The 72,089-nt window shown below is 40.5% G+C and overlaps 1 long non-coding RNA gene across 1 annotated transcript; it reads left to right on the top strand.

Annotated features, from left to right (window-relative positions):
• Positions 1 to 50,857: 50,857 nt before the first annotated feature.
• Positions 50,858 to 65,244, top strand: LOC147912354 (uncharacterized). The gene is made up of 3 exons (XR_015550019.1): positions 50,858 to 50,965; positions 62,337 to 62,545; positions 64,891 to 65,244. It is a non-coding gene; the product is annotated as an uncharacterized LOC147912354 (long non-coding RNA).
• The last annotated feature ends 6,845 nt before the right edge of the window (positions 65,245 to 72,089 follow it).

Here is a 72,089-nt window from a genome sequence, read left to right as displayed (position 1 = left end):
TCAGTCAAATTTATTCCTAAGTACTTTATTGTTGTTGATGCCACTGTAAATTGTATTGTTTTCTTTATTTCTTTTTCAGATATTTTGTTGTTAGTGTTTAGAAAAGCAACTGATTTCTGTATGTTGATTTTCTACCCTGCAACTTTACTGAATTTGCTGATTAATGTATTATTTGTTGCATTAATGATAATTACTTTCACTTAAATTTAAATTAACTAAACTAACTTTAAATTAAATACTTTAAAGATTTATTTTCAAATTTAAAATTTAAATGTGTAGCAATATGATCAGTCTGACCATATCTATGCAATATAATCCCAAGAAATAAACAAAAAGGTAAGTGGATAAAATATGACTTTACTATACCAAATAGCCAGTTCCTTTTTTATTTTAATTTAATTTTTTTTCATTTTGCTCACCAAATTTAGCAGTACTATCCATATAGTATAGATTCGCCCTTAAAATTTAGGTTTTAATATCATATTTGAAAGGGACCCAACTTCAAATTCCTAATTATAACAAATTCTCAATTCTTGGAACAGATAATAGTTCTTCACTCTTGGCAATTAAAAACCAAATGATATTTTTGGTGCTACGTTGGACACCAGGGGATCAAGAAGCCTCAGTCCATAGAAAACCACACGAGCCTTTGTGTACTTCACTCAGAAGGTAGAAGCCAGGGTAAAATTCTCCAGATTGACTTCTTCCTGGCCCTTGATGCTCCAGTCACTCAGCACAAGCCTTGCTGACGCCATGTGCTCCAGAAAAAGGGTCTGCCAACCCCAACAAGGCGGGGAAGATCACAGAAGTGCTCAAATTCTTGGCTGGGCCAGCTGATTTAACAGCCTTTTTAGAGAGGATGTTTTTATTTTTGATCCCAAATCCCAGAAATTTGATTATCTTGGAATAGAAAATATGAATGTGGGTGGGCCCACTTATTTCACATCCTCCCTCTCTCCCTCCCTCTCTCTCTCCCCCTCTCACCCCACCGCCTTGTTTCACACTCTCCATTCCTTTTCTCCAAGCATTTTCTTCTCTCTATGGGCCTTTCTCTCTCCCCAATTCCCCTAAGCCTTTCTCTCTGACTCTCTCTTCACTCCCACAAATGGTTTCCTCTATCCTGGACCCAGCAATTCATTGAATCACCTCATGGCAACTCTAATTCAGGCATCAAGATGACCAAAATAAACAAGCAGCAAAATAGTCTTCCTACTTTTTCAAGCATCTTAGAGATCAAAGGAAGCCAACTGTGGCAAAATCCATCCATTATTTTTAAATGACTGCTTTCTAACACCCCCTCACAACTCTCCCCCAAATCGGGCAACAAATCCACAGCATTTCTGACAACTAAGTTGAGTCTTTGCACACAGTTTTAACATTATTCTACACTTTCAGTCTCTGTCTCCCTCACTTTTCCCACTTGGCCAAAGATATACTATGAAATTATGTTTTCAAGACTCTATTCTGGTCACTGCAATCTAGAAACAGACAGCAAGGAGTTAAGAAGTGAATCTCATCCCTAACCCCAGTCTTCCCACAAACCATCCCCTCTCACTCCCCTCAGTTTGCATGTAAGACAAAATGTGGGTTCTGCAGAGGAGAGGGCTATGGAACCACATCAGCTGTGAAACCTTTGGCAAGTTGCCTCCCTTCTTTGTGCCTTTAGGTTCCTCGTAGTTAGTTATTAGAGCTGTTGGCAGATATTACTCTTCTCTCCTCCCAGTTACATGCTAGAATTTCCCTTCCCTAATCCCTTTAGGATTAGGCATAACACATGACTTGCTTTGTCCAATGAAATGTTAGCAGAAATGCATCACTTCCAAGTGAAAAATAAACAGCCAGTTCACCATATTCCCTTTTTCTTCTCCAGAGATCATAGAAACATAATTCAAGGTGGACTCTCCATCAGCCTGGGTCCCCGTATGAATTCAATGAGTAGAACCCCCTCGGCCACCCCATGTAGAATGTAACCCACAGTAGGATGTACACTTTAAGCTGCTGAGATTTGAGGGTTGTTTATTACATATCATAACCTAACTCAACTTGACTGATACATTCCTTATTTATAAAATGGGAATGATGACAATAATACTTTGCAACATCCAGTGTTTCTCTGAAGATCAAATAGGATGACTCACACACAGCACTTGGGCACAGTAAGTGCCCAATGGCTGCTGGTTATCATTGCTTCTGTGAGACACCTCAAGTGAACTGAACAGATTACTAGAAACAAACCAATGACCTTGTCTTTCAGCTAACTTTGAACAGTAGCAACAGAGGTGGAAGGCAACACCACTTAGAATCACTCTCACTGGAAAATATCCCTGCCTTCCCCATCCCTGTCTCCCCACCAATAACCAATTATCACGCCATTTTATGCACACTCTGCCCTGCCTGCATCATCCACCCTCATAACAGGAATGCCTTCCTCTGCTTCTTCACCTTCTTGGGCTGTCTTCCCAGACCCATCCTGACTTATGCAGATTATCCTATATTATACAGCAAACCACTCTTTCAAATGCATATGTCTGTAGTATGCACTGTATGCATTTCCAAGTAGGTTTACTCAAAAATGTCTTTTGTTCATTTCATAACTGTTCAACTTTCCTAAAAGGACAGGAACTATGCCACTTGTTTTTCTGATATAGGTTCTCTGTTTCTCTTGCAGTTTCCATATTTCCGCTACATGCTCCTACAATTATCCCATATGAATCCTTAACATCCACACCTTAGAAACTACAGCAGAGATCTGCATTTAGTAGATGCTCTATTAACATGCTTTGCTGACTGGTTTAACCTGTGCAAAGACCTACAGAACAAGGTGAAACAAATGAAAGCTTACCAAGAATTGATCACCAAGGTGATTACAAGTCCTCCTTCACCTAAAACATGATTTCCTACAATTTGAATATGTTTTATTATCCAAAGGGGTAGTTGTATATGTTTGAAAAGCATTGTCCCAAGAGCCCCCAATGGTTTGTCATTTTGCTCACCTAATTACAGTAATTAAGAAAGTACATGAGACCCTTGGCTACCCAAAGCATCCATGGGTCCATCTGTGTTCACCAGAGGAGGAGAAGAATCATAACACACTTCTATAACATGGCCACCTATCCCTGCAGGAATTTGCTGTGTAGACAGGCCCCCATGGGTACTTCCTGCCAAAAAGATAAATTTGAGCTTTCACAGAACATGAAAAAGGCAGCTATGGGACAAGGCATGACTCATAGCTTCCCATAAATCATTTCTTTGTCTCATTGCTTGGGTCAGTCAGCAAACCAGCTCTCAACAACCCACTGATGAGTGGATCAGGAGCAAAACGGACTACAGGAATCCAGAGACAACTGCCCAACCTGACTTCAGTCTTACACTTCTCCTTTCTCCTTTAAATAGGCAATACACTCTGTTTGTGTTCAACAGCTCAGTGGTGGCTAAGCATGTGGGGCACAGAATCTCTTTCACTTCCACATTGCTTAGTTTCCCAGAAACCGGGCTTAGATCTCTAAGCCACAACAAAGAGATGCCCATCTAGCAAAGTGACCCCCTTTATCACCACAGGAGCTTCTGTATTTTCAAAATGGTAGGCTATACCTGAGCAAGAAGAAGACATTTCAGATGGCCTGCTTTCAGCCTTGAGATAGTTCCCTCTTAGACATGCACATTCATGGGGGCTAGAAACATAAACTGGAAAAATAAGAGCCATAGATAGTTCCCACCTCACATTAGCCAGTCCTTCAACATGTGCTTCCATAATTAAAGTGAATTACAGGATATCTATGTCCTCCCCTCTCCAAGGTGAGGCCCCTTCTCCAAATAACCTCCACATTTTCCTTTCAGTTAATGAAGAAAATTGATCATGAGTATAATCCCTCTCCAAGTGATCAAGTGAATGGACTCTACATGTGTACTGTAATTGCAAGAGACACAGATAGAAAGATAGACACACTTCCACACTGTCTGTCCATGTAAAATCAAAGTTAACTGTCTGATATTAATGAAACTTAAAAATTTCCCAAACAGGTAAATCTATACGTACTGATAAGTAAATATGCCCTATTTTATTATTAACTGGAAATGGTACACAGTAATAAAAAAACACTGTACAATATTCACATTTATCAGATCTCCAATCAAATTTCACCTCCTTAGAGACTCCTTCCTCAACCACCCTATCTAAAATAACATCCTCCTCTCCATTACTTCGTGCACCTTAACACTATTTTCTTTATAGAATTTATTATTATCTGAAGTTATTTTATTTATCTATTGGTTTATTTGTTTATTACTTGTTTCCACCTTTAGAATGTAAGCTCCATAGACAGGAATTTTGCCTAGAACAGTTCCTGGCATGTTGTAGGTGCTCAGTAAATGTTAGCAATTTTAGATCATGAGACAGATGCTTACACACACAGAGAATTCCAAATTGGTAAGGAAGAAACTATTAACAGTGATTAGCATCAAGGAATTGGCTTAAGAAGTCCAAAAATAAGAAAGAAGACCTTTGCTTTTCATTCTACCCCTCTTCATAGCATTTGAATTTAAAGATGTATTTCTTTCATAATAAAAACATTTAAAAATAAAAAGAAAGTTAAATATTTGACTATATAAAAATTTAAAATTTCACATGGCAAAAAAAAATGCCATAAACAAAATCAAAAGACAAATAATGGATTAGGAGAAAAAATAACTTTAGAACAGAGACAAGATAATATAATTCCTAATATACATGAGCACCTAAAAATTAATTGGAGAAAGATAAATCAATAGAAAAATGGGTAAAGAACATGAATAGGCAATTCAGAGGAATGAATTTCCAAGAGGCCAATAAATCAACGAAAATATATTTAACTTCATGGATTGTTAGAGAAATGTGAATTAAGGTGAAACACCATTTTTCCATTCATCAGTTTCACAAAAATAAAAGACAATCAGTATTAATGAGGATGCAAGGAAATGAGTTCCCCCATATATTGCTGAGTGCAGGGGTGGCAGAGAGGAGTGTAAATTGCTATGACCTTTTTGAAAAGCAGTTGTGTGAGATCTATCAAAATTTAAAATATACATGTCCTTTGACCCAGCAATCTTATTTCTTGAATTCTCTGCTATAGAATTAAAACCTACATATACATAAGGATATTCTTAATGTTAATGGTAGACCAGTTTTTAATGACAAAAAGATGGGAAAAAAAGAAAACTAAGGTGTCAAGATGGCAGCATAGGCAGACTCTGACCTCACCTCCTCCCATGGACACAAAAAGTTTACAACTACCTCTTGGAACAATTACCCATGAGAGAGAACTGAAAACTGGATAAAAGGAACCCCTGCAACAGGGGACAGTCCTGACTGAGGTGGAAGAGGCAGAAATTCCTTTCTGGAGGGAAAAAAATCCACCTTCACAAGCTGCAGAGCTTCACCGCCGGCTGGCCGGGAGCAGTCCAGAGGTACGTGGCCTTCCCTGGAGGAGTAGGGGACCTGAGTGGGGGAGAGTTACCCCTATAAGCATCTTTTGGACCCAGGACAACTGAAATGAGTGTCATAATATCTGGCTTTGCCAGCTATTAACAGCAGCGGGGGATAACCCCAGAAAAGTTATTGGACATAAGGGGAAAAAAAAAAAAAAAGCCTAGTCTTCACGGGCCCATGCACAAATTCATCCGTTTTGGAAGGCAACCTAGAATCACCAGAAAGAAATGTGCACAGTCCTTTGGTGAAAAGAGACTCACTTGATAGACTCTGAGTGCATCTCGGTGAGAGGTGAGACCTCTCCAGCGACTGAGACGTTGGCAGCAGCCATTGTTGTGACGAAGTGCAAGCGTGCTGACACAGTCACTGGCAGATGCCATTGATATTCTTCCTCTGGCCTCTTAGCCCAGGGTCTGCCCCACCCACTAGAGCACCAATTTAATTCAGCTCAGCCAGGGCAAACAGCCCTCCCTAGGGACTGGCTCCACCCAATAGCAAGCCCCCAGGCAACTTGTGGGCTTGCATAGGCAGAGTGCCTGGAAACTCTGCAGCCAGGCAAGTGGGTCCACCTCTGCAGGGTAGGGTGTGTGAGAGGAGCAGGTGGAGTGTGTGGGGCCTTTGCAGCAGGGAGACTGGGTCTGCTTCAGGGGTTCAGGGTGCATGCATGGGGCAGGACTGTGTTGATGGTGTGTGTGGCCCTGTGGGCAATGTGGCTTGTCAGCTGCAGAAGACTTGTGCTTCTCAAACAGCCACATAGGGGATTGCCCCCTCCTTCCAAAGCCTGCAAGAATTGGGTGCTCCCATGCCTGGGGCAAGCCCCACACAGCTGCAATCCTGAGAGAGCTGACAAGAGACTTGTAATCTGGAGGCCTACAGCAATTGTAAGCCCCTGAGCCTAAAAACCAGCCACGCTGGTGGCCTACTCACTTAACAGAAAAACTGCAATAGGAATGTGCTATTAGACCTTGCAGGCAACTGTACTGGGGCTCCCCACACCGAGTAAAGCAACTGAAGGGTCTACAGCAGCCACACAAATCTGAGAAATACAGCCAGCTGGCCAGGGGGACAGCCTAGCCTCCCTGGACACCGGCAGCAAGAGCAACCCTGCCACAACAGAAGGACACACATACCACACACAGGGGTCACTCCTGCAACATTTGGAACTGGTGATGAGAAGGAAGAACACTGCCGGGCCACATAAGCCATCTCTTACATAAAACCACCTCTCCAAGATCAGGAGATGTAGCTGACCTACCTAATACACAGATATAAGCACAGAGAAAGAGGCAAAGTGAGGAGGCAAAGGAATACATTCCAAGTAAGGGAACAAGACAAAACCCCAGAGAAAGGACTAAATGAAATAGAAATGAGCAATCTCCCTGACAAAGAGTTCAAACAAAAAGTCATAAAGATGCTGACTAATCTTGGAAGAAGAATGGATGAACTCAGCGAGAATTTCAACAAAGAATTGAAAAATATAAAAAAGAACCAATCAGAAATGAAGAATACAATACTGGAAATGAAAAACTCACAAGAGGGACTCAAAAGCAGAGTAGATGAATCAGAAGCTAGATGAAAGACTAAAGGAAATCAGCCAAGCTGAATAGGTAAAAGAAAAAAGAATTAACAAGAACAAGGACAGTCTAAGGGATCTCTGGGACAACATCAAGCACACTAAACTCCGTGTTGTAGGTGTCCCAGAAGGAGAAGACAGAGACAAAGGGGCAGAGAATCTATTTGAAGAAATAATAGCTGAAAACTTTCCTAACCTAAGGAAGGAAACAGACATCCAGGTACAGGAAGCACAGAGAGCAGCAAACAAGGTAAACCCAAAGAGGCCCACACCAAGACGCACTATAATTAAAGTCAAGAATTAAAGATAAAGAGAGAATCCTAAAAGCTGCAAGAGAAAGGTAATAAGTTACATAGAAAGGAAACCCCATAAGGCTATCAGCTGACTTCCCAGCAGAAACCTTACAGGCTAGAAGGGAGTGGCATGATATATTTAAAGTGCTGAAAGGAAAAAGCCTACAGCCATGAATACTCTACCCGGAAAGGTTATCATTCAGAACGCAAGGAGAGATAAAGAGTTTCCCAGACAAGCAAAAATTAAAGGAGTTTGTCACCAAGAAACCAGTATTACAAGAAGTGCTAAAGGAACTTATTTAAGGGGTAAAGAGAAGACCACAAATAGGAATAGGAAAATTCTCAAAAAAAAAAGAAAAACAATAAAATCACTGGTAAAGGCAAAAATACAGTAAAGGTAGCAGATCAACCACCTGTGAAGATAATATGAAGGTCAAAAGACAAAAATACTAAAATTAACTATTTCCATGATAAGAGGGTAATGGATACACACACTTAAAAAAAGAAGTTAGATATGAGATCAAAAACATAAAATATGGGAGGAGGGGAGTAAAAGAATAGAGCTTTTAGAGAGAGGTCAAACTAAAGAGACCATCAACTTAATATAGATTCCTATATATGTAGGTTATTACATATGAAATTCATGTTAATCACAAACCAGAAACCTATAATAAATATACAAAAATCTAAGAGAAAGGAATCCAAACATAGTACTAAAGAAATCCATCAAACCACACGGGAAGAGAGCAAGAGAAGAAAGGAACAGAGAAGAATTACTAAAACAACCAGAAAAAATGTAAAAATAAAACGGCAATAAGTACATACTTATCAATAGCTACTTTAAATATCAATGGACTAAATGCTCCAATCAAAAGGCATAGGGTGGTTGATTGGATAAAAAAAACAAGACCCATATATATGCTGCATACAAGAGACACACTTCAGACCTAAAGACACTCACAAACTGAAAGTGAAGGGATGGAAAAAGATATTCCTTGCAAATGGCATTGAAAAGAAAGCTGGGGTAGCAATACTTGTATCAGAAAAAATAGACTTTAAAGCAAAAACTGTAACAAATGACAAAGAAGGGCACTATGTAATGATCAAGGGAAAAATCCAACAAGAGGATAAAACACTTGTAAATATCTATGCACACAACATAGGAACACCTAAATATATAAAGCAATTATTAACAGACATAAAAGGATAAATAGACAGTAACAAAATAATAGCGGGGGACTTTAACAGTCCACTTACACCAATGCATAGATCATCCAAACAGAAGATCAATAAGGAAACATTGGCCTTAAATGACACACTTGACCAGATGGACTTAGTAGATACATACAGAACGTTCCATCAAAAAACAGAAGAATACACATTCTTTTCAAATGCATATGGAACGTTCTCCAGGATTAATCACATATTAGGCCACAAAACAAGTCTCAATAAATTTAAGAACACTGAAATAATACCAAGCATCTTTTCTCACCACAACGGTATGAAACTAGAAATCAACTATGGGAAGAAACTCACAGAAGCCACAAATAAGTGGAATTAAACAAAATGCTACTTAACAACGATTGGGTCAATGAATAAATCAAAAGAGAAATCAAAAAATACCTGGACACAAATGAAAGTGAAAATCCGACACGCCAGAATTTATGGGATACAGCAAAAGCAGTTCTACGAGGGTAGTTTATAGCAATACAGGCCTAACAAACAAGAAAAATATCAAATAAATAATCTAACAGTGCACCTAAAGGAACTGGGAAAAGAAGAACAAACAAAGCCCAAAATCAGTAGAAGGAGGGAAAAAATAAAAATCAGAGCAGAAATAAATGAAATACAGACTAGAAAAACAACAGAAAAAATCAATGAAACCAAGAACTGGTTCTTTAAAAAGACAAACAAAATTGACAAACCTTTAGCAAGACTCACCAAAAAAAAGAGAGAAGACTCAAACAATAAAATCAAAAATGAAAGAGGAGAAATTACAACAGACACGTCAGAAATACAAAAGGCTATGAGAATACTACAAAAAACTAAATGCCAACAAAATGGATAATCTAGAAGAAATGGATAAATTCTTAGAATCATAAAACCTTCCAAAACTTAATGAAGAAGAAATAAAGAATTTGAATAGACCAATCACCAGTAAGGAGATAGAAACAGTAGTCAAAAACCTCCCTAAAAATAAAAGTCCAGGACCAGACAGCTTCCCTGGTGAATTCTATCAAACATTCAAAGAAGACTTAATACCTACCCTTCTCAAACTCTTACAAAAAATTGAAGAGGAGGGGAAGGTTCCTAACTCATTCTATGACACCAACATTACCCTAATACCAAAACCAGACAAGGATAAGACAAAAAAGGAAAATTACAGGCCAATATCACTGATGAACATCAATGCAAAAATCCTCAACAAAATACTAGCAAATCGAATACAATAATACAGTAAAAATATCATACACCATGATCAAGCAGCATTTATTCCAGGGATGCAGGGATGGTTCAACATCTGCAAATCAATCAATGTGATACACTACATTAACAAAATGAAGGATAAAAATCACATGATCTTCTCAATCAGAGAAAGCATTTGACAAGATACAGTATCCATTTATGATAAAAACTCTGAATAAAATGGGGATAGAAGGAAAGTACCTCAACATAATAAAGGCCATATATGATAAACTCACAGCTAATATCATCCACAATGGTGAAAAACTGAAAGCTATCCCTTTAAGAACAGGAATCAGACAAGGATGTCCACTTTCACCACTTTTAACATAGTATTGGAAGTCGTAGCCAGAGCAACCAGGTAAGAAAAAGAAATAAAAGGGATCCAAATTGGAAAGGAGAAAGTAAAACTGTAACTATTTGCAGAAGACTTGATTTTATATAGAGAAAACCCTAAAGAATCCACCAAAAAACTTTTAGAAATAATAAACAAATATGGAAAAGTTGCAGGATACAAAAATCAACATAGAAAAATCAGTTGAGTTTCTATACACTAACAACGAAGTAGCAGAAAGAGAAATTAAGAATACCATCCCATTTACAATTGCAACAAAAAGAATAAAATACCTAGTAATAAACTTAACCAAAGAGGTGAAAGATCTGTACACCGAAAACTATAAAACATTGCTGAAAGAAATTGAAGAAGGCACAAGGAAGTGGAAAGATATTCCATGCTCTTGGATGGGAAGAATTAACATAGTTAAGATGTCCATACTTCCTAAAGCAATCTATAGATTCAATGCAATCCCTATCAAAGTTCCAACAACATTTTTCACAGAAATAGAACAAAGAATCCTAAAATTTATGTGGAACAACAAAAGACCCCGAATAGCCAAAGTAATTCCAAGAAAAAAGAACAAAGCTGGAGGCATCACAATCCCTGATTTCCGAATATACTACAAAGCTCTAGTAACCAAAACAGCATGGTACTGGCACAAAAACGGATACACAGATCAATGGAACAGAAGCAAGAGCCCAGAAATAAACCCACACATCTACAGACAGCTAATTTTTGACAAAGGAGCCAAGAACACACAATAGAGAAAAGAAAGTCTCTTCAAGAAATGGTGTTGGGAAAACTGGACAGCCACATGCAAAAGAATGAATGTAGACTGTCATCTTACACCGTACACAAAAATTAACTCAAAATGGATTAAAGACTTGAATGTAAGACCTGAAACCATGGAACTTCTAGAAGAAAACAGGCAGTATGCTCTTCAACATCAGTCTGAGCAACATATTTTTCAAGTACCACGACCCGGCAAGAGAAACAACAGAAACAATAAACAAATGGGACTACATCAAACTAAAGAGCTTCTGTACAGCAAAGGAAACGATCAACAAAACGAAAAGACAACCTAACAATTGGGAGAAGATATTTGCAAACTGTATATCTGATGAGGGGTTAATATTGAAAATATATAAAGAACTCATACATCTCAACAACGAGAAAACTAACAAACCAATTAAAAAATGGGCAAAAGATCTGAACAGATATTTCTCCAAAGAAGATATACAGATGGCCAACAGGCACATGAAAAGATGTTCAGCATCATTAACTTCAGCATCATTAACTATCAGGGAAATGCAAATCAAAACTACAGTGAGATAGGGGCCAGACTAGTGGCTCAGCGGTTAAGTGTGAATGCTCCACTGCGGGGGCCTGGGGTTTGCAGGTTCGGATCCCAAGCGTGCATCGATGCACCGCTTCTTAAGCCATACTGTGGCGGCGTCCTACATAAAGTAGAGGAAGATAGGCACAGATGTTAGCCCAGGGCCAATCTTCCTCAGCAAAAAGAGGAAGATTGGCATCGGATGTTAGTTCAGGGCTGATCTTCCTCACAAAAAAATTAAAAAATAATAAGAATAAAAAAAAAAACTACAGTGAGATATCTCCTCACTCTCGTCAGAATGGCTATAATTAATGAGACAGGAAACAACAAGTGTTGGAAAGGATGTGGAGAGAAGGGAACTCTCATACACTGCTGGTGGGAGTGCGAACCAGTGCATCCACTATGGAAAACAGTATGGAGATTCATCAAAAAATTAAGAATAAAACTACCATATGATCCAGCTATTCCACTGCTGTGTATTTATCCAAAGAACATGAAAACACAAATGTATAAAGATACATACACCCCTATGTTCATTGCAGCATTATTCACAATAGCCAAGACTTCGCAGCAACCTAGGTGTCCATCAAGGGACGAATAGATAAAGAAGATGTGGTATATATACACAACGGAATACTACTCAACCATAAGAAACAATGAAATCCAGCCATTTCTGACAACATTGATGGACATCTAGTGTATTATGCTAACAAAAATAAGTCAGAGGGAGAAAGTCAGATACCATATGTTCTCACTCACAAGTAGAAAATAAAAACAACAGCAAACAATCAGATAGAGACAGAAATTGGATTGGTGGTTATCAGAGGGGCAGGGAGGAGGGAGGAGGGCGAAAGGGATGATTAGGCACATGTGTGTGGTGATGAATCATAATTAGTCTTTGGGTGGTGAACATGATGTAATCTATACAGAAATCGAAATATAATGATGTACATCTGAAATTTATACAATGTTATAAACCAATGTTATTGCAATAAAAAGAAGGAAAGAGAGAGAAATAAAGAGAGAGAGAAAGGAAAGAAAGGAAGGAAGGAAGGGAGGGAGGGAAGAAGGAAGAAAGGAAGGAAGCAAGGAAGGAAGGAAGGAAGGAAGTTTCATGGTTTCAGGTCTTACATTCAAGTCTTTAATCCATTTTTAGTTAATTTTTGTATATGGTGTAAGATAATGGTCTACTTTCATTCTCATCAATAGAAGACTGAACAAATTTCATATATGCACATAATGGAAAGTTTAAAGACATTAAAAAAGAGTGTAATCTTTATTGACTAAAGAATGGTTTATGATATTATGTGAGAAAGGAAGTTATAGAGTGATGTAACTAGTGTAATTAATAATCCCACTTTTTGAAAAACATGAACTATTCCCTTAAAAACTTTATATATATATATACACACATACACATACATATATTTATGTATATGTATACACACACACATAGACATATGTTCTTATGTTTGCATGAGTGTAGAGAAAAATGGGAAATTACATAAAAGATGATGTTAACATTGAGACCTCAGAAAAACAGGCCCTGGTAAGGAGTAGGGGAGAAAAATATTTTTTAACCTCTTTGAGTGATTTAACCTATTAAAATGAGTAAAATACATTTCTTAATTGAAAAAATCAATAAGGAAAAAGCAAAATTCGCTACAAAGAAAACAAATAGGCTTTCCCACTCCCTGCAAAATCCTTAAATCTAGTTCCATGCCTTAGTTTCCCTCAACCAAGAAAAGCCAGCCCTGTTATGGACCTGTTTGTTCCTTAGGAAGGAAGATTTCTATTGGCCAAGATTCACCCAGGCCCATTCACCTTGAGTAATTGGGAGGTGTAGGACTCCTCTCCTCACACTGTGAGAGGCTGGGCCCTGATCTTCACATCCACCCAACACTCCCCTAGGGGCAGCAGCAAGATCCACACCAAACCCTGAGTGGGAAGAAAATATAAGTACTGGCCTGCTTGGGTGACCCCTATTTCCTGGCTAAGGTTCTGTGTGTACCTTCCATTAGACTCCAACCTTGTGGGAAGCCACCTCTGGGAACCCTATGTCTTCTGGGTATGAAGTTCCAAGTCCAAAGATTGGAGGTTGAGCCAGGACTCCAATCCAGAACTGCATCTGGCCAGCCCTGAACTATGTCTCAATCTCCCAACCCCTCCACCTCCCTCTCCTCTTCACCCCATCTCTCCAGAATCACTCCAGTCAGGGAATCTAGGTGGTGGTTTCTTTTTTTCTCAGAAAAGGTCCTCTCTAGAAACTAGCTCCCTAGCCACCTCCCCGCCTCAGGAGTCAGAGAAATCCAGAAAGAAAGATGAAGTACACATTGATAAGAAAAGATGATTTATGAAAAACAGCTGAGGAAGCTTGGGAAGAGTTTTGCTTAAATAGATTCAAAGACCCCAGAGAATTGCAAAGTATTTCATGTCCCTACTAGTTTGTTGATTTGATTCATCACCCAGAAGTAGAATTACTAGGTGAAATCAAGGACATCTAGTTATATTTAAATTCCAGATAGACAATGAATGATTGTTTTAATGTAAGTATGTCCCAAATATTGCGTAGGTCCTATATTTTTACTTACTAAATCTGAGGACCCTACCCAGAAGGGAGTTGTTTATCCTCTCATTCCTGTTTTGGGGAATATCTTCACTCTTTGTATCAGGATTCTTCATTCACAAATGCCTTAGCTCTACTCAAGCATTACCCACAATTTTACTCCCCCTTATCTCTCAGGAACTTGGAAATCTTCACTCAGTAATAAGAAAATTCAGTCTGGTTTCCTTTCTAAGTAATATTCCGTCAGGACTACAAGAAGTTTGCCTTGCTCAAATTACCTGATGACAGGAAAACCAGCTAATTTATAGACCATTTCTTCTCAGCAACATGAGCAAGCATTTATTTAGATCTGGTGTTGTAAAAAGAAGAAAAAAACAACTCTTCCCAATTCTGGAGAACACTGATAGGAAGTGGTAATAATTATGGGGTTTATTTAATCTCTATAAACAGTTTAATTAGATCATTCAGATGTCAAAGAAGTACGAAAGACCTACACTGGCCAGAAGCCAACTGAGATGTGCTTCATCATCTCACATAATATGCTCATGCTCCCAGTCTGTTGTTGGGAGCACATGCCAAGAGTTATTTTCCAGTAGTGGTGGTGCATTACAATGAGTCATCCCCACTCTCTTGTCAGGTCTTACTGTGGCCAAAACAACACACAATTCTAGAACAGGAATCCAGGGCTAAAGCAATTGCCTTTGTGTAAGCCTTACAGATACTGGAGAGAAAGACCTGGTTCAAAGATTTAACAAGCTGAGTGAACTGGCTGCCACTTGGGCCACGTGAATTGTCTAATCAATTAATGTCTACTTTCCTTTGTCCAGTGGACCTTGTTGATTTGTTATTATCTGCTAATAACCTATAATCCTTCGATTTAAGAAATATGGATGTTTAGCAATATGTTGACTAGGTATTTCTAAGTTGAGCAATATGGATGATTTTTATTTTTTGCTTATTCTGTGTTTTCTAAATTTTCCATTTTTGAGTAAACGTGTTACTTTCTCATTGGAAATATATATTTTATTATTATATATATACAAATATATGTGTGTGTATTAAAGCTACTTTTATAATGGCACTTTTGTGTCATGTGATACTTCAAGGACCCTCTCCTGGGGCTCCTTCCTCTGGATTCCCTCAAGAATGTCCTGTTTCACATCCCGGTCAGACTCACAGCCCCCTTTGCTACTTGGAAAAATAGGGGGAAAAAAAGCAGCAGCCCATGGAGTTCTCACTTATTTTGATTGGGAGAGATGCCCCAGATTCCGTGGGAGAAAGACAGAAGAAAGCTGGAGAGGAAGGACATTCAAGAATGACACGCAATCAAGAAGAACTTAGTACTTGATAACACTGTACAGGTATGTCAGGATTTTTAGTATACTAAGTGCAACATTTAAAGCATTGGTTAAGAGCTCAGTAATAGTCAGAAAGACTTGGATTTGAAACCCAGCTCTATTGCTTCCTTGCCCCCGGCATGGCATACAATGTTTATAAACCTCAAGCTCTCCATCTATACAATGAACAACAATCATACCTACATCGAAGGGACTGAGAACCAACCCATGTAAAGCAGTACCCAGCACACAGTAAGCACTCATTGAATGCTAGCATGGTGTTATTCTCAGGTAGTATCATCCCCATTTTACTGATGAGGTCATTAGACTTGAAGAAGTTAAGTGATACTTACTTGAAGTGGTACAGATCTAAGTAGAAAATCTGAAACTGGAACCCAGTCTTCTAACATCATATATAGTACTCTTTCTGCTATGACTCCATGATTCGTTGTTTAAAAGGAAAACTTTTATGAGACCATTAATGTAGTATGATCGAGTTTAACATAACCCAGAAAGAAGTGGCATCTCTGGTGCCAGAAACCCAAATGATACTTACACGGATCCTTCATTTCACTGACAGTGTCTGGACTAGACTCAGAAGGAAGGGGGATGATCATCTTAGTAAATACACTGAGAAAACCTCACAGGATTTCAGTCCTCTGGGCCCCCAGCCCCCTCAAGTGTTGTTTGGGACCAAGACTCGTCCAATATCACTTCCCCAATGAGTCATCATCATTAATATCACTAACCATTGTTGTGTTCCAGGAGCTCAGGAAAGAAAATTCTCTGAGCTTCACGTTGGAATTGGCTCCATCTCATAATAAATACTTTCCAAACTCATCAAGAGAGGTTATAGAAGAGTTAATGTCCCCAAAGAACTTCATTTATTTTACAGATTTATGAAATATGTCCTCTTGCTAAGGCCTCCTATGCAATTCTTTTTTCAGTAAAGGTGACACAGAGTTTCTCCCAAAATAAAAGAGACTCTTCCAGATGCTTAAATTGAGGGTCATGAGTCATCCTGGCTGCCCAGTATCACTGAGGACACAGCTCTAGGAATTTGTGTAACTTCTTAACATAAAAGCTCTAATAGCATTTAGGCACTCTCCCTTAATATGCTTGCCAAAAGAGTGTGGGGTGACAGTCTTTACCACTCCCACAACAGCTCCAGGTCAGTAAAGCTTAGCGCCATCTTTCCTGACCAATAGTTTTTACAACTAACCTTTGAGGTAGGCCAGGATTTGTCAGTAAACAAGCACTCATTGCGGGCAAGCACTGTGCTAGGCATTGGGAAATTCCACGTCAACAAGCACCTCCATGTCCCTGTGAGGGAGAAGTTATTTTTAGGCTGCATTGTTTTATTTAATGAAGATGTAAGCAAAGCACTGAGGGAGCAGACTGGAGAACATATTCTCTTGGAGGGTATTACCAGAGGCTTTACTGAGGAGGTGACATTCAGGCTGGGTTGTTTAGGAAGATTTCTGGGAAAAGGGGCATAAAACATTCGTGATAGGAGAAACTGCACAGAAAGGGTATGGAGGAGTGAAAGAGCATGGGGCTGGGAATGTGGAGGGGGTGGGAACAGCATCCTAATATGGGGAAACCTGGCAGGACAGTAGCAAGATGAGGCTAGTGAGAACCGACTTGTGATGAGCTCTGTATGCTCTACTGAGTTTAGACATTATCCTCATGCTTTCCGAAAACATGGCCCTTTTAGCAATAATAACACAGTGACTGATAAGAATCAGCTTATTGATAACCTATGTCTGTAGCCATTGCCCATCGCCCACAGCTGTTCACCATAGGGACACTTCCACTGGGTCTCTCCCTCCCTGGAAGGATGCTCTTCACACCCTGCCCACCCCATACACAGCCAATATATACAACCTTCAAACCCCCCTCCACTCAAGGCTGCAGCTCTCCACCTTTACTGTTCCAATCTAGGGGTCACTACCCTCCCAACAGAGACCTATAGCTCCACCCTCATCCCACGTCACTGCAGTACAGCTTCTCTGCTCTACGGCAGAGTCACCAGCATAGGACAAAGAGAGACGTGTTCCTGGTCTCCCAAATTGGAACCTGGAGCATCAATATCCTCCTATTCATTTATTTCTCAGTCTTGATACTTATACCACTCACTTTCTTTTTTTTGTCTTCTCTGAAATTTTCTACTGTCTTGACTCTGGGCACTGCTCTCTTCTGGCTATGGTCCAACAGTCTCTGGCTGCCCCCTTTAGAACCTCTTCATCCACTCTTACAGACTTGCTTCTCACCTGCTGTATCTCCTGCCTAGACCGCTCCCGAGTGCTTCCCTCATCTCCAACCTTCTGAGCAGGATAATGCCAAACATACATCTGTAACTGAGCTCCTTCTTCCCCCAGGTCTGTGCCTCCTCCTCACTTCCTTTTCTTTTTTCTTTTTCTTTCCTTTTTGGGAGAGGAACAGTAAATTATGATCTCTTTCTATTCATCTCTGGTGTTATCACCAAATTCACTCTGTTTTCAGGTCCTATCAAATTTACCTCATTAATATCCCTAATCCATCTTCTCTTCTCCTTCCCCATCTACCCTACCCTTGTGCCTTTTGGATATTCCCCGATATGACTCCAACAGCCTCCCAGTCCTTCTCCCTATCCTGTGCTGGTGGCTTCTCCCACCCAGTGGTAACAGAGTGACCAAGTGAAGTTTTAAAGTTCAAATATGATCATCTCATTCCCATACTCGAAGTCTCCTCTCCAAGTGGGGCAAACAAACCTGTATTTGTCAAGCCCTATGGTCCAGCTCTTGCTTACATGATAATCAACCTTTCCACCTGTCCTTAATAGGCTAACATCTTTTAAATCTCCATGCTGATTCCCCTCCCCATACCCAAAGAAACTCCCCACTTTCACTCCCTTCCCTGACTCCATCCTCCTCTCCTGGCAAAACAAAATGAGCTCAGATGTCCTCTGAGAGTACTGCCCTGACCCCCCGCACCTTCAGCCTACTGTCCTCTCTACTCACACAACACACTATTCTATCTTCCACTACAGCACTTAGACTAAGAAATTGGCAGTTATTTCCTGATTCAACCGTGATGTCTTTACCATCAGAACTGTGTTATCTCTGTATTCCCACCAAGAAAGCACTCAATACATTTTTGAATGAATAAGAAACTGCATATATCCCCAGAAACTTGGTGATCAAGTTCTTTTATACTAGTTTTCAGCTGCATATGGGTTAAGCATATTCTGTGGGCTGGCTGGAAATCTAACTACCATTTAAAAATTTGTTTCTATGGGAAAATGCATTGAGAATTCCAAAAGAAAGACTTATGAACAGAGTTTGGAACAAAACCCATTGGTAAACTGAAGATTGACTATCTCTTCGCATTTCTGCTAGCTACAAAATTGGTCTACCATCTTTCCCCTCTTGGTTAGTGAAGTATTAGAATAAATACATAGAAAAGATAATAAAAATATAAATAAATAATAGAGAAATAAATAAAATAGAGAACATAATATAACAAAACAACAGAGAAAAATAAATAAATAGAGAACATAAATGCCTCTAACACCAAGTATTCTTTGATTACCATTATAGGTATACTCATGAGCTGGATACATTGGCATGGACCATAGGCGCCCTTCCTAGGTAGTTAGTTAGACACTTCTTTTGTTTTCTGGCCCTGTATTCATGTGATCCTATTCAGGAAAACCTGACGTTTGGAAATCCAAACTTAGAAATCAGATACATTCAGGGGTTATGACTCAGGTTACAAAATAGTTTTTCACTTTAGTAATTTAAGAGTGACTCACTGTGTTCATTAAAGAGCAATAAAAAATTAACATGGAACTCTGAAAAGAAAGAGTTTAAAAACAGAATCAAGGCTGGTTATATTTGTAGTCATGAGCATTTCTTTTTGAAATGTCATAATTTACCCCTCCCCACTTGGGATTTATTCTTGTGGCATTACAACTCTCCCTCTACCAAGAAGCACAACAAAAGACCATTTGAGTAGGAAGCAGATGTGTATCTTCTGGAGCTTAACACCCTGGCTCAAATCTGACGGTGAAAATTTACAGCCCTTAAAATATACTGTACTGTGGTGGCTGTAACTGGGAGGCCTCCTCCCCAGCTGAGGGAGTAGAATTGCTAAAATGTTAGTGGCCAAAGGGGGCTGGTTGGGGGAGGAAGGAGACTGAGTCTTCACTGGGAGGAAATGAACCCAGAGATTATCAGTGGATGATATAATCAAAAACTCATATACCAGTATCCAAGTTTTATTACGCTGCTGAGGAAAACAGCTCATTTATATTGGATTTCCTGTCCTTTTTTTCTTAATAAGGGGAATCACATATCTATGAGTCATCATGATTATTATAGATTTGACGGGATATTTCACCATGATAATGCATATGACTTTTTTTTAAGGGATTATACACTACAATAATTGCATGCCTCTTAATTTATTGACAGAATAGTAAAAAGATGAGTTGATATATTTTTCTCATTTTTCTTGTTTCTTGAAACAGCTTTGACTATTTCCAGTAGGCACATATCTCTGTTTAATAGTAACATACAAAAATTAATAAACAGGGAAAAGGCTCCATGGGAATAGGCCATAATAAAGACAAATGGAATCCATATTTCAAAAGTTGGCAAGAGCTAACAGATATGCTCTCATTTTTTTTATTTGTGTAATAAAATGTTCTGTATTCAGAGTCATTTCTTTCCTTGTTATTTCTCTTGTCTTGAGTAGGAGCCATAAATGCTTCAACAAACAGAAAGTAGATTGAATGTTCGGTTAGTGTTGCTGAAGTCTTTTTATGAAGTACTACTTAATGTGGATATGGCATAATATTGTTTCAATGGGAAAGTTCAATTTGTGCTCTACAAAGACCACTTACACAAATATTCTTTGGAATATTACAACCATCAATTAGTCCTTACTGAGTATCCAGTACTAAGGAGCCATACTGAAAACAATAAAAGGGTGGAATGAGCAATACAAAGTTGGACCTATTTTTCAAAGGGCAGAAGCATAATTATGAGACAAAGTAAAGGACTGAGCATTTTCAAAACTGTATCACCAAAGCAAAATTAAAATCTGACTTGGACTTTGGGATAGTATGTAAATAGCCCTCCTCCATCAATTGGCCTCACATCCCTTGCAAACAAATCTACAGGTTTTCTCCAACCTAACATTATTGTGGAGTGTGATAACTAAGTCCAACTTCTGAGAAAGAACAGACTTTGGAAAGTATCTTTGAATAGAAGATCTTCTGGACAGCAGACTTAGTAACACAGACATTAACAATGCACTCTGGTCTACACCCAAAGAAGGCCATATTATCTGTTATCAGTAGAGCCTCTGCTTGGATGGGTTTTTCAGGAAATGGGATAGTCTACCAGGGTCAACCACACTCCCCACCTGGCTTGGCCGGGGACCATCTCCTATGCTTTGTCTAGGGAGCTGGCCAGCGCTGACTGCTGAAGAAACTTACCCAGTAAATACAGTGAGGCTGAAAAAACTTACACCTGAGGAGGACACTGAACCACTGTCCTCCTCAAATCTGTGGTCTAACTTACTGCTAATCAGCCACAAGGAGGTCATATGGTCAAAATTTCGAGACAGAGGAAACATGATACCAAATGAAATAAAAAGAAGTCACTATCCAAGAGAACATGTAGAGACAGTCAATCCATGTGACATATGTAAAAAGATAACTCTACAAACTAATTGAATATGATGAAATCCAGATCAGGTCAAATAAATTTTTCCTGGTTAAGTCCCAACTCTTACATCAGAAGGTCTATCCTCAAACTGAAAGATGTTATCAGCGAACCAGTAGAGAAAAATGATCAACAGAACAGATTACTCCATTTGGGTTCTGTGTGCATGCTATTGTCAAAACTAATCAATTGCCTAAGTAAAATGCACTGGCTTCCTCACAGTTGCTAATACTCAGCATGAAACAATAACTTAGATTTCACAAGGTTAAGAGAATTTCACCTAATAAAACTTTCTTGGGAAACTGAATGAGTACCACCATAAACCAGTACCCACAATAAAGACTTCATCCATATATATATGATTCTTCATAATATTATACAAAAATTGGTCCAATACCTGGGTCCAAGTTCATCATGGGCTCTTCCAAAACTGATTCCCATGACATGTTAGTATTTACACTACATGTGCATTTTGTGTAGTCCCTATTCCTCTGGAGTGATGCCTTGACTAGGGGTGCAGTGGATGCAAGTGTATCCTATAGAAAAATGCTTCAGCCCCTGCCTTGCCCTAATGAGCACAATTAACCACAAACTTAACATTTGAATTATTAATGCTCCCTAATAGGGTGGATAAAGTGTCTCTGGAGCAAAGCTGTTTGGAGTTCTGGTAAAGCTCATGCCAAATTTAATTTAAAAGTTCATTGTGAAGAGAGACAATGCTGGCATTGTGTTCCATTGATTTAAAACAAGTCTGTCCTAAGGATTTTCTTCATCCTTATCTGCAGTAATAGAATATGAAAGAGAGAGAGGGGGGAAATATCAAGTGCTGGAAAATATCTTTCTCAGAAACTATAGCAGACGGGTCACAACATTTTTAAACAATGATAGTAACATTTATTATATCAAAGCCATTTTATGTTTTATTTGGAACTCTGGCGCCTTTTTTTTTTTAAGTTCCCATAACATGACAGTAATTATAGCCTTCAAGATGTTCCCTAGAAGATAGCAGTCCAAAATCCAGATGCTGCTGCCTCGTTGTCCCATCGCTGGAGCTCAGAGTGTGCACATTACATCATGGTGTAGTTTATTTTAAAAGTGCTTTAAGAATGTAATGATAGTAATTGTAGACAGGGAAAATTAATGGGGAGCATTGCCGGTCTGCAAATTCCATTTATAAAACACTCCCGCTGCTCAAAAAGAGAGTGCTTTCTTGTTAACAGAGGCTTCAAAATACAATTTGGAGGATGTATTAAATAAACTCTGTGCTAAAGTCATTTTCAGCTGGGCCCTGTGTGTACACATTTCCCTCTCACTTCACCACTAGCCCACCACACGACTTTCCCTGAGAGGATACAAGATTCTGCAGAGAAGCACAGGGTGCATGTTCCCATGCAAAAACTACCATGGCTGTGGGGCAAGGACAGGTTAAGTGGTAGAGCTGGTCTTGGGCCAATGAACACATACACAGTGTGTAAAACAAAGAGAGAGCCGAGAAGGTCCACGTACGCCTATGCTCATACAACCAGCCACAGTCCTTTCATAACATACTATTCCCGGATTTTAGGATTTTGAAGGGTTCCATATTTCATTGATAGTAGGTGATGGACATCCAAGCCAAAAGGATGCTCTTCCCTCTAGCTTTATGGCATGCCAAGATGTCTCTACTCAACAATCCTTTTGTGTTCCTTAAATCTATCATCTTCCTTCCCATACCTAACTTTAGCAAAAATAAAATAACCTCCTCAAGATTACTTTTCAGGTCCTGTTCATGATGGAATCAGCTGGAAATGGCAACCAGTTTTGGGGCCGGCCCCATGGCATAGTGGTTAAGTTTGGCACACTCGCTTCAGTGGCCCGAGTTCACGGGTTTGGATCCTGGGTGTGGACCTACACCACTCCTCAGCCATGCTGTGGTGGTGACCCACATACAAAATAGAGGAAGATTGGCACAGATGTTAGCTAAGGGCTAATCTTCCTCAAACAAACAAAAAAAAGAGGCAACAAGTTTTCTCCTGTGAAGTTGCTGCCAAGGAAATTCCAGTTGTTTCTGATGTCTCAAGAGAGAGCATAAAGAATAGACCAAAATTTGTAAGCCTTCCCTTCATTCAAATTCAACAAAACAGAAAAATGGGAGGAAATAAAGATTCTCCTAGCATCCAGAAATTAGTTTTAAGAGTGTTTTATGCCAAGCTGATGAACCAGTATTTGTACCCAGAGAATGGCTACCCGGCCCATTATGTCATAGCATCACATCTCCTACACAGGAAGGGGGTCTCCACCTCTACCCCAACCACACTGGACAGATGAGTAGCTGGAACTGATTAGTGCTGGGGAAGGGGAGTCTGAGATAAATGCATGTCTTCTTCAAACAAATATAAACTCATTCACTCACCTGCAATAACCACTGGTAACAACAATAATTTGGGAAAAGGAGAAATCAAGAAGTACATGCGTGTGTACGTTGGGGTGTCAGTCAGAAAAGAAAATTTATAGTATGCTTGGTAGAAGGAAAAGAATGAACACACTGTTCACTCCTGGGCCATTGGCTATATATTCCCACCTTATTGCATATTTTGATACCACTACCCTATATTTTAGAGCCCTTTAAGCTTAATTCAAACACATGCATATCTGGGACTTCATTTATTGACAACCCTATGAGGTATGTAGCACCAGCATCGTAAGCCCCACATTGCAGACGAGAATATCAAGCACAGAGAAGTTGAATACATCGTCCAATGTCTTGGTAGAAAATTCAAGACTGGAGTCCCCAGGTAGGTTAGTGGACCTACAGATGGAGGTTAGTAGCCTCCATCTGTAAGCATCAACTCTCTTTTAATGCATCTTACACCAATTTTAAAAATAACAGGAGGAAGGTAGGGAAAGTGAAACCAGAATGAGGACTAATGCAATTGGACACAATAGTGCCTACTATGTACCAGTCACTTTTTAACAAGCGTTACAGTTGTTATCTCATCTACTCTCTACAACAATCCTATAAGGCAGGTATTAGCACTGTTTTATAGATCAAGAAACTGGAGATAGAAAGATAATGCTGGTAGCATAATGGCTAATAGCCACATAACACTTCATGTGCTCCAGGCACTGTTCTAAGCCCCTTCCATCTGATAGATACAGTCTTCATCGTAACCCTATGGAAGTAGAAACTATTATTATAATTTTCTCCATTTTATAGGTGAGGAAAATGAGGCACAAAGATGTTAAGTACCTTGTCCAAGGTCACACAGCTAATAAATGACACAGCCAGATTCAAACCCAAGCAGTCTAGCAACACAGTGCCTGCTCTTAACAGCCATTCTACCCCAGCTCCAGGAGACAAGACCAGGAGCTGTCTGGGAACAGAACTCTTTCCAACACAGCATAAATGCCAAGGATACATTCCCCAAGCAAGGAAAATGGAGTCTTCAGCAACTGTCTCATTCAAAACATTCTAGTACCCCAAGGTTTTCTTCCTTAACCTGCACCAATGCAGAACTCCCGCACACACCCAGCCCTTCACCCTTCCAACTCCAGACCACTATTCCTGTCTATGCCGTGTTCACCCTACCCATGGGAAATTTGTGCTCTCTCTCTGACCTCAAAAAAGCAGCCAGGCTGAGCTAATGAACTAATCTGTATTAATCGGTGTTGGTAGAGGAAGATACGAAAACTAACAGTAGTTCATCCATCTATTAGTACTAGGAGCTGGGTGTACAGTAATAAGCCAACCTATTATGTGTCACACACTCCAATAGAGCTAAGCACGCATTCGCTCATCAGAAATTTACATGAGCCATCTCATTCCCTCTTTATAGCAACTCTGAGAAGTAGGACTTCTTATATTCATTTAACATATAAGAAAGCTGCGGTCCCTGTTGGGTAGGTAAATTACCCAAAATATTAAAGCTAATACCTTGCTGAGGTAGAGTCAAACACTGGCTAAACTAATGAGTTAATAAATAGATGAATGAATCCAAAGCCTCTACCTTCCCCCACTACACATTTTCCTTCACTCATTCAACAAATAATTTTTGAGCATGTTCTATTTGCCAGGCCTTCCTAGGCACTGGGGATACCGTGGGTCCCTATACCACATTTTGGTGGGCAGAGGCAAAGAATAAATAAATAAGCTTCAGGCCAAAAAGAAAATTATCAGGTGGTGATAATTACCACGTGGAGAAGTAAAATAAGGTGTCAGAGACTGGTAGCTATTTCACATTAGGGTGGGAGATTCAGGGAAGGAACTGACAATTAAGCTAGATGAATGCTGCTAGAAGGAACCAGCTGTGTCAGGTTCCCGGGAAAGCACTTGAAGCCGTTGGAAGAGCTGTACAAAGTCCCTAAGAAGGACATGAGCTTTGACCAAAAGAAAGTTGGTGACCAAGGGAACCCAGAGGGGGTGCAGGTCCCCCTGGGTGTGGTAAACCAGGGTAGGAAGTCCAGAGTTTGCTCTAAGGGCAGTAGGGAGCCCTCAGAAGCTTTTAATCAGGGGAGTGTCATGACCTGACTTCTTTTTTAAAGTCTTCTCTCTGCTATACCATCTGCTCTTCAGGGCCCCATGTCTTTCTCCTCCCACTTGCTTCTCCCAATCCAAACCCACCTGGACCCTATTCTCATTGTCAGGGTATTTCCTCACTCTGATGGCTATAAATATTGAGAAGGAGCTGGTAAACTACTCCCTACTTAGAAGTAACTGCCTGATAGTAACTTAATGAGTCACCCCTCTTGGGGGTACTTGTGTTATACTTGGGGATAACTGTATCTGACACAGCGACATGCTAGTCGGAACCTTCTGCTGCCCTCATCTCAAACCACGCAGGCAACCTCCTCCCACTGCACACACCCCTAAGCCAACCTTGACCACCCCCAATGCCGAGGCTGATTACCTGATTCCTCCATAGGCTCCACTCTGATAAAGATCCCAATAATGACTAGGTATTCATTAGAAGGAGAACCTTAAAGAGCCCCCTGCTATGAGGAAACTCCAGACTGAGAGAATTTCTCTTGAAAAAGATTGTTCTTGTATGTTACATAAAAGAGAAAATAAGTGGGACAAAGTGGGAGGAGAACTGACCTCTTACGAGCATAGGCCTGGAAGCCAGACAACTGAATTTAAATTCTGACCCAGACATCAACCACATAACCTTGGACAAACAATTTAAAAGCCCCAATTTCCTCATCTTTAAAACAGGATTGTACTACTTCATAGCTTTGTGAAAGTAGTGGAACAAAGACTGCAGAGCATCTGCAGAGCATCTATTACAAGGCCACCTGTTAGTAGGTGCTGAATAGATGGTGTTGAGTTTGTAGTAATGATAGTAGTTTTGTTGTTGCTGTGTCCGTAGTCATAGATATTGGGTGAACAAGTCATAAATGGGTCTCCATTTTCCCCTTTGAAAAGTAAGAGGATCAGACTAGATGATCGCTAAAGTAATTCCATCTCTAAAATGATTCGAGATCTGTTGAAATATAAAAATCCTTAAATCTGTAGGCGAGACTTATAGAGTATGAGAAAGCATACCCTAAAAATAGAGAGGGCAGAGAATTTTTGTCCAGGGTTTCTGGCTGTTCCTTTAAATGCTTCCTCTGCCCCAAATTTCAGCTGTTCCTGCAGATGGAAGTTTCTACACCCATAAGCTTCGACCAAGAGCAGCCAATTAAGACACAATTGCCCTGTGTCTCCATGTCCATTAACTCCCTGCTTCAGAGTCAGAGTCTAGAGGAGTCAGAGGCTCATAAATCTCTAAAGCTGAGCTTAACTAAAGCTGTTCATTTCATATGAGTTTATCTCCATGATTTTTTTTTCCTCGCTGGCCTCCCAAACTTTCCCCCATCAGTCATTGTTTAGAGCAAAATAAATTTATTTTTTCTCCAAGAAGTTAAAGGAAGTATCTGGTGCCTGAGTTCTCTACTGGACACACAGTCAGGCTCTGTAGGTTCTGAGGACACTTCCCGGTACTTGGTCCAGCAGTTCCCTTGAAATCAAGCCTCAGGAGACCGAAGTGGAGAACTTTCCCTGGCCTGGTCCCAAACAGTGACTCACTACACAGTGTGCTCCTCTGGGACTCCATTTCTTCATCAGCAAAGAGTCCTTTAATGCTATTGCAACCACCTCATCCCAGAGACTGCTCAGAGCAACCCAAGTACTCAGTTACAAGGTACCTTGAGTCAGCACCTCCCAGCCAGTCCCAAAGGAACTAATTTTAATATCACATGCAGATTTATTGCCTCAAGAAATGAGCATTTCCTGCTACAAATGGAAGCCTAGGCATGCCTGGGAGACTCGTCTACAGAGTACCAAGAATCAATATACAGAGAAAGTCATCTTGGGAGATCCTCCAGGGAAACTCCCTTATTCTCAGGAAAGCATGTGTAGTGCTCAAGGAAATGAAAAGTCTGTAAGAACATGCTTGGGAATTTCATCACGGGGAAGTTTGTTAATGATTTCAAGAAACACTTTCCACTAGAAATAAATGGGATCATGGTCATTTCCCAGTTGCATGTTTGACCATCCAGGCCAACCCTTAATGAGGCTCAGGGCCCCAAAGCCTGTCACCAAAGCAGAAACTTCCAAGGGCACAAATCAGGGTTTCTGCAGATATTCATAAGGCCATGAGAGGGCAAGTATATTTGTTTCATAGAAAAGTCGTCCACATCTGCCAACAAGTTGGAGTAGATTTGTTTTTAAGAGGCCAATTCCACACACCAATATATCAGCCATCTACTGGCTGCTTGATCTTTGACAACTTGTTTAACCTCTCAATAAACAACAACAACAATCGAGTACTCACAACAGCACTGTTGTGAGGATTAAAGGTAATAACATGTGATGATACTTTGTACAATATCATGTTAATGTGTTCTTCTTCATTCATTCACTCAACTAATATTTACTAAGAACCTACTCAGCACTAGGTACTAACATAAATGCCTGGAATACACCAGTGAACAAAATATTTAAAAAAAAAACTGTCCTTACAGAGCTTATATTCTTTGGGGGGCCAGGGGTGGACATACAATTATAATAAACACAATAGATAAGTAAAATACAGGTTACAGGATAATAAGTGCTATAGAAAAAAACCACAGTGAAGTAAGAGGAATTGGAAGTGCCATGAGGTGAGTTACAATGTGACATAGGATGGCCAAGGCAGTCCTCATCAAAAGGTGACATTTGAGCCAAGACATGATAAAATTGAAGAAGTTAGTCAGGTGGATAGCTCAAGGAGGAGGTTCCCAGGTTCATAGGCATAAAGTGCAGAGCGTATCTGACATATTGAGAGCCAATGATGCTGGAGCAGAGTGAGAGTCAGGGGAGGGGAAACAGTAGGAGAGAAAACCACAGAAGTAACAACGGGGGAAGAGGGCAGATTGTAAGGGCCCCCTGCCATCATAAGGACTCTGGCTTTCATTCTGAGTAAGATGGGAAACCCTTTGGAGGCTTTTGTACAAAGCATCGACATGAGCTAACTGTATTTTATAATGATCAGTCTGTCTGCTCTAATGAGAAAAGATTATGAAGGAGCAAGGTGGGAAGCAGAGAGACCGGTTAGAAATCTATTAGAATAATCAAGATAAGAGATGTCAGCGCTTGGACCAAAAGAGTAGCAGTGGAGATGGTGAAAAGTGGTTGGATCTTGAATATTATTTTGAAGATACAGCCTTCAGGATTTCCTGATGGATATTGGATATGGGACATGGGAAACAGAGGTGTAGATTTGATGCCAATGTTTTTGGCCTGAGTAAATGAAAGGATGAAGATACCATTAACTGAGATGTGGAAGACTGTCTGAGAGTTTGAGGGGAATCGGTAGATGAAGGCTGAAGGTTTGAGGGGAAAATTAGGAGTTCAACTTTGGGCAAGTTTAAAGCATACAATTGACATCCAAGTGAAGATATCGAGTAGGCAGTTAGATATCAGAGTCTGGAGATTCAGGAGAGAGGGCTGAGCAAGACCTGTAACTTTGGTAGTCATAAGCATAGGTGGCATTTAAAACCATGAGACTGGATGAGATCACCAAGTAATGGTTGTAGATAGAGAAGAGAAGGGTACAAGAACTGAACCTCAAGCACTCCAATGTTCAGAGGTCAAAGAGAAGAAGGGAGGCCTTAAAAGGAGCCTGAGAAAGAGTAGCCAATGAGTTTGGAACAAAACCAAGACAGAGTAGTATCCAGAGAGAAGAAAGGGTTTCTAGTGTCAAATAGTGCTGACAGGTCACTGCGTTTAGCAAAATGGAAGTCATTAGTGACCTTGACAAAAGCAGGTGTGGTGGAGTGAAGAGCAAAAGGTCTGATTGGACTCAAGAGAGCATGAGAGAAAAGAATTGGAGGCAGCAAGGAGATACAAGACTTTCCAGGAGATTTTCTGCTAAAGATAGCAAAGAAATGGGATGCTAGTTGGAGAAGGGGGTGAAGTAGGGGGTCCAAAAAAGGATTTTTTTAATAAGAATAATAATAATATGTTAATAAGCTGATTAAAATGACCTGGAAGAGAGAAAAAATGATGATATAGTATACAGAGAATTGTGGGAGCAGCCCTTGATTGTGCATGAGGGGACCAGTGCGTGAGTGGATACACTGGCTTTAGAGAGGAGCATAGATAGTTCGCTTATGTTGAGAGATGAGAAGACAGAGAATGTGGGTGCAGGGAGATGCTATATGGTGGGAATCTATGAACACTACCTTCTGATTATTTCTCTGACTCACCTGCCATGGCCCCTGGCGTATTATTATTTACTTGTTTGAATTATAACTTTAAAGCTACCTTTTGATAGAAAATCCTTTATAAGATTTCCTTCCACCATAGGCCCCTTCTGTAAGAAAAAGAAAGTGAAGAGTTAGGATAAGTACAAAGAACATGAAGAGCTCTAGAAAGCCATCCCACAGCACAACCATCCTAGATATCGAGAGGAAGGTCTTCCAAGGGGAAAGGAGGACATAGAAGAGGTCAGAGAAAAACAATTTCAATCAATGCACAGTTCTCCCAAGATCGCACTACAGGCAAGAGATTCCTGAATATCTACAAGAAATACCGCCCCTACCATAGCTGCCATTTCCCCAAGCTACATGCGGTTTTTTCTGTTGGTTTTCCTGACTCCATTACTAGCTAGAAGTGTTAACTAGGTCATTAGTTGTCTTAGGAAACCCCTGAATACATATTTGAGTGCATAAAAGGACATGATATTCTTTCTCAACAACTTGGTTTCCTAAGGTAAAATGGAGGCAAGATTATTTTTCACTTTCTTCTGGAACGTAAAGCTGTCACTGAGACTGGCAAAAAGTGCACCACGAAAGTCTGAGTCCTTAGGGTGTGTGCATGAAGAGGGGAGGGGGTGGTACTTACAGCCAGACTACGATCTCTGGGTGGTGGCAAAGTATGTGTTACATCCTAGGAATGGTGTGTGGGGAGTTTGCTAAGGGATTTATACCTGCCCCCGTGCCAAATGTCCTACCAGCAGGTCTGCACTGTAATATTATGAACCAATCTAATTAAAGAAGAATGCACTGCACTCAGGGAAACGACCACCATCCATAATTCATCAGCTCTAAGAGCTGGAAGTCACACAGCAACAACTCAAAGAAAGGGGAAAAGAGTAGAAGAAGGGGGGGAGTAGAGGGGATTGCAAAATTTAAAATTGCCCAGAACTTGTTCTGCCTCCAGCTCTCTTTGCCTGTTCTACGTGCCATCCACACATCTGTGCCCTTAAGCTTGCCACAGCATAAACTCCCAATCCCTTTCCAGCACACCCTCTTTCCTGGTCCTGAGGAAGCCTCCACAACCTTCAGAATCTTGTTACCCAACAAGATATTTTTTTTTACACTTTTTTTATTGTGGTAAAAAATACGTAACATTAAATGTATCATCTTAACCATTTTTAAGTGTACAGTTCAGTAGTGTTAAGTAAATTGACATTGTTATGCAACAGATCTCTACAAATTTTTCATCTTGCAAAACAGAAACTCTCTACCCATTGAAAACTAATTTTCTCTCCCTCCTCCCTCAGCCCTTGGCAATCACTGTTCTACTTTCTGTTTCTATGATCCTTCATATGAATGAATCATACAGTTGTCTTTTTGTGACTGGCTTATGTCACTTAGCATAACATCCTTAAGGTTTATCCATGTGTAGGATGTGATAGAATCCTGATAGGAAATCCTGTGATAGATTTTTTCCTTCTTTTTTAGGACTGCATAATATTTCATTGTATGTATATACCACATTTTCTTTAACCATTCAGCTATTGATGGACACCTGGGTTGCTTCTACCTCTTGGCTATTATGAATAACGCTGCAATGAATGAGAATGTGCAAATATCTCTTCAAGATGCATTTTGAATTCTTTTGGGTATACACCTAGAAGTGAGATTGCTGGATCATATGGCAGCTCTATTTTTAATTTTTGGAGGAGCCTCTGCACTGTTTTCCATAGTGGCTGCACCACTTTACATTTCCACCAACAGTGCACAAGGATTCCAATTTTTCTGCATCCTTGTCAACACATACTATTTTCTGTTCTTTTGATAGCAGCCATCCTAATGGGTGTGAAGCGGCATCTCATTGTGGATTTGATTTGCATTTCTCTTATGACTAGTGGTGTTGAGAATCTCTTCTTACGCTTGTTGGCCACTTGTACATCTTCTTTGGAGAAGTGTCTATTCAAGTCCTTTGCCCATTTTTTAATTGAGTTTTTTGGGTTTGTTGCTGTTATTGCTGTTGTTGTGTTGTAGGAGTTCCTTCTATATTCTGGATATGAACCCCTTATCAGATATTTGCAAATATTTTCTCTCATTCCATAGTTTGCCTTTTCCCTCTGTTGATTGTTTCCTTGGATGTGCAAAAGTTTTTAAGTTTGATGTAGTCCCATTTGTCTATTTTTGCTTTGACTCAACAAGATCTTTTCATAGGTAGAATACTGGTCTGTCAGAAGCTATGTCTCTAATGCCTTCTCTTCTCGCTAGAAAAGGACTAGTGGCAGTTGTTGGACTGCCACCAGCAGCTGGTTCTCCAAGTCTGATCCTCAACTACTTCTTCCCATGTGTGTTCCATGGTTCTTTCTCCTTCCCAGTGCTTACAAGGGAGCAGTGCCTAATCTCTTGTTTCTGGCATGAATAACAGATCTTTAATCAAACCAGACGAGCTCTCAGTAGTAGCTCATGAACAGATGCTCCCATCATCCTGTTTGCACTGGAGCAAGCTTTTCATTGATGATTCGCTGATGTAGATAGCCCAGATTATCAGACAAAGCAGTCCTTCAGAATCTGGCATCTGGCCCTTCTCTTCCATCATTGCTGGGCCCCTCTCTCCCAAGCTGACATTCTCTAATGTTGTCTTTGCATATGTGGCTTATCTGTCTGAAACATTCCCCCAACACCCCCCCGCCCCATCTTTTTGCCTCCATTCACCTGTAATGCCTACACATCACCCAAGACTCAGCTCAGGGTCATTGCCTCCTTCAATCACACAAACTCACTTTCACCCTTGACATCTGTCTGAGATGGCCACTCTTTTTCCATTCTCATAGTATCCTGTGCTTCCTCCTAACTTAGTGTTTTCCACACTGTCTATCACTATCCACTCACTCCTATCTCTCTCCTACCATATGGGGAACACTGTGAAGGCACAGACTATCTTCCTGGACTTTGCATCCTTGACACTCAGATCAGTTCCTGAAACACAGTTGGTCCTCGTTCATTGTTGAACAACTAGAACAAGAAAGACTAAGGCCTCTAGGTTTTGTTTTATAGTTTTGTAATGTCATTTAATTGACATAATATCAAAAAAATATGTTTTTTCTGCTACAACTAATACTACAGCATGAAAAAGAAAGATGACATTCATACCAGATAACCAACAGGTGTAGACCAGGTCATACATAGAGAATACATCATTCTCTACTTGCCCAGTTAAGAATAACTTTTGATTCTCACTTAAGATCCACAATTCCTATGTGCAATTCCAAAATACAAAAGCCCTGAACACTGACAATTTTTTACAACTATTTGGCCACAAAATCTTACCTGATTTCAATTTATATGACAACAAAACCTGACGTGAATGGATGTGACGCTACTTATCATCTTTATTGATTTTACTCAGTGAAAATGCTTTATATTTGCTTAAGAAATACTGTTTGCTAAAAAGTGCTGCCCTTGGTCATATGGAGGGTGTCATATAGTATCACATGGAGGGTGTTGTATAGTATAAGGTATATACACTGTATTATCTTTGTAGTAACTAAAAAAGTCCAAAAGCATCTGGTCCCAGGAGTTTTAGGATTAGGGCTGTGGATGTGAATTGAAATCTATGCAAGAGCCAAAAGGACCTTTGGATTCTCTAGCTATGGAACCAATTAGAAAACAGCACTTTTTAAGCAACTATTGCTCACACACACACAAAAAAAAACGTGTCTTCATTTCACTGCCCTCTACATTTGCCTTCACTAGACAGGTTCTGGGCCTGCTTTTTATTTATTGTTCAGTCTTTGTTTATTTTACTGTTTACATCACATGAGCTGTTCTACTGGGTACATACAATTCTCTAGTCAACATGGAGAAATAGTACTTACCTCAATTTCCCAATTCAGGATCCCAGGCTCAGTAGAAATGCCTGAGCCCCACACACAGCATAGAAGCAAAGAGTAACCAGATATCAAGGACCCTTGGTGGTTTGACCATAAGGATATCAATGAGAACATGGGAGCCTGAGATGAGAAGCCTTTTACTCATTTTCTTAACCTCCCTTAACCTCCCAGATTCTGGGACCTCCCTGAAAACAGGAAAGAATCCAAAAAGTGACCAAGATGTAATTTCTACCTGTCAGGCAAATTGGGAGCCTTGACATAAGGAAATAAAAAGATGAATACCTTTGCCCATTTGAGCTGGTAGACTGAGATTTGTGCCCATTATATGTAAGTAGATGGGAGAGTTTTGTTCTATATACTTACTTCCTCTGCTAGCCTTATTCTGCCCTTATTACAAATTCTATGGAGGGAATTCTAAGTAGGTCCTTGCTGCCTGGCTCTTGAGTTGATCCCTGGAAATGCCCCCAAATGAAATGATTTTTTTTTAAGTACCAACAGAGCATAAAACATGCAAGTACAATATAACCTATGAGTGCGAAGTAGAATTTACACTTAAACAATGTATATTTATGATGTTCCTCTCCTTCCTCCATTGGGGAACAGGATCACTTCTGTATACTTAATCAGAACACATTTTAAATCACACCACGCAACAGGCCTTGTGGCAATCTATGATGGCCAAAGTATATAAAATATGATGAAGTTAAGAAGTTGCAGCTGAACCAACAATATATCCTCCTGGAAGGGAGACATTAAATAAATCTTCACTGTTTTTTGATAGCCTATTAAAGTTCCTTAAGACCTCTTGTGCATTTGACCACATTTTTTTAGCCTTAATGCCTTAAACAAGCTTTTGTAATCATAAATATAACACTAAAAAAAGCAAAAACAAAGAATTAGCAATTAAATGTGTCTCTTGTTGGGACTAGCCAATGAACAGGACCTTCCTCCAAAGGGAAGTAAAGGATTATATAAAAAGCCAGGCTATATGGGAATCATTTTTTTTTATTTCTTTATCCATTTGTGGGGATTTAAGGCCTAGTTTTTATTCTTGCTTGGAGGGTGGGAGGGCAACACTTTCTGATAAAGACAGAATTTTTTTCTTCATTCATTCATTTTTCTTCATCAGATAATATGTCTAGCAGAAACATTGAAGGAGAAATTTCATCTCACCCTGAAGATAAATTTAGTTTCATTTTTTAAGCAAATAGTTTAAATAAAATAATTGGTAGTTCTATCTATATATTAGCTTTTTTACCCTAAACATATTAAAACTAGGAATTAGGGAAGATAGAATCTCAATAACTACTGAGGAAAGAAAAAGCCAGCAAACAAATACAAATGAACAAAAATTCATTCGATATATAGTTTCTCTTATAAAATGCCACAAAAACAATTCATCAGCTAAGTAAATAACAAAAGTAATGTGAAATTGCTAAAAAATATTGTACAGTCAGCTGGTTGATGTCTCAGCCAGTGCCTCATATTTTTAATCAAGTAGATAGACACTGGGTAAAGAAAGTGATCCAAAATTTCTTTTGGGCATTAACAAAATTTTTATCACCAACTTTCTTTTCTTATACTTATTAATAGTCACAGACAGGTATTTATTACAGCTGGATGCCACATAAATTAATAACATATTGTGACAGCCTGAAGAGTTCAAAATACCAATGTAAGGGGCCGGCCTGGGGCATAGTGGTTAAGTTCGGCATGCTCCGCATTGGCAGCCCAGGCTCACAGGTTCGGATCTATGGCATGGACCTACACCATTCATAAGCCATACTCTGGCAGGGTCCAACACACAAAATAGAGGAAAATTAGCACAGATGTCAGCTCAGGGCGAATCTTCCTCAAACAAAACAAAAGACGAAGATTGGCAACAGATGTTAGCTCGAGGCAAATCTTCCTCAGCAAAAAAAAAAAGAAAAAGCAAAATACTGATGTGAATCCTAACGGAACTGGAGCAGAAAGTAGGGGTGAGATAAGAGGAGGCCCCTACTTGCAGCCAGATAAAATCTGCTAAGAAAAATAGAGCTCGGAGTAAACACAAATATCGCTAACCCCAAAGTACAAACACATTATATAATAGTGACTTTGACTTAGTATAGCCTTCCTGATGGAACTAATTGGGAAGGCAGGACTTGGAGCTGAAGGAGCGACAAGGGATCCGTACTCACAATAAAGTTCAAGGTCTATACCAGGACAGGTCAAGGACCCAGGAATGGAGGTGCTACCTGGAATGGCTGAAATGCTGACTATGGGAGTGTTGGAGGAAAAAGCTACAGTCAGAACACTAGGAACTGAGAGGGCCCACTCTTACTATCCCAAAAATGGTCTAAATGGCCGTGAAAAGCATAAAGGGCTACAGGTAAAAGGAGAGGAAAAGACAGAATAGCAGGCCACGGTGGAAAGGACATTAGCCTGGCTGACTAAAAACTTAGGTTCTAGTCCCAGCAGCTATTAGCTGTCTCCACGCTGTTCAGCAGGTCATTGAATCCCCAGTCTGAGCTTCCTGGTCTATACAACAGGAGCATGGGGCCATTGTGCTACTTTCCAACATGGATTTCAGCAAATGCTAGATCCACAAAAATGCTCCAAGAAACATTTTTTACAAATATTGTGTGGCCAAAATATTTGGAATATTGTGCATGTTGTAAGCCAATCAAAGAGGCACAATGCACATTAGCACATAAAGGCTGAGAAGTCTCACACTAAAGAAATCTGGTAAGAGTTTCACTCAGTGTTCCCCAAACTTGCTTGACCCTGGAATGCATTTTTCCATGGAACATCTTTTGACATAAATTGCACCCATTGCAAAACACACAGGAGTAAGTGATATTTCCAAATTTAAGTTTCTATGAGCCTCTGAGTAGAGAAGTATAGAAAGTGCTTGAAGCACAAACTTACCATTCCTATACGAACCCCAAGACTGTAAGATTAGTGGAGAGTGTCCTTTTTTTTTTTTAATTTTTTGTTTATTGCAGTAACATTGGTTTATAACATTGTATAAATTTCAGGTGTACATCATTATACTTCTATTTCTACATGGATTACATCATGTTCACCACCCAAATACTAATTACAACCCATCACGACACACTTGTGCCAAATTATCCCTTTCGCCCTCCTCCCTCCCCCCTTCCCCTCTGGTAACCACCAATCCAATCTCTATCTATGTGTTTGTTTGTTGTTGTTGTTATTATCTACTACTTAATGAGTGAGATCATATGGTATTTGACCTTCTCCCTCTGACTTATTTCACTTTGCATTATACCCTCAATGTCCATCCATGTTGTCACAAATGGCTGGATTTCATCGTTTCTTATGGCTGAGTAGTATTCCACTGTGTATATTTACCACATCTTCTTTATCCATTCGTCCCTTGATGGGCACTTGGGTTGCTTCCAAGTCTTGGCTATTGTGAATAACGCTGCAATGAACACAGGGGTGCATGTATCTTTAAGCATTGGTGTTTTCAAGTTCTTTGGATAAATACCCAGCAGTGGAATAGCTGGATCATATGGTAGTTCTAACCTTGATTTTTTGAGGAATCTCCATACTGTTTTCCATAGTGGCTGTACCAGTTTGCACTCCCACCAGCAGTGTATGAGAGTTCCCTTCTCTCCACATCTTCTCCAACACGTTGTTTCCTGTCTTGTTAATTATAGCCATTCTGACGGGCGTGAGGTGATATCTCATTGTAGTTTTGATTTGCATTTCCCTGATAGTTAATGATTTTGAACATCATTTCATGTGTCTGTTGGCCATCTGTATATCATCTTTAGAGAAATGTCTGTTCAGGTATTTTGCCCATTTTTTAATTGGGCTGTTAGTTTTTTTGTTGTTGAGATGCATGAGTTCTTTATATATTTTGGAGATTACCCCTTATCAGATGTATGGTTTCCAAATATCTTCTCCCGATTGTTAGGTTGTCTTTTTGTTTTGTTGATGGTTTCCTTTGCTGTGCAGAAGCTTTTTAGTTTGATGTAGTCCCATTTGTTTATTTTTTCTATTGTTTCTCTTGCACAGTCAGACATGGTGCTTGAAAATATGTTGCTAACACCAATGTTGAAGAGTGTACTGCCTATGTTTTCTTCTAGAAGTTTCATAGTTTCTGGTCTTACATTCAAGGCTTTAATCCATTTGGAGTTAATTTTTGTGTATGGTGTAAGGTAATGGTCTACTTTCATTTTTTTGCATGTGGGTGTCCGGTTTTCCCAGCACCATTTGTTGAAGAGACTTTCTTTTCTCCATTGTATGTTCTTGATTCCTTTGTCAAAGATTAGCTGTCCGTAGATGTGTGGGTTTATTTCTGGGCTTTCGATTCTATTCCATTAATCTGTATGTCTGTTTTTGTGCCAGTACCATGCTGTTTTGGTTACTATAGCTTTGTAGTATATTTTGAAATCAGAGAGTGTGAGACCTCCAGCTTTGTTCTTTTTCCTCAGGATTCCTTTAGCTATTCGGGGTCTTTTGTTGTTCGATATAAATTTTAGGATTCTTTGTTCTATTTCTGTGAAAAATGTTGTTGGAACTTTGATAGGGATTGCATTGAATCTATAGATGGCTTTAGGAAGTATGGACATCTTAACTATGTTAATTCTTCCAATCCAAGAGCATGGAATATCTTTCCATTTCCTTGTGTCTTCTTCAATTTCTGTCAAAAATGTTTTACAGTTTTCGGTGTACAGATCTTTCACCTCTTTGGTTAAGTTTATTCCTAGATATTTTATTCTTTTTGTTGCAATTGTAAATGGGATGGTATTCTTAATTTCTCTTTCTGCTACTTCGTTGTTAGTGTATAGAAATGCAACAGATTTTTGTATGTTGATTTTGTATCTTGCAACTTTACCATATTCGTTTATTACTTTTAAAAGTTTTCTGGTGCATTCTTTAGGGTTTTCTATGTATAAAATCATGTCATCTGCAAATAGTGACAGTTTCACTTCTTCCTTTCCAATTTAGATCCCTTTTATTTCTTTTTCTTGCCTGATTGCTCTGGCTAGGACTTCCAGTACTATGTTAAATAGGAGTGGTGACAGTGGGCATCCTTGTCTGGTTCCTGTTCTTAGAGGGATAGGTTTCAGTTTTTCACCATTGAAGATGATATTAGCTGTGGGTTTGTCATATATAGCCTTTATTGTGTTGAGGTACTTTCCTTCTATCCCCATTTTATTCAGAGTTTTTATCATAAATGGATGCTGTATCTTGTCAACTGCTTTCTCTGCATCTATTGAGATGATCATGTGATTTTTATTCTTCATTTTATTAATGTGGTGTATTACATTAATTGATTTGCAAATGTTGAACCATCCCTGTATGCGTGGAATAAATCCCACTTGATCATGGTGTATAATCATTTTAACGTATTGTTGCATGCAGTTTGCTAGTATTTTGTTCAGGATTTTTGCATTGATGTTCATCAGTGGTATTAGCCTTTAATTTTGTTTTTTTGTGTTATCCTTGTCTGGTCTTGGTATCAGGGTAATGTCAGCTTCGTAGAATGAGTTAGGGAGCTTCCTTCTCTCCTCAATTTTTTGGAAGAGTTTGAGAAGGGTAGGTATTAAGTCTTCTTTGAATGTTTGGTAGAATTCACCAGAAAGCCATCTGGTCCTGGACTTTTATTTGGGGGAGGTTTTTGATTACTGTTTCGATCTTCTTACTGGTGATTGGTCTATTCAAATTCTCTACTTCTTCTTGATCCAGTTTTGGAAGGTTGTAGGATTCTAAGAATTTATCCATTTCTTCCAGATTGTCGAATTTGTTGGCGTTTAGCTTTTCATAGTATTCTCTTATAATCTTTTGTATTTCTGAGGTGTCTGTTGTAATTTCCCCTCTTTCATTTCTGATGTTACTTATTTGTGACTTCTCTCTTTTTTTTTTTTTTTGGTGAGTCTAGCTAAAGGTTTGTCAATTTTGTTGATCTTTTCAAAGAACCAGCTCTTGGGTTTATTAATTTTTTCTATTGTTTTTTGAGTTTCTATTTCATTTATTTCTGCTCTGATTTTTATTATTTCCCTTCTTCTACTGATTTTGGGCTTTGTTTGTTCTTCTTTTTCCAGTTCCTTTAGGTGCATTGTTAGATTGTTTATTTGAGATTCTTCTTGTTTGTTGAGATAGGCCTGTATTGCTATAAACTTCCCTCTTAGAATCACTTTTGTTGTATCCCATAAATTCTGGCATGTCGTATTTGCATTTTCATTTGTCTCCAGGTATTTTTTGATTTCTCCTTTGATTTCTTTGTTGACCTAGTCGTTGTTCAGTAGCATTTTGTTTAATCTCCACGTATTTGTGGCTTTTCTGATTTTCTTCCTATAGTTGATTTCTAGTTTCATACCGTTGTGGTCAGAAAAGATGCTTGGTATTATTTCAATCTTCTTAAATTTATGGAGACTTGTTTTGTGGCCTAACACGTGATCAATCCTGGAGAATGTTCCATGTGCATTTGAAAAGAACGTGTATTCTTCGATTTTTGGATGGAATGCTCTATATATATCTACTAGGTCCAGCTGTTCTAGTGTGTCACTTAAGGCCAATTTTTCCTTATTGATCTTCTGTTTGGATGATCTATCCGTTGCTGTAAGTGGAGTGTTAATGTCCCCTACTATTATTGTGTTACTGTCTATTTCTCTTTTTATGTCTGTTAATAATTGCCTTATATATTTAGGTGCACCTACATTGGGTGCATAGATATTTACAAGTGCTATATCCTCTTGTTGGATTGTTCCCTTGATCATTATGTAATGCCCTTCTTTGTCTCTTTTTACTGTTTTTGTTTTAAAGTCTATTTTGTCTGATATGAGTACTGCTACCTCAGCTTTCTTTTCATTGCCATTTGCGTGGAGTATCTTTTTCCATCCCTTCACTTTCAGTTTGTGAGTGTCTTTAGGTCTGAAGTGTGTCTCTTGTATGCAGCATACATATGGGTCTTGTTGTTTTATCCAATCAGCCACTCTATGCCTTTTAATTGGAGCATTTAGTCCGTTGACGTTTAAAATAGCTATTGATAAGTATGTACTTATTGCCATTTTTTAAGTTTTCTCTTTCTCAGTGTTTTAGTAGTCCTTCTCTGTTCCTTTCTCCTTCTATACAGAATTGATGGTCTCTTTAGTTTGACCTCTCTCTGAAAGCTCTACTCTTTAACTCCCCTCCTCCTCATTTTATGTGTTTGATATCATATCTAACCTCCTTTTTGTGCTTTTGTATCCATTGCCCTCTTATCATGGAAATAGATAATTTTTCCTATTTGTGGTCTTCTGTTTTCCCCTTAAATCAGTCCCTTTAACATTTCTTGTAACAGTGGTTTCTTAGTGACAAACTCCTTTAATTTTTGCTTGTCTGGGAAATTTTTGATCTCTCCTTCCAATTTGAATGATAACCTTGCTGGGTAGCGTATTCTTGGCTGTAAGTTTTTTCCTTTTAGCACTTTAAATATATCATGCCACTCTCTTCTAGCCTGTAAGGTTTCTGCTGAGAAGTCAGCTGATAGAATTATGGGGTTTCCTTTGTATGTAAATTGTTTTTCTCTTGGGGCTTTTAGGATTCTCTCTTTAATTCTGGACATTTTGATTATTATGTGTCTTGGTGTGGGCCTCTTTGGGTTTATCTTGTTTGGGGCTCTCTGTGCTTCCTGTACCTGGATGTCTGTTTCTTTCCTTATGTTAGAGAAGTTTTCATCTATTATTTCTTCAAATAGATTCTCTCCCCCTTTGTCTTGCTCTTCTCCTTCTGGGACACCTATAACACAGATGTTAGTGTGCTTGATGTTGTCCCAGAGGTCCCTTAGACTGTCCTCACTCTTTTTAATTCTTTTCTCTTTTACCTCTTCACCTTGGGTAATTTCTTCTAATCTTTTGTCCAGCTCACAGATCCGTTCTTCTGTATCCTCTACTCTGCTTTTAAGTCCCTCTAATGAATTTTTCATTTCCAGTATTGTATTCTTCATTTCTGATTGGTTCTTTTTTATATCTTCCATTTCTTTGTTGACATTCTCACTGAGTTCATCTATTCTTCTCCCCAGATCAGGGAGCATCCTTAACACTCTTTGTTTGAACACTCTGTCAGGTAGGTTGCTCATTCCTTTTTCACTTAGTTCCTTTTCTGGGGTTTTGCCCTGTTCCCTTACTTGGAATGTACTCCTTTGCCTCCTCATTTTGCCTCTTTCCCTGTGCTTGTGTCTACGTATTAGGTAGGTCAGCTACGTCTCCTGCTCTTGGATAGGTGACCTTATATAAGTGATGCCTTAGGAGTCCTGCAGTGTGCTTCCCTCAGTTCTCAATGTTCCAGGGGTGACCCCTATGTGGGCTACGTGTGTCCTTCTGTTGTGGCCTGATTGCTCTCCCTGTAGGCTCCCAGGGATGCCGAGTTATGCTCCTGGCCAGCTGTTGTAATGCTCAGCTGTTTGTAGTTGTTGTGGGCCCTTCAGTCTCTTTATGAGGTGTGGGGAGCCCCAACACAGTTGGCTGCAAGTTCTAATACCACATTTGTGTTGCAGTATTTCTTTTAAGTGAGTAGGCCCCCAGTGTGGCCGGTTGTTAGGCTCAGGGCCTTACAATTGCTATAAGCCTCCAGCCTTTAGGTCTCTTGTCAGCTCTCTTAGGATTGCAGCTATGTGGGGCTGGCCTCAGGCAGGGGAGCACCCAATTGTTTCAGGCTTTGGAACGTGGGCCTAACCCCCATGTGGGTCTTTGAGAAGCACAAGTCTTCTTCAGCTGACAAGCCCTGCCAACCACTGGTCCACACACACAGTCAACACAGTCCTGCTCCATGTGCACGCCCCGACCTCCCGAAGCGGACCCAGTCTCTCCACGGCGGGAACCCCACACACTCCACCACCGCCCCACACTTTCCACCCGCTCCTTGTGCACGCCCTGCCCCTCTGAAGTGGGCTCAGTCGCCAGGCTGCAGAGAATCCAGTCATCAATCTATGCAGGCCCACAACTTGCCTGAAGGCTTGTTGTTGGGTGGGGCCAGTCTCTAGGGTGGGCTGCCTGCCCTGGCTGAGCTGGATTAAATCAGTGCTCTAGTGGGTGGGGCAGATCCTGGTCTAGCAGGCCCCAGGGAGTACTCCAATGGCATCTGTATCAGCACGCCCACACCAGGCCACAAAAATGGCCGCCACCAATGTCCTAGTCCCTGGAGAGGTCTCACCTCTCACTGAGATGCACTCAGAGCCTATCAGGTGAGTCTCTTTTCACCAAAGCACTGTGCACCTTTCTTTCTGGTGAGTTTAGGTTGCTTTTTGAATCGAGTGAGTTTGCGTGTGGGCCCTTTAAGAGCCGGTTTTAATTTCTGTGTGAACCAGATTTTCTGGGGGTACTCCCCAATGTTTTAGTAGCAGGCAAAGTCAGATATTATGCCACTTGTCTCAATTGTGCTGGGTCCACAAAATGCCCCCAGCGGGGGCGCTCCCCAGCCCAGGGCCCCGCTCCTCCAGGGAGGGCTGTGTACCTGTGGGCTGCTCCCAAGTGGCCATGAGGCGTTGCGGCTTGTTTAGGCAGCGTTTTTCCTCTGCAGAAGGGAGTTTATGCCTCCTTCACCTCAATTAGGATTGTCTTTTGTTGCAGGAGTTCCCCTTATCCAGTTTTCAGTACTGTCTCAGGGGTAATTTTTCCACGAGTAGTTGTAAAGTGGCTGTGTCCGCGAGAGGAGGTGAGTTCAGAGTCTGCTTACGGCTGCCATCTTGACTTCTCTCTGTGTAGAGTGTTCTTAATCTAGAACTCTGATGAGGAAATAGGGCACGAGTAGTGGATCAGTGGCAATTCCCAGTTAATGATTATGGAGACTGAATAGAAACCAATGAATGGAAACCCAGCTCTTGTACACCTATCCAAGTTCTGGTGGGTCAACCAATCAACGCACACTTGTTAAGAAATTTGTCTTATGTAGCCACACTCTGCTGAGTGCTGACATGTAAGACTTTATTTCATATCCCAAATGAAGATACTAATTTATAATCCCAAAATTACAATTTTAAGCTCCAGGAGGACAAAGGACTTCCTAATGTTACCCCAAGTCCCATCCCAGGTTGTGACATAAAGCAGATTTATTCATTTAGGAGTGAATATTCCAACGGACTAATATTTATTGGGACGTACTAAATATAATACTATCCTCCAAGGAATTTACAGCCTGTTTAAAGCAACCTTAAAATAGCTTTATTTGTTGTCAAAGGCAATAACAATTGATGCTGAATGGTCATGAAGACATGCTGATTTTCAGCCAGAATATAACGCAATTATTACCTTTCTCCAAGTACATTACTACATCCAAAGTATATTGGTACCTCCAGAGCTTTAGATAAAAAGACAACGTATTAATAACGGGCGGGGTAGACTTTCACTCAAACAATATAATGGAGGATTTGGAAGAGACTAACACGTTATTAATACAACTCTGGCTACAGAAACAAAATAATTACAAAAGGAGAGAAATAAAGGAAGCAAAATGTTCACAAGATTCATTGAAAAACGTTTTTCTACAGGAAAATTGAAGGTTGCTCTTCAAAAAAAAAAAGAAAAAACACACAAGTTTAAAATATGACCGGTTACAAAGGTATTCCAGTGGCTGGCCCAGTGGCATAGTGGTTAAGTTCACATGCTCTGCTTCTGCAACCTGGGATTCACAGGTTTGGATCCCAGGCGTGGACGTATGCACCAGTTATCAAGCCATGCTGTGGCGGCATCCCACATATAAAGTCAAAGGATATGGGCACAGCTGTTAGCTCAGGGCCAATCTTCCTCAGGTAACAGAGAAGGATTGGTAACGGATGTTAGCTCAGGGCTAATCTTTCTCACAAAAAAAAAAAAAAAAAGATATTCCACAGTTCTTTTTGTTATTGTCTTTCAAAGGAAGAAAAAAGCAGATTTTGGTTTGTTTTGCAAAACAAAAAACAAAAACACCAAAGAGGTCCCTGACTTGTCTGCAGGCACATTGGGAATAGCCTGAGTAAGGAATTCACCCCCTACCCACAAGCCCAGTGACTGGTCCCCCAGCCAGTTGCTCATAGCCCCAGCAGTGCCCTTGCAATGGACACACTCCACAATGGCTGTCAATCACTTGCCCCTATTTTTTTTTTAATTTTTTGTTTATTGCAGTAACATTGGTTTACAACATTGCAAAAATTTCAGGTGTACATCACTACACCTCCACTTCTGCACAGATTACATCATGTTCACCACCAAAACACCAACTACAACCCATCACCACCCACATGTACCAAACCATCCCCTTCATCCCCCTCCCTCGCCCCCTCCCCCCCGGCAACCACCAATCCAATCTCTGTCCCTATGTGTTTGTTTATTGTTGTTATTATCTACTACTTAATGAAGGAAATCATACGGTATTTGACCTTCTCCCTCTGACTTATTTCACTTTGCATTATACCCTCAATGTCCATCCTTGTTGTCACAAATGGCTGGATTTCATCATTTCTTATGGCTGAGTAGTATTCCATTGTGTATATATACCACATCTTCTTTATCCATTCGTCCCTTGATGGGCACTTAGGTTGCTTCCAAGTCTTGGCTATCATGAATAACGCTGCAATGAACACAGGGGTGCATGTGTCTTTACGCAGTGGTGTTTTCAAGTTCTTTGGATAAATACCCAGCAGTGGAATAGCTGGATCATATGGTAGTTCTAACCTTGATTTTTTGAAGAATCTCCATACAGTTTTCCATAGTGGCTGCACCAGTTTGCACTCCCACCAGCAGTGTATGAGAGTTCCCTTCTCTCCACATCCTCTCCAACACATGTTGTTTCCTGTCTTGTTAATTATAGCCATTCTGACAGGCGTGAGGTGATATCTCATTATAGTTTTGATTTGCATTTCCCTGATAGTTAGTGATTTTGAACATCTTTTCATGTGTCCGTTGGCCATCTGTATATCTTCTTTAGAGAAATGTCTGTTCAGGTCTTTTGCCCATTTTTTAATTGGGTTGTTAGTTTTTTTGTTGTTGAGATGCATGGGTTCTTTATATATTTTGGAGATTAAGCCCCTATCAGAAGTATGGTTTGCAAATATCTTCTCCCAATTGTTAGGTTGTCTTTTCATTTTGTTGATGGTTTCCTTTGCTGTGCAGAAGATTTTTAGTTTGATGTAGTCCCATTTGTTTATTTTTTCTATTGTTTCTCTTGCCCGGTTAGACATGGTGTTTGAAAAGATGTTGCTAAGACCGATGTCAAAGAGCGTACTGCCTATGTTTTCTTCTAGAAGTTTCACAATTTCGGGTCTTACATTCAAGTCTTTAATCCATTTGGAGTTAATTTTTGTGTATGGTGTAAGGTAATGGTCTACTTTCATTTTTTTGCATGTGGCTATCCAGTTTTCCCAACACCATTTGTTGAAGAGACTTTCTTTTCCCCATCGTATATTCTTGGATCCTTTGTCAAAGATGAGCTGTGCATAGATGTGTGGGTTTATTTCTGGGCTTTCGATTCTATTCCATTGATCTGCGTGTCTGTTTTTGTGCCAGTACCATGTTGTTTTGATTACTATAGCTTTGTAGTATATTTTCAAATCTGAGAGTGTAGGACCTCCAGCTTTGTTCTTTTTCCTCAGGATTCCTTTAGCTATTCGGGGTCTTTTGTTGTTCGATATAAATTTTAGGATTCTTTGTTCTATTTCTGTGAAAAATGTTGTTGGAACTTTGATAGGGATTGCATTGAATCTATAGATGGCTTTAGGAAGTATGGACATCTTAACTATGTTAATTCTTCCAATCCAAGAGCATGGAATATCTTTCCATTTCCTTGTGTCTTCTTCAATTTCTTTCAAAAATGTTTTATAGTTTTCGGTGTACAGATCTTTCACCTCTTTGGTTAAGTTTATTCCTAGATATTTTATTCTTTTTGTTGCAATTGTAAATGGGATGGTATTCTTAATTTCTCTTTCTGCTACTTTGTTGTTAGTGTATAGAAATGCAACTGATTTTTGTATGTTGATTTTGTATCCTGCAACTTTACCATATTCGTTTATTACTTCTAAAAGTTTTCTGGTGGATTATTTAGGGTTTTCTATATATAAAATCATGTCATCTGCAAATAGTGACAGTTTCACTTCTTCCTTTCCAATTTGGATCCCTTTTATTTCTTTCTCTTGCCTGATTGCTCTGGCTAGGACTTCCAGTACTATGTTAAATAGGAGTGGTGAGAGTGGGCATCCTTGTCTGGTTCCTGTTCTTAGAGGGATAGTTTTCAGTTTTTCACCATTGAGGATGATATTAGCTGTGGGTTTCTCATATATGGTCTTTATTATGTTGAGGTACTTTCCTTCTATACCCATTTTATTCAGAGGTTTTATCATAAATGGATGCTGTGTCTTGTGAAATGCTTTCTCTGCATCTATTGAGATGATCATGTGATTTTTATTCTTCATTTTATTAATGTGGTGTATTACATTGATTGATTTGCGAATGTTAAACCATCCCTGCATACCTGGAATAAATCCCACTTGATCATGGTGTATAATCTTTTTAATGTATTGTTGTATGCGATTTGCTAATATTTTGTTGAGGATTTTTGCATCGATGTTCATCAGTGATATTGGCCTGTAATTTTCTTTTTTTGTGTTGTTCTTGTCTGATTTTGGTATCAGGGTGATGTCAGCTTCGTAGAATGAGTTAGGGAGCTTCCCTCCCTTCTCAATTTTTTGGAAGAGTTTGAGAAGGATAGGTATTAAGTTTTCTTTGAATGTTTGGTAAAATTCACCAGGGAAACCTTCTGGTCCTGGACTTTTATTTTTGGGGAGGTTTTTGATTACTTTTTCGATCTCCTTACTGTTGATTGGTCTATTCAAATTCTCTACTTCTTCTTGATCCAGTTTTGGAAGGTTGTATGATTCTAAGAATTTATCCATTTCTTCCAGATTGTCGAATTTGTTGGCACATAGCTTTTCATAGTATTCTCTTATAATCTTTTGTATTTCTGAGGTGTCTGTTGTAACCTCTCCTCTTTCATTTCTGATTTTACTTATTGGTGCTTTCTCTCTTTTTTTCTTGGTGAGTCTAGCTAAAGGTTTGTCAATTTTGTTGATCTTTTCAAAGAACCAGCTCTTGGTTTTATTAATTTTTTCTATTTTGTTTTTGGTCTCTATTTCATTAATTTCTGCTCTGATTTTTATTATTTCCCTTCTTCTACTGATTTTGGGCTTTGTTTGTTCTTCTTTTTCCAGTTCCTTTACGTGCATTGTTAGATTGTTTATTTGAGATTTTTCTTGTTTGTTGAGATAGGCCTGTATCGCTATAAACTTCCCTCTTAGAACTGCTTTTGCTGTATCCCATAAATTCTGGCATGTCGTATTTTCATTTTCATTTGTCTCCAGGTATTTTTTGATTTCTTCTTTGATTTCTTCGTTAACCCAGTCGTTGTTCAGTAGCATTTTGTTTAATCTCCACGTATTTGTGGCTTTTCTGATTTTCTTCCTATAGTTGATTTCTAGTTTCATACTGTTGTGGTCAGAAAAGATGCTTGGTATTATTTCAATCTTCTTAAATTTATGGAGACTTGTTTTGTGGCCTAACACGTGATCAATCCTGGAGAATGTTCCATGTGCATTTGAAAAGAACATGTATTCTTCGGTTTTTGGATGGAATGCTCTGTATATATCTACTAGGTCCAGCTGTTCTAGTGTGTCACTTAAGGCCAATTTTTCCTTATTGATCTTCTGTTTGGATGATCTATCCATTGCTGTAAGTGGAGTGTTAAAGTCCCCTACTATTATTGTGTTACTGTCTATTTCTCTTTTTATGTCTGTTAATAATTGCTTTATATATTTAGGTGCACCTACATTGGGTGCGCAGATATATACAAGTGTTATATCCTCTTGTTGGATTGTTCCCTTGATCATTATGTAATGCCCTTCTTTGTCTCTTTTTACAGTTTTTGTTTTAAAGTCTATTTTGTCTGATATGAGTAGTGCTACCCCAGCTTTCTTTTCATTGCCATTTGCGTGGAGTATCTTTTTCCATCCCTTCACTTTCAGTTTGTGAGTGTCTTTAGGTCTGAAGTGTGTCTCTTGTATGCAGCATATATATGGGTCTTGTTTTTTTATCCAGTCAGCCACCCTATGCCTTTTAATTGGAGCATTTAGTCCATTGACATTTAAAGTAGCTATTGATAAGTATGTACTTACTGCCATTTTTTAACTTTTTTTTTCTCAGTGTTTTAGTAGTCCTTCTCTGTTCCTTTCTTCTTCTATACAGAATTGATGGTCACTTTAGTTTGACCTCTGTCTGAAAGCTGTACTCTTTAACTGCCCTCTTCCCTCCTTTTATGTTTTTGATACAATATCTAACCTCTTTTTTGTGCTTTTGTATCCATTACCCTCTTATCATGGAAATAGATCATTTTTCCTATTTGTGGTCTTCTCTTTTCCCCTTAAATCAGTCCCTTTAACATTTCTTGTAGCACTGGTTTCTTGGTGACAAACTCCTTTAATTTTTGCCTATCTGGGAAAATTTTTATCTCTCCTTCCATTTTGAATGATAACCTTGCTGGGTAGCATATTCTTGGCTGTAAGTTTTTTCCTTTCAGCACTTTAAATATATCGTGCCATTCTCTTCTAGCCTGTAAGGTTTCTGCTGAGAAGTCAGCTGATAGCCTTATGGGGTTTCCTTTGTATGTAAATTGACATTCTCTTGCGGCTTTTAGGATTCTCTCTTTATCTTTAATTCTGGACATTTTGATTATGATGTGTCTTGGTGTGGGCCTCTTTGGGTTTATCTTGTTTGGGGCTCTCTGTGCTTCCTGTACTTGGATGTCTGTTTCATTCCTTAGGTTAGGGAAGTTTTCATCTATTATTTCTTAAATAGATTCTCTGCCCCCTTGTCTCGCTCTACTCCTTCCGGGACACCTATAACATGGATGTTAGTGCGCTTGATGTTGTCCCAGAGGTCCCTTAGACTGTCCTCACTCTTTTTAATTCTTTTCTCTTTTACCTCTTCACCTTGGGTAATTTCTTCTAATCTTTTGTCCAGCTCACAGATCCGTTCCTCTGTATCCTCTACTCTGCTTTTGAGTCCCTCTAATGAATTTTTCATTTCCAGTATTGTATTCTTCACTTCTGATTGGTTCTTTTTTATATCTTCCATTTCTTTGTTGACATTCTCACTGAGTTCATCTATTCTTCTCCCCAGATCAGTGAGTATCCTTAACACTCTTAGTTTGAACTCTCTGTCGGGTAGGTTGCTCATTTCTGTTTCACTTAGTTCCTTTTCTGGGGTTTTGTCCTGTTCCCTTACTTGGAATGTATTCTTTTGCCTCCTTATTTTGCCTCTTTCCCTGTGCTTGTGTCTACGTATTAGGTAGGTCAGCTACGTCTCCTGCTCTTGGATAGGCGACCTTATGTAAGTGATGCCTTAGGAGTCCTGCAGTGTGCTTCCCTCAGTTCTCAATGTTCCCGGGGTGACCCCTATGTGTGCTACGTTTGTCTTTCTCTTGTGGCCTGTTTGCTCTCCCTGTAGGAGCCTAGGGAGGCTGAGTTATGCTCCTGGCCAGCTGTTGTAATGCTCAGCTGTTTGTAGTTGTTATGGGCCCTTCAGTCTCTTTATGAGGTGTGGGGAGCCCCAGCACAGTTGGCTGCAAGTTCTAATACCACATTTGTGTTGCAGTATTTCTTTTAAGTGAGTAGGCCCCCAGCGTGGCAGGTTGTTAGGCTCAGAGCCTTACAATTGCTGTAAGCCTCTAGTCTATTAGGTCTCTTGTCAGCTCTCTGAGGATTGCAGCTGGGCTGGGGCTGGCCTCAGGCACAGGAGCACCCAATTGTTTCAGGCTTTGGAAGGTGGGGCAAACCCCCTATGTGGGTCTTTGAGAAGCACAAGTCTTCTTCAGCTGACAAGCCCTGCCGCCCACAGGTCCACACACACAGTCAACACAGTCCTGCCCCGTGTGCACTCCCTGACCTCCCCAAGCAGACCCAGTCTCTCCACAGCGGGAGCCGCACACACTCCACCACCGACCCACACTCTCCACCTGCTCCTTGTGGACACCCTGCCGCTAAAGTAGGCTCAGTCGCCAGGCTGCAGAGAATCCAGTCACCAATCTATGCAGGCCCACAAGTTGCCTGAGGGCTTGTTGTTGGGTGGGGCCAGTCTCTAGGGTGGGCTGCCCGCCCTGGCTGAGCTGGGTTAAATCGGTGCTCTAGCGGGTGGGGCAGACCCCGGGCTAGCAGGCCCCAGGGAGTACTCCAATGGCGTCTGTATCAGCACGCCCACACCAGACCACAACAATGACCGCCGCCAATGTCCCAGTCCCTGAAGAGATCTCACCCCTCACCAAGATGCACTCCGGGCCTATTAGGTGAGTCTCTTTTCACCACAGCACTCTGCACCTTTCTTTCTGGTGATTTTAGGTTGCTTTCTGAAATGGGTGAGTTTGTGCATGGGTCCTTTAAGAGCCAGTTTTAGTTTCTTTGTGAACGGGGTTTTCTGGGGGTACTCCCCAATATTTTAGTAGCAGGCAAAGTCAGATATTATGCCACTCGTCTCGATTGTGCTGGGTCCACAAAGTGCCCACAGCGGGGGCGCTCCCTGGCTCAGGCCCCTGCGCCTCCAGGGAGGGCTGTGTACCTGTGAGCTGTTCCCAGGCAGCCGTGAAGCTGGCGGCTTGTGAAGGCGGCATTTTTCCTCTCCAGAAGGGAGTCTCTGCCTCTTCCACCTCAGTTAGGATTGTCCGTTGTTGCAGGAGTTCCTCTTCTCCAGTTTTCAGTTCTGTCTCAGGGGTAGTTTTTCCACGAGTAGTTGTAAATTGGCTGTGTCTGCGGGAGGAGGTGAGTTCTGAGTCTGCTTACACCGCCATCTTGACTTCTCTCCCTCACTTGCCCCTATTCAAGAAAGTGCATCTTTGGATGTTCACAATAAAGGTTATTCAAATTAATCATTATTTCTTTAATTTCTTGGCCCCCTTGGCTTTTTCTTCTGCATAGATATGTGTAGAAACCTTCACTTCCTTCCTGTCTCCCCAACCTGCCCTTTAGCACCGCGCCGTGAGCTGTGTTGATACATGCCATCGGCACATTCTCAGCTTTATCTCAAAGGCAGTTTCATTTGCTCTCTGCCCCTATTAAGCACTCGGCTCTAGTTCCTCCACCGATTTCAATAGGAAAAGCAGAACAGATATCCCTACAGAATACTGTCATCACCTCATAAGGCCTGCAGCCTGGAACATAAAATACTTCCGATTTCTCAGTTCTCTCTCAGCCCGAGCGGATTACAAGTAGGGCACTTAAAATCAAAAGCCAAGAGGGACCAAACCAGAACTTTGAATGAGAAGTGGAAGCAGAAGCCGTGAACTACTTCCAAATATTGGGAGTTTTAGAGTCAAAAGTCTGAGTGCCCTAGAGAGAACGTGGATCTGATCATCAGAAAGTTCCCAATTACAAAAAGCAGGAAGTTGGCCTATTTTGAAAACATGACTTCACAGCATACAGATTTTGATTGAGCATGATGTGAAATTAAGAAATAAGACAGGGGCCGGCCCAGTGGCGCAAGCGGTTAAGTGCATGCGTTCTGCTGCGGTGGCCTGGGGTTCACCGGTTTGGAACCGGGCACGCACTGATGCACCGCTTGGCAACCCATGCTGTGGCGGTGTCCCATATAAAGTGGAGGAAGATGAGGCATGGATGTTAGCCCAGGGCCAGTCTTCCTCAGCAAAAAAAGAGGAGGATTGGTAGATGTTAGCACAGGGCTGATCTTCCTCACAAAAAAAAAAGAAAAGAAAGAAGACAGAGAAGCTTGGACAGACTGCTCTATTGTTATCTTACCTGCCACCAATAGAGGTACAAAGTATTTCTTCCTTCCAACTCTTCCAGTTCACTAATAGGCCATGTGGTGCTCAAGTAGTAGAAGAGGCAGAATTTTCCACTTCACAGGATTCCGGAATCTCAGATCTGGAGGGAGCCTTGCAAAGCCACCCCCTCAGCACTTCCCTATTGATATGCAGTAAAGGACTCCAATGCAATTTTTTGCTTCAACAGAAGAACAATCTAAAAGTAAGTCAAAATTTTGAAGAAAGTTGCTTGTAAGCACCATTATGATTCACCCTCCTATCTACCATTCTCAGAGTCAAGCCATATCACTGTGCCAGCTTGTCACTTACAGGATGTAGAAGAGAGTCCAACTTTCTCTACCACTCACTGCTCAATCAAGGGAGCAAACTCTCTTTGCCAACGATCTCTCCTTTCTTCTTAACTAATAAAAAGAACAAGAATAGTGAACCTTTACTTTTATAAAGCACCCTGCGTTTAGAAAGCACTTTAACATCCATAATCTTTTCTGCTGGGATAATTGACCACTTTTATCTATTTTCTCTCCCCTTGTGATGGGTGTTCTGCTTTGATCAGCTGGAATTCCCTCATGTCCAGCTCCAGATGAGGCCTATACCACTTCCCCTTCTGTCAGGTTGATTACTTCTTGGTTGCATTGCTTCTAAATATTATGTTTAGAGTCCATTCCTACTTTATGCAACCTGCTGAAATTCCTGCTAGAGAATTACAGTATCCTTAAAATCTAAGACTAAGTTCATTTGCTGCCTCTGAGTGTGAAAAAATAATAATAATAACTAACAATGTGAGACTTCCATCTTTCCTCCCTACCCTAGTGAACAGCCAAAAGGCCTCGCAAATTGGTGAAAGTCACAAATCCCCCTTGGGTCCCTTTCTTCCTATGACAAGAATAATTGGAGGGCCGGCCCTGTGGCGTAGCGGTTAAGTGCGTGCGCTCTGCTACTGGCGGCCCGGGTTCGGATCCCGGGCGCGCACCGACGCACTGCTTCTCGGGCCGTGCTGAGGCCACGTCCCACATACAGCAACTAGAAGGATGTGCAGCTATGACATACAACTATCTACTGGGGCTTTAGGGGAAAAATAAATTTAAAAAAAAAAAGAATAATTGGAGAAGAGAGACAACAAATCAGGAAATATAATCTTCCTAGGCAGATTTTCTGTCTTCCATTAGATCAGACCTCACAAACTCAATGCCTACAGAGGCTAGAGAGCACAGTGAGAGGCTAAGCAGAGTGGGTATGAAATACTAACAGTGGTGGTGATGGTAGTGAACTAGTTAGTGCATGCACAGCTCCCACAACTTCCCCATCTGTTCAGTTCCAGTCAATTGTTGAACAGAAATGCAAGTCCAGGGTATCCAGATCCTTCGATTTTTCATGAGGCTCCCAAAGTCTGGATATTTTAATGTCAAATTTCCAAATTTGTAAATGTTGGCAACTAATTAAAAACATTTCAAAACAATGTGAAGGCCAAGGAAAACATGTCCACAGACCAGATGTGGCCTGTAAGCTGTGGTTTGCAACCTATGTGATAGGCTGAAGAGCTATTTAAAATCACTAAGACAGTTGGGGTGCATAAAGGAGGAAAGAGAAATGGCATAGCCTCCTGGCTTCAGATGGAAGTTTAACAACCTGTGCAGAGGAAAGGTAGGCCACTGGGGAAGCCCTGGGCAAGCAGCCAGCACTGGTTGGCCCAAGCCTTTTGGGTTGACAATTGTTTCACTTTGTCCAAGAAATAATCTCCTTAGAATAAGTTAGGAGATGGAATTGGAAGTCTAATTTAAAGAGCATACCAGTATGAATAGATAAATTAAGTACATGTGTTTCCATTCTAGAGTAAGAAGGTACAAAAGCAAATGGAATTGAGATTTCAGGTCCCAGTTTGTCCAGGAAGGGGAGGTAAACTATGGGAAATTAATGAGTGGTATGTAGTTATTTGGGTGATACTGAAGTGGGGTAAAAGAAAAGGCACAATTATTGGCATAGACCCTGGGGGGAGACAGAGTGGACCCCACAGTAGACACTATCGTGCCCACCTCACCCAGCATCCTTCTCTAGTCACTACTCAGGGTCAACCAGCCTACACTGTTTAAAAGAACAAAAATAATGAGGGCCTCTCTGTCTCCTTGAATTTATCTCCATTGAACAACTGTCCACACCAGTATCCTGGGAACTACAGCTTTGGGAAACATTGTGATGGATTCCTAACACACCAAAGGGAAAGGCCATGTGCACAGAGCTGGGAAATAATATTTGCTAATTTACAGTTATTAATTAAAAGCCCTGTCACCAAGCCAAGCGCTCCAGTTTGATTTTAACGTTTCCCCCAAAGGTCCTTTCCAACTTCTCCAGGGACAGAATTGCAGAGAAGGCAGAGTAAGTGCACAGGGCTTCAGCAAGCAGGCTGGGGAGCAGACAACCTCTTCGGGCTTTGGATTTGCACAAACAATCCTGCCTCCTCAGAGCCGAGACAATGCCCTGCATTCACTGGGATCTCAGGAGCTCCAATGCTGTGCTGAGGGGCAGGAAAAAAACTAGACTTGAATTGAGAATAAATTGGTATTCACTAAATGGCACTTCTGAATTTACTGCAGCCTTCACCTTTGGAGGGAATTGCCAAGGTGCTCATAAAAGGAGAAATGATGAATATTCAGGATGTCTTTTGAATCCATTAGGCAACTGGGGATGAGGTCTCCATATGTAGACTTCTGGTTCTTTCCTTAGGCTGTTAAGGAGACTGCCAAAATGGCCGTCTGCAGGAAGAAATGGACCCCGGGTTTGCCAATGGGGAGAAAGTCTACACGCCAAAGGTCAAGTCCATGGAAATAAACCAGGTTTAGGAGTTTTTGCAAAGGAAGAGATCTATAAATTTTGGATTTCTGGACACAGTGAACGGGAGAACGTGTCTGTCTGTTTGTAGGAACACTGATCAAGACGTAGTAGCAGCCTATTCATCGTACTGTCGGCCTTTGTTTCACGGGATCAGATGTTCTGCGGATCTAATTGTGTTTTCCCACACAGGAAAATCCTAGACAATCTATAGAGGGGCCTCCTGTCCTTTTGTCAGCTGGGTTTACCAGAAGCAGAATTGTTTGTGCATCCCTGAAGACTGCAAACCGTTTGCTCCCCAGTCTGCTCACTTAAGTCCTGAGCACTTGCTCTTGTGGCTTACACAAAGAGGAATTGTGGGCTCTTTGTGCTAAAAAGAATTTTAAGAAATAATTTAGCAAAGACCATCGACTCCCAGGAGTACTGAGCACAGATCAATCAATCTTTAGGAAAAGAGAATTTTTGAAAAAGGATGATGCAAGTCACTTATCATCAGTTTCCTTGCCTTTAAAACAAAGAAGTGGAGTCAGATTTGAAGCAACAAGCATTCACAAAAGCCGTCTGTGCACCGGGCCCTGGGGTGGGGTTCAGCACCCTTCTTGACCTGCAGGTGTTGTTGACACCTTAACAAGGGCGGCATACGTAGAAGTGTGCCTTTAACACAATGTCAAACAGCTACATTAAGGTGCTTTGTCAACTTAGACGAGAGAGTGATTCATTCTGGGAGGGAGGGGAGTTGGGAAGGGAGGAGAATCAGAGATAGAAAATGATTCAGGCAAGGATACATTTGAGCTGAGTCTTGAAGGAGAAGTTCAGCAGGAGGTGAAAAAATGAGAGACAGAATCCCAGATAGAAAGTTTTGCCAAGGTCAAAGCTAGGGGACAGAAAACCTCAAGGAGGAATGGGTGATGGGGTGGAAAAAGCCTCCAATTATTTTGTAGGAAACACACCACTACCCCTCAGGGAGGTCATGTGCCATCCCTATGTTCTAAATCAGGAATCAGAAAATATAGTCATGTATCTCCAAAGTCCCTTCCAGAAGCAACATTCCACGGTTTTGATAATTCTAAGCGACAGGAAAAAGTTGAACTACCCAGGAAAAGCCTTGTACTTAATGGTCTCTAGTCTTTGCTGTTTTATGACCAAAAATGAAATTGGTGGTGGTAGTAGGATTACCACCTGAGCCCCATGTAAGTTGTCCATTATGGTCCATCTTACATGACCTTCCAGTCAGGGAGGACCAGAGCCTGCTCCTGAGGAGCTGGAGTCCTTCCAAAGTGCTTTCTCCGGAGGCCACCAGACCTAAGAATGCATGGATGCCATGGATGCCAGGTTCTGCTTCCACAGTGGTGACCTTCATTCTCACACACTGCAGAATTTTCTGTCATTCTCTATTCCCTCCATTGTTTCTGCTCTCTCATGTGTCATGGAAGAGTCTGGGGACAGAAATAAATAAAAAACCAGAAACAAAAAAAAATCTTTATGTGAGCAGCTACCTGGTTTCATCTTATCTGTACAACAACGATGGGAGGTCTGAATAAGACAGATGAGAAAGCTAAGGCCTAGAGAGGTGAAGTGACTGCTCCAGTTCCCAGAGCTGGTCAAGGCAGATCTGACACCCATCCAGTCTCATTCTCCTTCTGCCCTCAAACATACTCAAACTTGCCATCCCTCAAAGCAATAGCTGAATTAATAGAAAAATATTCCAAAGAGGCACTAATAAATAGCAACATCTAGTTTATGTCAGATATCATGAAGAATTAGAGCATGAACGGAAATATGAATACTGTATTATAAATGTTAAAACAGTGGAGTCCATCATGATATGGCACATTGTTAAATAGGTTAGATATACTATAACTTAAAAGGTATCTGTTGTACCCTAAAAGTCCAATATGACATACTAAAAGCATGATTCCAAAAAGAAAAAAATTTATAAATTAGGCTTTATCAAAGTTAGAAACTTTTGCTCTGCAAAAAGCATTGTTAAGAGAATGAGAAGACAAACCACAGAGTTGGAAAAATATTTGCAAGTCACACGCTCTGATAAAAGACTGGTATCCTGAATATGTTTTTTAAAAGAAACTCTTGGGGCCAGCCTGGTGGCATAGTGGTTAAGCTTGTGGGGTCCACTTCAGCGGCCCGGGGGTCGCAAGCTCAGATCCCAGGCAAAGACCTATGTACCGCACATCAAGCATGCTGTGGCAGCATCCCACGTACAAAACAGAGGAAGATTGGCACAGACGTTACCTCAGCAACAATCTTCCTCAAGCCGAAAAAAAAAGAGGAAGATTTACAATAGATGTTAGCTCGGGGCCAATCTTTCTCACCAAAAAAAGAAAAAAGGAAACTCTTAAAACTTAACAACAAGAAAACAAACAACCCAATTATCATCAGGGAAATTCAAATTAAAACCACAATGAAATACCACCACAAACCTATAAGGATGCCACGCACACAAAAAAATAAAATAAAACTCACAATTCCAAATGTTGGAGAGGATGAGAAACAACAGCAGCTCTCATTCATCTAATGGGAACGCAAAATGGTAGAGCAACTTTGGAAAAGTTTGGCAGTTTCTTACAAAGTTAAATGTACACTTACTATAGAGCCCAGTGATTCCAGTCCTAGGTATTTCCTCAAGTAAATTGATAACTAATGTTTAGATAAAAATCTGAATGTGAATGTTTATGGCAGCTTTATTCATAATTTCCAAAAACTGGAGACAATCTAGAGGTCCTTCAACATGTGAATGGATAAAATAAACTGTGGTATATCCATCCAATTAGATACTACTCAGCAATTAAAAGGAACAAACTATCAATTCACATAACACCATGAACAAATCTTAAATATATTTTTAATTGAAGGAAGCCAATTCCAAAATGCTACATGTTGTATGATTCTACTTAACATCCTGGAAAATGGTAACTATAAGGATGGAAAAGAGATCAGTGATTACCAGGGGGTGGTGAAGGGGTATTGACTATAAAGGAGCATACAAGGGAATTTTAGGATATTTGAAATGCTCTTTATGGTACTTTGGAGGTGGAAAAATGACTCTGTGAATTTATCAAACTTCATAAAACTGTACAACACAAAGAGTGACCTGCACTATGTGAAAATTTTATAAAAATCAACCAGGATGTTCAGGAGAACCCAGGGATAATGTAGATTATGACAAGTAAATTTAACTATATTACAAATGTATGACAAAGCTTCATTGAAAGGGCTGGGAAAAAGGAAACTTAGCTGAGAAACTTTGAAAAACAGTGTTTTGACTGCATACTGTAAAGTTAGAGGCAAAAACAAACTGTACGTTAACACTCTACTCATTGTTTCTCATAGGCGTACAAGTCAACAATTTTGGAACTACTTTACATGTACATTAGGGTTGAACAACTAAGTAAATATAATGTATATAACGAGACCCAGATTTCTCACTGTCAGAAAAAGAAATTACAAATAAACAACAAGGGGAAGTCTACAATAAATCCTGTGATACTGCCTGCATTAGAATCAGAGATATCAGTATGAACTCGTGTTTAGTACATTTACAGAGAAAGAGATACAGAAATAAATATAGACGCCTGTATACACGAGTATATTTACAAGGTCTCTTGACTCAGAGGTGCTAGAAGCAGTGACACCCCAGAAGCAATGAGCACACCTAGTGCCCAGATCTTTATTTCTAAATATCATTTTCCAATAAAAAGAACCAGGAATCCTTGGAGAAACAACTGAGTCTAAAACTGGGGCAGAGAAAATACAAGATGAGCCTGGTGTGTCTCACAGAGCCAAAAAGCCAAAAAGAGCTAAAAAGTTAAAAATAAAATAAAAGGATAGGAGCATATCAAAAGGACACAGAAGCCCACCTCAAAGAGCTCCCAATGAACAAAGCTGGAACAATTTGAGCAAACAAGTAACAATAGTATTGGATTTTAACCTAAAGAATAAAATAAATATCCACACGTCCATGTTGATAAATGATATGTTTAAGATATATATTTATAATTAATAAATAAATGATAAAGTAAATAAATAAATGAAGAAAGTAAGGACAAATCTTCCTGATGGTGAGCTCAAATTAATAAATGTAGAAGGAATGAGGAAAATAGAAAATCACCTCTAGAACATAGTAACAGTTGCTGCAGCTAAGGTCCACTGGTGCACGCTAAAATTAGTGAGAGAAACTTTAAGAAGAAACAGGATAGTGCGGAGCCTCAAAGTATCTCCAAAAATTATTTACTAATTACTATGGTGGTTTTAACATATGTCCACAAATTCTTTGGTACTCCTCATTCTAGAAAAGAAGCTTAATTCCCTTCCCTTTGAATGCGAGCTGGAGTTATTAACTCACATCTAACAAATAGAACATAAAAAGGGAAAACTAGCAAATTTACAGTGGAGAAATCTGGCAGATACCACCTTAACCAAGTAATCAAGGCTAACGTCACCAGTAAAACAAAAATAAAATAAAATAAATCATGTTGATATTATGTATCCCCTGGTATGGTGCAATGAGAAGGGCATTTCACCTCTGGTGTATTCTTCCCAAACATTCATAATCCCAGTCTAACTACGAGATAACATCAGACAAAGGCAAATTTAGAGACAATCTACAAAATACTTGAGAAAAGTTATCAAAAGTGTCAAGGTCATTAAAGATAAGGAAAGACCAAGAAGCTATCACAGATTGGAAGAGGCAAAGGAGACATGAGAACAAAATGCAACATGGGAGCCTGGACTGGATCCTGGAACAGAAAAACATTATTAGAGAAATTAAATGAAGTCTGTAGTTTAGCTATTAGTACCGTACTGATGTTAATTTCTGAGTTTTGATAAATGTACCAGGGTTATGTAAGATGTTAGCATTAGGGGAAGCTATGTGAAGAGCATACAGACACTTTCAACACTATCTTTCCACTCTTATTTTATTTTTTTCAAAATAAAAAGTTTTTTCTTACATCTAAAATAATATCATCAGCCTCCATTGTGGTTGGTAATCTTCTCTCCCAAGGCCAAGGTTATGATCAATTTCCCACAACACCATTATGGAAATGTTGTGGAACAAAAAAGAGAACAAAAGGGAAATGCCTTGGAGAAAGAGGAAAATAAAAAAGCAAAGAAATGCTAAATAAGTTTGGAAGAGAAAAGAAAAAATGGAAGGAGTGGTGCTACCTCCCACCTTGAATCCCAACAAGCCACCCATACTGGCATTGCCATTGTTACTCTCCATCATTCCACTCCCCTCTCCCATCACCATATTATTAGGGCACAGGCTAAGCTGCCATAACAAAAGCACTGACAAATATAAAGTTTAGATAAGATTGGAGCTGATTTTTCTCCCATTTTGCAGGGCAGAAGTAGGTAGTCCTGTGTTTATAGTGTGACCCTGCTATCTTCTACATGGTTTTTGTCTCTGGGTTCAAGCTAGCTGCTCCAGTTCCCACCATCTTCCAACTATTAAGAAAGGATGAAAAGGCAGGGCACCTCAGGCCCCGCCCTTGGCACGGTTTTCTTCTGCTCATATCCCATTGGCCAGAAATAAAACACATGGCCTGACCAAGGTTGCAAAGGATGCTGGGAAATGTAGTCTCTAACTGGGCAGCCATGTGCTCAGCAGTTCTGCTACTAAAGAAGGAAAACATTGGTTTTGGTGGACAAGGAGCAGTCTCTGCTGTTACCTCTAATCCAGAATCGTTTCACCAAATTGTGCCATGCATTGCTGGGAGATTTTCAGTTTATTTAAGGTGAAGACAAAAGCACAGTCTTCAATTTGACAGAAGAAAATTAAGTTTTATAGAAGGCAATATATGACATTATATTGGGGGCATGGCATGAGTGGAACACTGTGCCACAGATTGAATTTATCTAGGGAGAACATTTGAACAACCAAAGGCAGAATCCCAGTGTGGCAGAATGTTTGGGAAAATGGCCACAATTCTCCACTCCTTTCCTTACCTCTAGCCCTTTGCAATGTGACTTTGCATCTCCTCCTACCAAGAGAGTCTATTTCCCTACCTTTTGAACCTGGACTTTCCTCGTGACTTGCTTCATTCAATAAAATGCAGCAGAAACGACACTATGCCAAGTCTAAGCCTAGGCTCCAGGAAGCCTTGGGCACTTCTGCTCTTTCTCATGGAATGCTCCCACCATGTGAACAAGCTCAGGCCAGCCTGCTGAAGGATGGAGACCACATGGAGCAAAGACAAGTCATGCCAGCTGAGGCCGCCCTATCCCAGCCAGCCCCTAGCTGACCTGGCAGCTGACTGCAGATAGATGAGGAGCCCAGCCAAGATCAACTGAGCCTGACTCAGATCTTCAGAACTGTTCAGCTAACCAGACTTGTGAGCTAAATAAGTGGTCATTATTTTAAAGCCACTAAATTTGGGGGTAGCTTGATATGCAGCAATAGCCACCTAATGAAACTGGCATAGCTCAACTCTTAATGAATGGGCTGATGATTAGAGAGACTAAGAAAAAGAGTCAGAGAGCTTCAAGGAAAACCAGGAGAGTGAATCACAGAGACCAAAGGAGAAGTTTCAACATTAAGGAAGTGGTCCTCAAGCAAGATGAGGCCTAAGAGAAAGATAACTTTTTAGGACAACAGAAATAATAATTGAAACACCATTTAGGAAATGAATACACAAGTAGAAACAGCTAATATAAACTTCCCATCAATAACAGGAAATTCAATTCCTCCTTTTGCTTAAACACACACCCCTACACTGCTGTATACCTTTCAGGCACGAGAATTTAACTTATAACTCATTCTGAACAAAAGACACATGAAACTCACATGACCCTAGGACCCTCTTCTGGAAGACAAGTCCAAGGAGCTTCTGCTCCCTCATGTGAGTTGCAGGCTAACTTATATTAGCCCACTATCTTCATAACTTCGCAATATGTCCTTAATCCTTCTCATTACTCTCATGTTCTTGTCATCCTGGCCCACTCCTCCTCTCTTTTCCTTATTTATTTTTCTTTTCCTTTTATTTCCCTGAATTATTATATTCATGTGTCTGAACCACACACTTGTCTCTCTCCTTTCCCCCAGCCCATCCTTTATTCCTCAACTTCTACGTACAAGATATTTGGAGAACCAGATCTTTCCGCTCCACATCACCAAGGAGTTGCCTGAGAGTCCAATAGTCCCAAAGCCTGATCATCACCCTCCAGGCCTCCAGAGGAACAGTTGCAAAGTCAGGGAAGCTGGCCTGCTACTTGGATGAGTGAAATTTTTTTCTCTGGCCACAGTCTATCCAGGTATCCTCTGCGTGTGTATGTGTGTGTGTGTGTGTGTGCGTGCATGTGCACCAGGTGCTACAGAGGGACTCCGCCAGATCATGGGCTTCAGGAAAGGTAAGCTCTAGGTATAGGTGGTTTATTATGCAGCAATAGCCATCTGATAAAACCAGTGGAGACTCTGATTTGGATTGACCTGGAAGGATGAGTCCTTTTGGAGACAATGACATGCGGTAATGAGAAGCACAGCCTTTGGAGTCAGCCCTGGATTCGAGTTACAGCCTTGCCACTTACTAACAGTATGTTCTAGAACTTAACCTCTCAAAGCTTTGGGTCCCATTGAGGGTATTATGCTAAGCAAAATAAGTCAGATGGAGAAAGACAAATACCATACATTGCACTCATATGTGGAAGATAAAATAAATAAATAAATAAATAAATAAATAAATAAATAAATAAATAACAAAAACATAGACACAGAGAACAGATTGGTGGTTACCAGAGGGGAAAGGGAGTAGGGGATGGGTGAAAGGGGTAAAGGGGAATATGTGTACAGTGACAGGTGGAAACTACACTTTTGGTGGTGAACACAATGTAGTCTATACAGAAGTTGAAATATAATGACCTACATGTGAAATTTATACAGTATTATAAACAAATGTGACCTCAGTAAAAAAAAATCTTTACGTCCCTTATCTATAAAATCTTGTTAATAATAATTACTACCTTGAAAAGTTGATATAAGCATTACAAGATGTTAAATTAACCAGAGCATCAGTTTTATGTCAGAGTCAGAGATAATGTAAGATCGTCCAACAGCACCTAGCACATAGGGGGCCTCAATACAGGCTATTATTGTCATCCCATCTTGAACCTCACAGGCTTGCCCTGCTGGCCTGGCTAGACTCTCTAATACCCGGTGTTGAGCCTTCCCATGCCCCATACCAGCCAGTTTACCACTTGTAATGCCAATTGGGCTTGATTTCCTCCAATCATCTCCTTCCCAGCTCACTGGGCCAAGGTCAGCCCATGCCCTGGCCTCTCCTGGTCAGCCTCATCCTGAGAGTTAACCAAGCCAGGCCTGCATGTGTCTTAATGAAGCAATTGTTTCCTCAAAGTGATTCTCTCAATACATGGAGTAAAATTGCAATGCCAATTGGGGAAAAAAGGGGAAATGCGTAAGAGGACATGGCATAGTGACAAGCACATTCAAGGCCATAAATATGTAACAATTGCTTTTCTCATCCAATTCTCCTATTTTGAAACTTTCCTGGAAGGGACCTGGTATTATTAGGCATTATTACGAGACAGAGCCTTTTGAATTATTCACCTAGTCACATGGGGATTCACGTAAGACTGACAACCAGCAAGGAAGATTACGTCATTCTCCAGGACAGAGGAAAGAAGGGGGAGGAAGGGGTTCTGAGCAAGAACGGAAGTGGGGGGAGGGGTATTTCAAATACCTCTCAGTGAATCATTGTGCTTTCAACAGCCTAAAGTTACACTTAACTCAGGCTTACTAGTAACCAATTACTTCATGAGTTGCACAGTAATATTTAAATCCTATCTTTCTAATCCCTAATTGGCTAGATAGCTGCAAAACCAGATTATAGCAGTGAGGAAAAAACATACACACGCATAAGCAATGTCACACCAGATCACCTTTCTAGCCAAACATTCCCTATATAATTTGTATACCTCTTATGTTTTTGCTGCTCCACAGGTTACTGGGGATTGGATAGGGTGCAAAGAAAATGCAGGTGCATTGCTGTTGTATATTGGGCATCCCTACACAGAGCAAGTCCCATCCCAGCCTCTGCACCACAGCTCACATTGGCTGATCCCACCCCTGTGCACCTCATTGCATATGCAGCTGCACCTGCCCTGTACCGTCCCAGGGAGCTGGTTGGGGAGGAGGATCCCTCTGGCAGCCACTTGGAAACTTCAGTCCACAAGATGAGTCTCCTCTCTATTCATCCTCTTGGGGATGCAGTGAGCCCAAGAACACATTGAGGGGCAAGGCTATAGACTTGATGCCACCTGCACTTTCTCCGGGGAGCTGGTCTCTCTCTGCCCATCTCAGAGGAATGATCTGCTGCCACCACCTCCAGCCAGATTTCCCTGCACAACCCCTAGATTTCCATCCTTGCCAGATCCTGATGGGGTCTGCAGAACTGGCTGCTCCCATTCTCTCTCTCTCCCTCCCTCCCTCCACTCTCTCTCTCTCTATGTCACTCTCTCTCTGTCTTTCATTCTCTCAGATAGATAGATAGACAGACAGGCAGATAGATACTAGAGATAGAGTTCTGCATTGACATCACATTTTTGCTGAAAAAAATTGTTTACTGTCTTCTCCTTGCCTTCAGGATGGAGCCTACATTGCTCAGCCTCTGCAGTCTGCCTTTACTTGCTGGCCCTGGCCCCCAATCCCTGTGTCGAGCCCACATGACTCCATTCTGCCCCCAGGAGCATCCTCCAATCAAAATATTATCACCCTTGGGCCGGCTCCGTGGCTTAGCGGTTAAGTGCACACGCTCTGATGCTGGCGGCCCGGGTTCGGATCCCGGGCGCGCCCCGAGGCACCACTTCTCCGTCCAACGCGAGGCCGAGTCCCACGTACAGCAACTAGAAGGATGTGAACCTATGACATGCAGCTATCTACTGGGGCTTTGGGGGGAAAAAATGAATAAATAAAATCTTTAAAAAAAAAAAAAAAAATATCATCACCCTTCCCAGCCAGAAGCAAGGTGATAAAGGGTTCTCTTCCCATCACAAGGGCCCTTCCAGAGGTTTTGTTTCCCATCCAGAAGCATATTTCTTCCCTGGTTACTGGCCATTGATGACTTCATACATGTGTTCATTTATTTATTCACTCATTCAATATGCATGAATTGGGCACCACTGGAGCCGAGCCAGGCCTTGTGCTAGAGCTAGTGACTCTCATGTGCTCAAAACCATGTGGATTTTTCTCTTTAAACCACAACAGCACAACCATATCACAATATCACAGTGCAATAGTCATTGCATCTGTCTAGTAGGAATGACAGTCACACAGCAATAGAGGGCTTTGCAGACACCTCACAGCCCCCAAAGATGAGATTGTAGGTGTGGAGTGTGTAGATGTCACCTCTTAGAAGTTCACTCTGATAACACACAGCTTCTTCCTCTTCATCCTGTGCAAGAATGTCTTCTTGCCCACCAGCCTCACAAACTAAACGTGAATTGATGCAGAAGTCAGTCTGGGAGACCCCCTTCCTCGGAGCTGTTGGAGGCTGTGTCAGAACCCGGTGAGTTAAGGCTGGTTAGGTTATTGTAAAAGGTGGGGCAATGTTACCTGCCTGCCCAGAGCATTCAGCACCTGGGTGGCTTGAAATTGCAGACCCTTCACAAACAGAACAGCAGCATCCCCAAAAGAACTCTCCAGAGGCAGGCTGAGTGAGGAACACAGATGAGCTGCAGCCGCCTAGGGTTGGCGCGTTAGAAATTTCCAAGTGTTTCATTTCATTTCATTTCATTTCTGTTTTATGATATAGCGCAGTGCTTACTGGGAAATTGGGTAAAGCTAAACCATATTTTACTTTTTGCTGGCCAGCACTTAGATCCTGAAGGTAAAACATTTTGTCTCTGAATTCTGGGGAAACAAAATACTCATTACCCTACATTTTCAGGGCCCATGGGCTAGTGTTTGGGTACTGGCGCAGGGAGGCAGCCAGTGGGAGAGAAGATGGAGGTTCCAGTGAGCAGGCTTTGCCAGCCTTCAAGCATTCATACAAACAGTCAGACCAGGACCCACCTGCCCCCTACCATCGCCGCCACCACCATCAACTCCAAGTCTTCCACACTCTTGCTGGCCTTCTTGTGGTTTTAAGGGAGCCCTTGATTCTAATTTTCAGCTGACTTCATGTGTAAAAACGTTGGGGAGGGGATCCTTAATAATGATGAATACTGGCAGTTGCTAATGCTTTAAAGTTTGCAAACTTGTCACATACTCTATCCCATTTACTATGCACTGTACTTCTGTGAGCTAGAAATAATCCTCCCTTCGCCACCATTTTCCAGGTGAAAAAATGGGGCCCAAGTCTCCATTGACTTGCTAAAGGTCTTGTACTAGGAAGTAACAGCTGAGAGAGTGTCAAATTCAGGGCCTTGCTACAAAGGGGTCTGCTTGAGCACCCATTCCAATCTCCACTACGTACAGTGGTCCTGTGAGGCTTATTTCTGAGGTTCCTATTCAAATTGTGCACCCTAATCTACCCTTGTTCCTAGCCAAATAATTTCACTCTCTTTTAGAGAAATAAAACCTGCCTTCTCCCCACCATGCTCACAGACCACACACATTTTCCAGTTGGCCCTTGCAGTGGGGAAGCTTGTAGCACTGAAGTCTATGTTGGAGTTTTAAATGCTGGCGACCTAGGAAAACAAAAAAGACAAACTTTACAATTAGAAGGGAATCTCTCCCAATTCTGTCCTCCTCAAGTTAATTCTAATCTTTCTTCTACTTTTTGTTTTACTTTAAATGGAAATAGTACATATACCACACACGAGTTTCCAACAAATGGAAAACAAACAGCTGATGAAAAATTTCTGAGGTTTTTCCCAGCTGAACAAAATAAAAAGTGGACTAGAAGCTCCAGAGAGGTTTAGCTTGCTTGACATTTTCAAAGTCTTATCAAAATCATTCACCAGGCTTTCCTCTGAACCTCTGACCCAATTTTCACCAAATTCCCTAAAGTTCCTCACTTAGGTCACTAATTTCTTCCACATCTTGTCCCCAGCCCCACCTCCTCTTTCCTTGGTCATCCCTTGCTTGTCTACAATAGTGTGGCTTATTGTTTGTTAGGTTTATGGTCTAATCTAAAATCTGGGGGTGACGAGGCTGTTGTCCACTCATGTGCTAATGGGTCATATCTTGGCAAAGACAACAGGCATCTAATTATATTATGAACATGGCTTTTATTTTTCTTGAGGCACATTTACAATTGCTATGGCTCTTTCAAGACACGACGCTGCCCTTCCTGGCTTGTGTGACCTTGAGAAAGCCTCTTGTCCTCTCTCTAAACTCCAATGAAAGAAACATAATAATAAATACCTACCAGAGTTTTTGAGTAGGAAAGATGAAATAACATATATAAAAGAGTTTTGAAAACAGAGCTATAAAACATTTTTTTCAAAAAACAACTCAATATTTTATCGCTGTCTCTCTTTCCTTGTCAGTAAAATGGCGATATTGAATAGTACTTTCCTCATAGAATTATTGGGAGAATTAAATGAAATAACACAGGGAAGGGGCTTAGTTCCATGCTTAGCACATAGTAAGTGCTCGAAAATGTTAGCCAGTAGCAGCTGCGGCCACATTTTCAAACCCTGTGTGATCAGGAAGACAGATATGGCCATCCCAATCTTACAGCTGAGGAAACTGAGGTTTGAAAGGTCAAGGAGACTCAGGCTACACTTGCAGCTTTGACCTTTCATGCCTCATTGGAAATTTATACCCATATGGCTGGTTAGTAGCAGATACCCAGTGGTTGGTAGGTAACGTTAGTAGATTTTTCTATTTTGAAAGGATAAGTGGGGAGCAGCAGTCTCCTGGCTTCTCTGGATCCATATAAGAATTTACCATCCCTATCTGGGTTGTTGTCTCATCAGCAGCTGCAATTCAACCAGATGTTCATGAGAAAAGCAAATTAGAGAAATTAGAGAAAATGAAGAGAATAGAGGGGAAGGAGACAATCATCGCTTTTACTTTTGATCCTCATTTATAAACAGTTCAAGAAACACAGGAAAAAATGGTGGTGAGGTTTAGTGACAAACACTGAAACTCCAGACTTTCAGTACAGAAATACCAAATAGGTCACTTTCGAGACTTTTGAAAGCTTCCAATTATTTCCTAGTTTAGGTCCACAAAGGAGCCGACCCTAGCACATGAGTGGCAGTGGGAAAGGGGTAGAAAAATCCTGAAGACTCCAACCAGTTCTGTGGACACGATCTTACCGCAGGTCGTGGCGCTTCTTCGGGTAGAAAGAACAAGTCTCCCCAGGAAAGCCTCTTACCATCCAGCTTTAGTTTGTCTGAAAAGAAGAAGGGAAAAAAATAACACAAGTCTTCAGCTAAGAACACCAGTTAGGGAATTAAAGAGCTGGGCACACAATAATTTTAAGTCACGTCAGAGGAGATTTAAATAGCACAGATCAGCAGAAAAAAATGGGGAAACCTCCAGTACACTGACTTCATTGATACCCCATTTATCAGCAATTACTGACTCCATTAAAGGGCGAGTTTACAACAGAAAGAGAAGCAGAGCCTAAAATATGTCCCAGCAGATGGAGGGAGAGTGTCAGTGATGCCGTATTTCAAAGGCATCTGCGATGTTGTTATCATTGAACGTGGAGTCAGAGAGGCAGCAAAAAAACAGCGGCCTGAGAGCCAGCAAATGATTTACTTGACCCTGGATGGGTAGAACTGACAGCAAAAACCTCATTAATTCCTCAGGTCACTCTGGAAGACATTAATTTGGTTTGGACTCACGACGAGAGGAGATTTTCCAGACATACACTAGGAATTATGAAATCTCCATGGCCGGAGAAAGTATGTCCAAATCACTTTTTGCATAAATCAAGCTGACTTTCTGAAGAAGGATAATATGCTTAATCAAGGGAGTTATGGAACTTCTTGTGCTTATTAGACAGAAAATATAACAGTATTTTATTTGGTTATCTGTTCTGGGAGAGAGACTTTTTTTTCCTCTTTAAACTAGTCTTCTCCTACCAGCGTGGAAGAGATCCTTTGTAAGAGCTGAAAGAAACTAGACGTGTAAATAATTTCTCCACACAAAAATAGCTTTTCTTTTCTTTTCTCTTTCTTTCTATTTTCAAGTGGGCACGTGCATCGTGTGGGCATCTCCTCCAAGTCCCAGCCAAGTCACCAGCTCACTTCCCCTCCTTGTCTGCCTTCATTCTCTATCCAGAGCTTTCTCAATACTTCTCACTCTCTATAAATAACAATCACCAGTGACTGGTGGTTTTATTCTGTATATTTTGGTGGCCTGGGCCAAAATTAAGAAGTTTGGAACCAAGGCAACTTGGGTTGAAATGCTAAGTGTATAATCCTAACCAGAAAATCCTCTCTGTTCTCTCTCCAAGTCTACGCACAAACGCACACAGGGAGAATTAGAGTTCTCTGATCCCCAAAAGGACTCATTTCTAATTCTGTGTAATTTAATGGCCTTTAAGCTCTTTGACATCCTCAGAAACCCTGCTTCTTTGTCTCATTATTAACTGAGGAAGAAAAAGGTGTGGAGTATTTTGGAGGGAAGAAAAAAAGTTGATTAAATCCAGAACGAAGCAGTCAGTTGGGTTATTTACATCAGTGAATCGCTTCGTTTTAGGGACACTGACAGACAGATCAAGTTATTTAAACTGGTCACGAGAGAGAGCGAGAGATTGAGATGGAAATGCTGCTAGGCAATGAGCTTATACCCAAGCGTCTGAGGCATAAGCCGCAAGCCCCCTTTCCCGATGATATCTTCTCTTGTAAAAGTTGCATTCATCATGTTTAAAGCAAGGTTATCTCTGGCTGAAGAGAACATGCATTAGTACATTTTACTCATTCAACACTGAACACTCCCTATCAACAACCGTCTGCTTAAAGGGGACGAGGCGAACAAGAATTAATCACAGGAAGAGACAACTTAAGGGAGTTGGGCTATAAAATGGAATTCATTAGTAAGCCATAAAGTATTACTGCTTTAACCAGCCTTTCCCTGGACTCTGCTTCCTCTGCCCTGGGACTGCACTGACTCGCTCACCTGACAACCGAAAGCCATCCCCACTCTCTTTGCAGGCCCCCCCCAATCCTCTTCCCGCTGAGAAGAGAGGACAGAGAGCTTACCAGTGGGGGCGGGACCAGAGGGTCTCCGGCTACACAAACTCCTGGACAAATATGGAGTTGGAGCCTAGAAGAGTCCAAGTGGGCCAGAAATCTGCACATTCCACGTCCTCTTCTCACCCCACCTGCTGGCTTGGAACTGTGTAAGCTCTTCTCATAGGGCACTGTCACAACTGAGACAGAAAAACATCCTGCTGACAAACATGAGATCTGGATTCTGCAGATCTGGGTTCACCAATTACAGCCGTTCTCAGCTGAGTGACCTTGAACAAGTCACTTGACTTCTCTAAGCCTGAGTTCCCTCAACAGCAAAACGGAGATAATGATGGTACCCTGCAGAAGGGGAGAGTGAGGATGAAATGAGATAAAGAAACCATCATTGCACTTCCTGGACACCAGCATAAACAAGACACCCCTAAGGAGATGTTGCCTTTTGTAATAACGTGTTCTTGCTTGTTTCTGTTCAATTGTAAAAAATAATTTTCCTGTCTATCTCCTGTTACTTTAATTTGATTAAAAGTGTTTTGAGGTTTTTTTTCTATTTTTTGCATATTCCTTTCTCCTAATCCTCACCAGCATATACATTCACCGGGACCCAATATACGTTGGGGTGGGGTTTTTTTGAGGAGGTTTGGCATGGATGTTAGCTCAGGGCTGATCTTCCTCACAAGAGAGCAAAAAACACTCAACTTTTTCATCCCTTAATCTCATATTTGAAGGATGTTCAAATTCTTTCATGATAAAGCAGAGGATGGAGGGAGGCAGTATAGCAGAATTCTCTCCCTCTTGATTTCTTCCTTAAGTAGCCTGAAATTACTCATCCAATGGCATTGGCTATACAGAGTGCTGAACATTAGTTTTTATTCTCGGACGATGAAATATTAGGGAAAAGAAAAAAAAAATCTATGCATCTCAAATTAGCCTTCTCAAAGCTCTTGGAATATATCAACCCTACATCAATGATACCCGAGCTGCTACTTTTAAAAGCAGTATAATCAAACTGAAAAATCAGTTAACTTCACCATGCAGAAGACTTAAAAGCAAGAGCTTAATCAGAGAATTTAGGGGCAGGTTCTTCCTTAAGGCCAGCATTAACATAGTAAATACACTTTGGGGGGATGTTAAAAGTCTCCCAGCATCTGAGTCCACTTCTGCACGAGGTGGTATCAAAAGACATAAGCTCAGCCAACCCTTAACATTTCTGCACATAGCTGAGTAGTCTTAAGTAAATTGATTAATATCTCCAAGCTTTGGTTTCTCATCTAAAAATAAAACAGTTTGCCTTATACACAGGATTAAATAAGCCAATATATGCAAAGCACCCATTTCTTAGTAGGGCCTTCAATATATGGCTGTGTGGTGGTGTGTTGGTGGTGGTACTGTGTAGTATTGCAAGATTTATTAATAATATATGATGAGGTTTCAAGTGCCAAAGCTGATTTGACCAACTGTCGAATCAGTTGTCCCTGACAGAACAGAAGATTCCGCTGTATGAATCCACATAACATGCTAATTATTTTCTTCAAACTTCAATAAATCATCTCATTGTTTCACAAAAATCCAAGATACTTGGTTTAACTGATCTTTTTCATTAAAATACTTGAACTCTTAATTTTCTAAATTCAACTAGCTCCTTTGTGGAAGTATAGAAACAGCCTAAACCATCTCTTACTTCTTAATG

The sequence above is a fragment of the Ceratotherium simum genome, chromosome 36, assembly GCF_057802395.1.
Source record: "Ceratotherium simum simum isolate JZ-2026a chromosome 36, ASM5780239v1, whole genome shotgun sequence".
Classification (NCBI taxonomy): domain Eukaryota; kingdom Metazoa; phylum Chordata; class Mammalia; order Perissodactyla; family Rhinocerotidae; genus Ceratotherium; species Ceratotherium simum.
This window is presented reverse-complemented; position numbering and strand designations above follow the sequence as displayed.